General features: G+C 44.7%; 1 protein-coding gene across 1 annotated transcript; it reads right to left on the bottom strand.

Moving 5' to 3' along the window:
- Positions 1–13,577: 13,577 nt before the first annotated feature.
- Positions 13,578–59,436, bottom strand: LOC146623609 (collagen alpha-6(VI) chain-like). Its single transcript, XM_085366035.1, has 40 exons — positions 59,404–59,436; positions 54,938–55,045; positions 53,836–54,423; positions 52,367–52,924; positions 48,746–49,360; positions 47,863–48,420; positions 47,077–47,628; positions 46,228–46,806; positions 43,276–43,845; positions 42,038–42,396; positions 41,301–41,379; positions 40,440–40,582; positions 39,860–39,952; positions 39,198–39,251; positions 38,585–38,656; positions 36,752–36,778; positions 36,601–36,645; positions 35,579–35,632; positions 35,305–35,367; positions 33,913–33,978; positions 32,454–32,507; positions 32,260–32,295; positions 32,119–32,181; positions 28,151–28,213; positions 27,807–27,869; positions 25,570–25,632; positions 25,437–25,487; positions 24,896–24,931; positions 24,717–24,779; positions 24,574–24,636; positions 23,962–23,997; positions 23,850–23,886; positions 23,683–23,694; positions 22,923–23,416; positions 20,039–20,135; positions 18,481–19,122; positions 18,323–18,407; positions 16,173–16,318; positions 15,204–15,251; positions 13,578–13,753 (listed from the first exon to the last, which is right to left on the bottom strand). Exons 2-40 carry the CDS (start codon positions 55,014–55,016, stop codon positions 13,578–13,580), a joined length of 7,482 nt encoding a protein of 2,493 aa, XP_085222161.1. The 5' UTR covers positions 55,017–55,045; positions 59,404–59,436.
- Between the last annotated feature and the right edge of the window lie 12,653 nt (positions 59,437–72,089).

Genomic DNA, 72,089 nt, shown 5'->3' with positions numbered 1-72,089 from the left:
AGGTACTGGTCCGTGTGTGTGGGCTTCCGGTAAACTTCGATGTTGAGGTTGCCGTTCTCTTCAATGTGCACAGCGCAGTCCAGGAAAGGCAGACAGTTGTCCTTTGTGTCTTCCCTGGTGAACTTGATGTTCTTATCCACAGCGTTAATGTGCGCAGTGAAGGAATCCACTTCTTGTGTCTTGATTTTGACCCAGGTGTCGTCCACATATCTGTACCAGTGGCTGGGTACTCTTCCTTTGAAAGAGCCAAGAGCCTTCCTTTCCACTTCCTCCATGTAAAGGTTGCTACAATAAGTGACACGGGGGAGCCCATGGCACAGCCATGTTTTTGTCTGTAGAAGCTTTCGTTGTATTTGAAGTATGTAGTGGTGAGGCAGAGGTCTAACAGTGTGCAGATCTGATCGGGGTTGAAGTTGGTCCTGTCCTCCAAGGAGCTGTCTTCTTGTAGTCGTTTTCTGACAGTCTCCACGGCCTCCGTGGTGGGTATGCAGGTGAAGAGAGAGACTACATCAAAGGACACCATGGTTTCATCTGGATCCAGGGTAAGTTTCTGGACCTTGTCGGTGAAGTCGGTGGAGTTCTTGATGTGGGGTGTTCCCCACGAGAGGCGCAAGGATGGTAGCAAGGTGTTTAGCAATGTTATAAGTGGCTGAGTTTATGCTACTGACTATGGGTCTGAGTGGGACAGCTTCCTTGTGGATCTTAGGAAGTCCATAGATGCAGGGTATGGCATCCCCTGGGTAAAGGCGGTGATATGTAAGGCGGTCAATGATTTTGTCCTTTTCAAAGTCTTGAAGGCAAGGTAGCTCCTTTGACTACGATGACCTGGATGACTGAGAACCTTCACAGATATAAACAGTTTGTGTTTTCAGTCTTCTTTTTGTCTGTGTAAACTATATCCATAAAATATTCAATTAAATATTTTGAATAAAAAACTTTGAACTTTGGACGCCCCAGGACAGGAAGCCCCAGAGTCTCCTCTGCTGCTGAGGGTAAACTCATCCGAGCCACCAGCCTCAGATTAGAGCCCAGATAGATGCCACACAGAGCTCCAGTAGCAGACAAATCTCTACAAGTTCAGAGGAGACTGTGTGAATCAGGCCTTTATGGTCAAATAGCTGCTGAGAAACCACGACTAAAGATTTGTTTGGACCAAGAAATACAAAGAATGGACATTAGACCAGTGGACATCTGTGCTTTGGTCTGATGAGTCCAAATCTGATCGCTGAGTGATCGCAAAGGGCCAACAAGAGCTCAGCATCTCTGGGAACTCCTTCAAGACTGTTGGAAACCATTTCAGGAGACGACCTCATGAAGCTCACCGAGAGAATGACAAGAGTGAGCGAAGCAGTAATCACAGCAAAGAGTGGAAATTATGAATAGTCTACATTATCAAACATGTTTTGAGTTATTTCACACTCTTTTGTTTACTAAATAATTCCATATGAGTGTGCACTCGTATTTTTGATGAGAATCTACAATGTAAATAGTTGTGAAAATAAAGAAAAACCATTAAATGAGACGTTAAATTCCCTACCAGCATTGCTCTGGGTCCCTGTGATCCAGAATTACACCTGGATCTCCTGGTTGGCCCTGAAACAACAACAGATTGGTCAAAACATTTACGAACCATCTGCTCTCATATGTTAATATGTGTGAACGGAATAATAAACTGGGAACTTGAGATACAGGGAGCGTTATGTGCTGTTGGCTTTCTCTGTTGTAAAGGAACAGGAAGTAGTTCGACGTCATTTAGATGAAGATACAGAAACCACTTTCTGACTGAAGAGAGTCCGATGCAACAATATTCAATTTGAAAAACCTACAAACACAGTCACTTTTACAGCTGGGTGCCATAGGAAGTGATGTCACGACCTCCAGCTGGCCCTGGTTCCCCAACTGGTCTATGTTTACCCTGCAGGAGGAACAGCTCACACTCTGTTAACATCATGAGCAGTGATACTGTTTAAATCAGTCACTATAGGCTTATCTGCACCGGTGAAGTGACGCACTCACCTGAGATCCTGGAAAACCAGGCATTCCTTTGGGTCCTGGTTCGCCGCCGTTCCCCCGGCTCCCTGCAGCAACATTAATGCCTGATTACGAGTGTATATCCTTGTCATCAATATGAATGAATGACAATATTTAAAGTTGCGTACACACACACACACAGCTCCAGTGAATTTCTCTGGAAGTCTCTTTATGAGCCAAGTCCAACAGCTACACCACGCTGGAGTTAAACACATAACTGATGCCAAGGATCATTATTCATGAGAACTCTGTCTACTCGGCCAAAAACGACTGAAGGACTAAGTGTGTGCAGCTGCTCTGAATGAGCCTTTAGTGTTTGCTTCCTGGATGAGAAGTAGAGTAAAAAAGTGTTTAGAGATAGAAGTTTATATATCCCACAGGGCCGTGATTAGGAATATGGGACCAAGGTCGTTTACAGCGCTCACTGGCTCAAAATGTGTTTCCGTGCTTGGGATTCGCTGGGTACTACAGGCCAAGCCACTCAACAACCTCACATGTGGATACCCATCCACTCACGAAAGCTCCAGAAATGAGACTTCTAAGAGCTCACAGTTTGATCCCAAGCAATCTTTGGTTCCAGGTGGAGTCCTGAATGCCACTTGGCTTTTGATACTCTCATTGACAAACTTAGCACTGCACCAGTTCTAGGTTTTGCTGATCCGGCATTGCCTTACATCTTCCACACTGACGCCAGTACCTCCGGATTGGGCGCCGCCCTTTACCAAGAGCAAGAGGGGAGACTTAGGGTGATAGCCTATGCCAGTAGGGCATTGTCATCCAGTGAAAGTCGTTACCCAGCTCACAAGCTTGAAGTTTTGGCACTGAAGTGGAGCGTGACAGAAACATTTCATGATTACTTGCATGGAGCAAATTTTACAGTGGTCACGGATAACAACCCTCTTACCTATATCTAGACATCAACAAAGTTGGATGCTACCGGCCATCGTTGGCTGGCTGTATTTCTACATTCTCGTTCAAGATACAATATCGAGCTGGCAAGCAAAAACCTGAACCTGCTCAGAAAGATGAGGCACTAATAATCAGTTTGCTCAACAACATCTCTCAAGCAACAGTGATGATGAAATATCAGCTGAAGTCGCTGATGCGATTTGCCAAAGCTGTCAGGACCCAAGCTGAGAATAGTTTGGTTGAATCCCTGTCCATCAACACAGTGCTTCCTGAGAATTACTCAGAAGATTCCCATGGACTTCCTGTTATTTCCACCATATCTATTTATCAAAAACAGAGAACCGATCCAACTCTCCGGGAGGTTATTCACCAGTTGGAGTCAGGAGAAAAGGTTCCCCCAACAGCCATGGAAGAGCTTCCTGAAATTCTCCGTAGAGAACTGAATAAATTGGAGCTGATTGATGGTATTCGCTATAGGAAGAGCTCAGTGGCCAGTGGATCTAAGAGCAGACCACAGCAACCTCCAGGTCCAAACTACTTGAAGGACTGTTTTGAGTTGACTGATATTTGTTGGATAACAAATGTTTTGAAGTTGTACAATCTGTATATTGCAGTTGAACTGTTTGTTAAATCCTAATTGGTTAAATATGTTGTTTTTTTATTTATAAGTTGTGTACACAGGAACAAGAATAACTTGTATTTAGCTTACCTGGCATTAACATTTTAATATTATTTTTGTGATTTCTTGTTGACCCTGTTTATTTAATACAGGCCAGGTGACCCTTTTGGGTTTAAAAAGGATGGCGAGCCGGACTCGTTTTGATACAGATGTGTGTTATTTATGGGGAACATTTTTTGATTTGAGAACCTATATTGCTTAATATAAGCTACAGGATTATTTAGTTGTGTTTGTGCACCCCAACTGGCTTTTTCTTTGTTTTGTTGAAATACATGATACCTGCAAAAGCTTTTGTGTTGTATTTATTAATTATTGACAATCAACTCCAGTAGCCGTTCTTACATCTTCTGATTAATAATAGCCCGATATTTAGCTTAATACCTGATATGCATTCATTCATTAGCGCTTTGTTAGTGTTACATGAGCATACCGTCACGATAGGACTCACCTGTGGCCCAGCAGCACCTGGGAGGTTCTCGGGTTCCTCTCTCACCAGGTGAGTCAGATATCTGTGCACAGTAACAGACCTTCTCACCACCGGGAGCTCTTCTTCCATTACGACCCTGCACAAGAAAGAAAAACATGAATCAAATGTATTTATTAACAGCGTTGTAAACCAGAGCGACCCTGTGCGTCACAAAAAAGGTCTTATAAAATCTTTAAAGTTGTATCTGTGCGATTAAGGCAACAGATTAAAATGTGACTGAAGACTTTCAGCTTCGGTTTATCAAAGGTTTTATTAACTGTTCAGGGATGTCAGACATTTTCATGCACAGCCTCCAATTTTCAAAAGCTTTAAAAGCAATTGGAAAAAAAACACAATTCAATATAATTAAATAATATATTTATATTAATATAAATATAAGTTTTTAAACTTGGATGAAAATCCAATGACTGCCTGATGTCTCTACAGTCCTGCAGGACTGTAGAGACATCCAGGGACAAAACCCAAAAAACTTTAATTGTTAGTGCTTTTAATTGACAGGATTGTGTGCTGGGATTATGTGATCAATATGTTTTAGTCTGCACTTAAAATGAGCATTTGAATTAAAGTTGACAGCCTGTTCATTATTTACAGTCTTGCTGTTGTTGGGGGTGGGGAGGAGTGAGCAGGGTGAGTAGAGGAGGTGTCAGAGGTGGAGCAGCAGCAGTGGGGGTGGGTGAGGGTTGGAGACCGCCTCATGATGAATCAAACCTGTTGAAGTAATGATTCAGTTCGTTTGCCCACCTCGAGATGGCTCTGAGGCCCCTCCAGACCTCACCAACGTTGTTCTCTCGAAGCTGGTTGTCCATCTTCTGCCTGTAGCTGTCCTTCCCTTTCCTTATCAGTCCCCTCAGCTCTCTCTGCACCCTTTCCAGCTCCTCCTTGTCTCTAGATTTGAAGGCCCTCCTCTTCTGCTTGAGGACGGCTTTAATTTCTGGGGTAATCCAAGGTTTGTGAAATGTATTTATGTATTTATTCAAACTGGTATAATGTATACTGTGGTGGAAGGTTGGGATTTAAGAATTTACCTGAAAGTGGAATAATGGTTTAGTCTGTGACAGCTGAACATATTTAAGGCTGTCATTAGAGGGTTGATGTGCTGTGAAGAAGCTCGACAAGTGAATTGTTTGTAAGGAGCTGTATGGCAAATAAATACTTATTGTTCCACTACACTTGCCTTGGTCCATCTTACTGTGTTTCCAGCCGCTAAGGGCCGCCCTGTTACAATGCTCAACTGAGAGGAACACCGGCGGCAGACCCAGAACCAATGAGAGAGATTATATAGATCCGCTTGCCCGGGAATGTCTTAAATGTTCACTCCCCCAGTGCACGAGCTGAATGTGGAGTAGCAAAAGGGTCCAGCAATCAGTGATTAATGACACAGGTTTGATGCTACACTGGTACAACGAGCTTTACAAATACTCTGTGAAAGCTGCCAAAAACACTGAGAACAAACAAAAAGGCCCATGAATAAAAACCCTGTCAGACCGCAATACTTCACATACTCAAGACCAGTTATGTAACTAAATGAAAAACATCAGGAAACTCTTAAACAAATCTGTTTATACAAGAGGCCAAGTGCTTTGTAACTGCAAATCAGCCTTCATGTAACAGCATGAACGAGATGTCGTAAGTCTGATGAGCTCACCAGAATCATCTCCAGCATCCATCACTGATCCAGATGGATGTAGAAAAATGAACCTTACAGTTCAGCCCCAACATTTAACACTATAAATAACTGAGACCCCCAAAAGCTGCAGTTCGTCTAATGTCCACCCGATGCTCCTAAAACGAGTCTCCTTACCAGCAGACACCTTCTCGTGCAGTTACCTCTGATCCCCTAAAACTCGACCATAAAGTCGTGGCTTCAAAGGACTACTCCACCAGCCAGTGGGTGATGTCATGGTCACTACTTCCATGTTTTACATGCAGAGTATGGATGTGTCTTACCAGTGTCCCTGGGCTGCCGGGGTCTCCTTTGGGTGCTGGTCTGGTGCCGTCGACACCCGGGGTGCCCCGTCAGACAAACAAATCCAGAGTCGTGTTCGGTTCTTGAGCTTCCAGCTGTTTGTGGAGCTGCTGTCGGCCTTCTGACAGAAGAAAGAGCAGATTTTACATTTTTACTGACATTAAAGACATTTAAGTTTCCTTGTATCTAGTCTGGTCACGTGTATGTTATCTTTCCATTTAGTTATTTTACTTTCTGTGTTTCGTCCTTTTGTCTCCTCGTGAAATCAGTCGTGTTTGTTTAATATCGAGTTCCTGCTCATTACTCCTGATTTGTGCCAGCTGTGTGCACAGCTGTCTGCCTGATCACCCTCACTGTCCCCTTCAGCGGTTTCTAGTTTTAGTGTTTATTCCCAATTACATTTAAGTAAGAGTAAAGCTGCCCTTTCAGTTTCTTATTTTGTGATTTTTGTTTACTCTTTTCTTTGTTTGGTACTTTGGATATTAGACTCAAACTGCTCGCCTGCATCATCTACCAGCAAAGTCCTGCAGTAGTCCAGAGCTCTCCTATACCCCTGGGAGACTCGTAGTGCAGCCTAGATCCCGGCTAAGAGGTGACCGTGCTTTTGTCCTGGCAGCCCCGAGCTTCTGGAACAATCTTCCTGCTGCTATTCGCGCCTCTAATTCCATCTATTCATTTAACACGCTGTTAAAAACTTGGCTGTTTGACCGAGTGTTTTCAGCTAGTTAGTGCACATCCCCTATATTTTATCCTATAGTATTTATCTTCTACTGATGCTCCACTGTATAAATACCCCCACCTTATATTTATACTCAGTAATTCTCTTTTAAATTATATTCTGAAGTTTTATTGCTTATTTTATCTGTACTTTTTAGGGTTTTTTGGACTCCTATATCTTATATTCTAACCTTGTTGTGAAGCACTTTGATGTTTAAATGTGCTATAAATAAAGTTGTATTGCCTGCGATGCTGTGGTAGATATATCAATATCATATCATATCAAACATCCTTGAAAGAGTAGTTGTCAAACAGCTAACAGATCATCTGCAGAGGTTTATTTGAAGAGTTTCAGTCAGGTTTCAGAGCTCATCACAGCACAGAAACAGCTTTAGTGAAGGTTACAAATGATCTTCTTATGGCCTCTGACAGTGGACTCATCTCTGTGCTTGTCCTGCTAGACCTCAGTGCAGCGTTCGATACTGTCGACCATAATATCCTATTAGAGCGATTAGAACATGCTGTAGGTATTACAGGTACTGTGCTGCAGTGGTTTGTATCATATCTATCTAATAGACTCCAGTTTGTGCATGTAAATGGAGAGTCCTCTTCACACACTGAGGTTAATTATGGAGTTCCACAGGGTTCAGTGCTAGGACCAATTCTGTTTACATTATACATGCTTCCCTTAGGCAGCATCATTAGAAGACATAGCATACATTTACACTGCTATGCTGATGACACCCAGCTCTATCTGTCCATGAAGCCAGATAACACACACCAATGAGTTAAACTGCAGGAATGTCTTAAAGACATAAAGACCTGGATGGCCGCTAACTTTCTGCTTCTTAATTCAGATCAAACTGAGGTTATTGTACTCGGCCCTGAAAATCTTAGAAATATGGTATCTAAGCAGATTCTTACTCTGGATGGCATTACCTTGGCCTCCAGTAACACTGTGAGGAACCTTGGAGTCATGTTTGACCAGGACATGTCCTTCAACGCACATATTAAACAAATATGTAAGACTGCGTTCTTCCATTTGTGCAACATCTCTAAAGTTAGAAATATCCTGTCTCAGAGTGATGCTGAAAAACTAGTTCATGCATTTATTACTTCCAGGCTGGACGACTGTAATTCATTATTATCAGGATGTCCAAAAAACTCACTGAAAAGCCTTCAGCTAATCCAAAATGCTGCAGCAAGAGTCCTGACAGGGACTAGAAAGAGAGAGCAGATTTCTCCTGTTTTGGCTTCCTGTTAAATCCAGAATTCAAAATCCTGCTCCTCACATACAAGGTCTTAAATAATCAGGCCCCATCTGATCTTAATGACCTTGTAGTACCATATCACCCTATTAGAGCACTTCGCTCTCGCTCTGCAGGCCTACTTGTTGTTCCTAGAGTATTTAAAAGTAGAATGGGAGGCAGAGCCTTCAGTTTTCAGGCCCCTCTTCTGTGGAACCAGCTTCCAGTTTGGATTCAGGAGACAGACACTATCTCTACTTTCAAGATTAGGCTTCAAACTTTCCTTTTTGCTAAAGCATATAGTTAGGGCTGGACCAGGTGACCCTGAATCCTCCCTTAGTGATGCTGCAATAGACGTAGGCTGCTGGGGATTCCCATGATGCACTGGGTGTTTCTTCTTCACTCACTATGTGTTAACAGACCTCTCTGCATTGAATCATATCTGTTATTAACCTCTGTCTCTCTTCCACAGCATGTCTTTATCCTGTCTTCCTTCTCTCACCCCAACCAATCACAGCAGATGGCCCCGCCCCTCCCTGAGCCTGGTTCTGCTGGAGGTTTCTTCCTGTTAAAAGGGAGTTTTTCCTTCCCACTGTCGCCAAAGTGCTGCTCATAGGGGGTCATATGATTGTTGGGTTTTTCTCTGTATCTATGAAGCGCCTTGAGGTGACTTTTGTTGTGATTTGGCGCTATATAAATAAAATTGAATTGTTCCAACTTAATACCTCAGGCAGCAGAAACCCAAGAAAGAGGAGGGAGACGAGGAACCATCATGGAAGTACAGGCCCCTGCACGGTATGTACCACCGGCAGGTAGAGGAGATGGCTAATATCCAGAAATCCTACCAGTGGCTGGACAAAGCTAGACTTAAAGGGAAGCTCTAATAATATCAAGAGCTGGAGAGGATGTGGAGGGTGAAGGTAACAGTGGTCACAGTGGTAATCAAAGCACTTGGTACGGTGACCCCCAAACTAGGCAAGTGGCTCCAGCAGATCCCAGGAACAACATCGGAGATCTCTGTGAAGAAGAGTGCAGTCCTAGGAACAGCTGAGATACTGTACAGGACTCACACAGACAGGACTGGAACTCAAAACGCTGCCTTAATGCTGAAAAACCCTCATAAAAATAACTCAAAAACAAAACAAAGTAGAAACACTGGAACACGACAAACACACGGCATGGAGAAAGTACGACACAAAAGAGAGCAAAGGCAAACAGAGGGCTTATATACACAGGGAGTAATCAGGGAATGGGAAACAGGAGGGAGACACAGCTGGGAGAGATTAGGACTAACGAGACAGGGGCAGGTAAAACTGAATACACTGACATAGGACTGGGACTATCAAAATAAAACAGGAAATAAGACACAAATCACAAACACTCAAACGTGACACTGAAGGATAGACAGAAGGAATATAACCCATGAAACAGAAGACAGTGACTTAAACTAGAGGCCAGAACAACAAATGACACAAAGAGAACAAAACCCTTAGTGCACTGTATTGTTAATTTGAAGAAAGAAAGACAAAATCTGAGATCTCACAGTACTATTTCAGGATTAAAGAGTAAACAGTATTTCAACTTTAACCCTGAAATATTATATAATTTTATAATAATTATTATTATATAATTTATTTCATTACTGAAATATTTTTATTTTCAAAATTAACAAAAATAAAAAAGATCTTTGATTAAAGCACAAAGATCTGAGATAACAGTTGAAACAGCATGAGGGGCATAAGGCAGTGTCAGTCCATGCAACATTCATCAGGCAGCACATTCTCAATGAATCCCAATCTGAAGAGGCGGCTGCACAGGCGTGCCAAGGTAAGAACCACGCTCGTCTTTTTGGGCTGAAGCGTTAATGCCCGTCTGCTCTGACACACCGTGAGCTGCTGCAGCTCAGTCTGTAGGTTGAGCTCCACTAAAAGTCTCAGCAGACAAGCAGCTGCTTTCACAACATCACAGCTGGAATCACACAAAACTGACCTGTGATCAGACATCATCAGGTGATATTTCAGGAGGAGACAGACGGTAAACTGCGCATGCAATCATTTCCTCTCTGACACAACAGGAAATTCCAAACTTCCCAAATTGACTCAGAAAAATCTGCATATTTTCTTTGACTGCAAGATCAAAGAGAAAAAGACGTGAACCCACTTACAGCTCTGCTGCAGCAGCATCAGCACCTCTGCAACCAAACACAGCTGATCCAGAGCTGCAGCTCAGGGCTGCTTTTAGAGGAGGAGAGGGGCGATGGCGGGGGGGTGGAGGAGGAAAGGTGGCACCTCCTCCGGCTCCTCCCGTCATCTTCCTCATTAGAGGTGGATTTACATGTTTGACTTGTGAATCAAAAGGATTTTCTGGTCACACTGAAGCATCTGTTGTGAGTTTTGGAGAGAAAGCAACACATCGTCTGCACATAGACTGATTTTATGTTTACATTTTATGCCCTTAATCACTGTATTCTGTCTAATTGCTGCTGCTAGTGTTTCGACAAACACTGCAAACAGTGAAGGGGAGAGTGGGCATCCCTGCCTGGTGCCCCTCAGGAGACAGACGCTGGACGATGTTTGCTCATTTGTTCGGACACAGGCTGTTGAGGAGTTTTGTGTAAAGTTGCAAATAAAAATTTCCAGTTAACTCTTTAAAATGTGTGTAGAGACACGGGAGCAGAGAGCACGAGGCAGTTGGGAAGAAGACGTGGCACGAGAGCCAATGAACTGTTTACATCGCTGTAAATAAACGCACTCGTCATCATTAAGAGTCCTGCATCTGGGTCTTCACTCCCACATCCCCACGGTTGGCCAGCGCTAACCGTGACAAAGAAAGAATATTCCTTACTGTTGGGGTGAAGGGAGCGCCAAAGTCGCAAAGCCAGCATCGCTCATCTACAGTTTGATTATATTTGTGGACTGCGCTGACTTCCTGCTGTGTTGAGCCTTTCTCTCTATTTAGTCCGAAGATGAGGTCGAGTGAGTAATTTAGGTGTTCAGAGAGTGCAGTGGAAGAATGAGGCGTCGTCAACATTTGGGCCATATTCAGTTACGATACACAGCTTGTTGTCAAGTATAGATCATTTAATAATTATGAATCTAATCTCTTGATCTATGACTGTGAGTACTTTCAAATCAATATTTTTATGTCTATTGCTAACCCCTTTGTAGCTCACTACATACATACAGGCTGAGAACACGTTAGGAAACCTGTGACAGGCCTGTGGGTCATGGTCTCGGTCATATCACCCAGTGTTTGGAGTTCCTTGTGTCCTTTGTCATGTTGTGTTACTATTTGTGTTTTAGGTCCAAGGTTTATTCAGTTTATTAGATTTCCCCTCGTGTCTTTGCCCTCTGTCTCATGTTCCTCTGTTTCCTGTTTTATTGTGAAGGTCTCGTGTTTCCGTGTTTGTTCCTCGTTATCCGTCTCTCATGTCAGCGTCTCCCTCATGGTTGTGTGCATTTCCCAGTGTTCCCAGTATCGTTTTGTATTCCCTTTTCCATTCTGAGCAGTAAAGCTGTATTTTGAGTTCATGTTTCAGTGCATGAGTCTGCGTTTGGGTCCGCTCTGTGCTGCCTGCACAGTTATGTGTCTGTTGTAAGACAACGTCTGCCTGGAGTTTTTCACGCTGGTTAAATATCTTTCTGTGCATTTTTAATGGGGCAAAACTGGAATTCACAGACTAATGAATAACATCACATTTCATCTTTACAGTCTGTGCAAAGTGAGGGACATGCCTGCTTCCTGATGATGCTCCCTTTGGCTCGTAGCGCTGCTGGTGGACCGTCCTGGAGCGGTGACACCGCCGGCGCTGAAGGTCATGTGACAGCCTTCAAACCCAAAGACGCATGATTTTCTTTTACAAAGGCTGGAATCCAATAAAACAAAAAGACTTAACACAAATGAATAATCACACTAATCTTTCTTTGTATTATAGAAATAAAATAAGGTGGAATAAAATCATTACTTTTGCTCTGTGGGCCCGAGTAGTGTAGTCAGTGTTTCAGGATTGCTGAAGAATCCCACGAGGCAGAGCAGCATCGTCCTGTGTTATGTATCATGGTATTAAACCTGCTTTTTACCAACAGAGGGGGGAAACTCCTTTCAGGTGAGTTACTGTTATTACTTCTGTGCTCACATTTGGAAGTGAAATGTAATGTTTAAAGACAGCAAAGACGATTAAAACCACAACTTGTCTAATAGACACCAGTTTACTGAGCTCGAAGTCTTAAAATGATCAAATAAATAAACCATGAGACTTCAGGCTGATGGTGATGTTTGTGTTTCCATCTTTCTTCACAATAAAAAATGACCTGTGATAAAGTCTTTGAGCGTGTGATCACAAAAACATCAGATACCAGTCTGGAGGATAACTCCAGCCTTCACGATGGTGCATCCCAGTAAACGACTCTATCATCCTGTCACTGTTATGTAACTCGTTGTACAGTAAACTATCCAAAGGAAAACCCGTTAAGTTCAAAAACTGTTGTATGAAAAGACTGTTTTTAACAGGAAGCGATGGAGCTCAGAGCAGCGCAGCTTCCACTGCCGCACGCTGCAACGATCACTCGATGCAGAGACGTGTGGCGTCCCTGTGCTGCAGAGTGGGCAGCGTCGCTGCTGAGCGCTTACCAATAACTCATTTTTACTGAGTGAGGGAGCCTGGGCCTGCTGACTGCTTCTTAGGCATTGCAGCGCCACCTTGAGGCAGGAACACAGCACAGCAGTACCGTCTTTGACCTGAACGCAGAGGTTGAACCTCGCGTGACAGGATCACTGAATATTTCATATGAGCTTTAACATATCAGGTGGATAATGTTTTAAACTTTGTTGTGCTGCGTTTATCTGTTTTAATGTCAGGTTTGGGTTGTTTTCACTGAAATCCTGAAGAGGCACACAGACACGGACACATGTCGGACTTTTATCTAAACACAAACTTTTATTCAGAAACAAACAGTACAAAATACATGCAGCTGTTTCAGAGGAGCTGCTTCAAGGCGCCTGCGAGCTTTGGAAATATTTGGATTTTAAAGGCAGGTTTTAATATTTTCAACAGCAGGGGGCAGCGTTTCTTGAGCTGGCGTTGTTTTAACTTTAGTTTTTGATGTTTCTAAATTTTCTCACAGATTTTGTTTGCCCGGCTGCAGCTGCAAAGGCACTGCACCAACGCCTGGTAGAAATTTGCATCACAGTCCTGCTTCCTTTGGCATCTGTTAAACATAATTCATAAAGGTTTTAGGCATAAAATCATTTTTCAACACATTCTCGTGATGTCTTTTCTTGGAAGCATTTAAAGTATTTAAAAATGAAAATACCTTTAAAAATAGCACCCTGTGACATAAAAAAGATTATTCCATTTCAGTAAAGTAGTTTCAGAGGAGTGAACTAAACTAATCATACATGGGTGGAGGACAAGGCGGCTCCTTGTGTGTGTTTAAGTCTTTACACTTTAACTGCCCAGAACAAAACCCACTGTGGACGAAGCTGCTCTGAGGTCGCTCTGCTGCTGTGTCAGCTCTCAGTGCAGATCGGTGGCCCGGCGCCTCATCTGTGCTTTGACAGACAAACTCTCTCGCATTCTGCCTGCGTCGCAAAGCGGTTTTCGTTGCCTCCGCAGCCGCTGTACCAGAAACGGGAGCAGACGCTGCGTTTGTGGTCGAAGAACCACCTGACCGTGTAATTCACACAGTCGCCAGCATCCTTGCCGAGGAAGCAGATGCCTGCAAGAGGTGACAGGAGCGAGGAGGCAAAATCAGCTCACAGAAAAACAAACTCAATAAAACAGAACAGAAGAATAGAAGAGCCCTTTATTGTCATTGTACATGTGCAAAATTATGGGCGCTCTGCAACGGAGGAAGAAAATATATCAATAGTAAAGGGCTTCAGGAATACATAGCAGACAGATCGGGGTCAGCAACCTTTAACACCCAAAGAGCAGTTTGGACCCAGCTTGTTGTTACCATAGTTCATGGAGGAGCTGCTCACTTACGTTTGTGGATCCAAAGATCCATGCTTGGCCTGCCTGGGGTTGAAAGCCTCGATAAATCCACGGCGCTTCGGCGGGTACGGTTATTTTGAGCGATGAAGAATACTAACATATAATTTTATTTTTGTATTTCAAGATCACGATAATCTTCCAATTGCGAACTACAAGTTAAAAAAGAACCAAGACAATTAAAATACACTTCAGTTACTTGTCATTTTTTTCCAAACCACGTGGAGCCGCAGTATAAGGACTAAAGAGCCGCAGGTTGCGACCCCTGCTCTAGAGGAATGTGAGTGTGTGAGCGTCCTGAGTGATGAGGGTCACTCAGACCATGCCTCAGATTGGTGGGCAGGGGTCGGGGAAGAAGCTGTTAGTGAGTCTGGAGGTGTGGCAGCTGACTGACCTGAGGCGCAGACCAGAGAGCAGTGGGTCAAACAGGTGGGGGGCGGGGTCACCTGTGATGGCCCTGGTTTACTTGAGACAGGAGGATCTGGCGATGGCCTCCAGGTGTGTCAGAGGGCAGCCAGTGATTTTTTGGGGGGTGCTAATGACCCTCAGTGCAGCCTTCCTGCTCTCAGTCGTGGCCCCTGAGTACAAACACCTGGCAGGAGGATCACGCTCTCCACTGAGGAGGGTAGAGCAGCAGCTCTGGGCCTTCTTTGCCAGGGTGTTTGATTTGATTTTTGCAGACTATTATTAAATGCATAAACAATGAAGAGTGAACTGAACAGGAAGTCTGAGCTCGGATATCTGCCGTCTGCTCTGAAGGCTGGGAAATATCAGTCGTTGTCCTCAGAGGCTCACACGGTAGGCTAGCAGGACACTGGGCACAGTTTATGTATCGAGCTGCAAAGTGCAGCTGTGCTTCTTACTAATAACACTGTAACCTCCTGACACCCAGCACACTCGTTTATGTCCTCTGAAGGGGAATTTATTTTAGTCTGTATCTTTTGACCGGTTTGAGCTACCCCACTAAAAGACTTTCCCTCAGTTCTCGGCTGGTTAAACTGAAGTAGGCTGAATGTTTGTGGCTCATGTTTTGGTCAATGTCTCCCTATTTGATGATTGCAGACTGTAGGTGCGATGTCACTGAGATCATCTGCGTTCCTCAAACTCAGCGTTCTTCCCGTCATCGTAGCGAGGAAGAGAAAGGACAGTGTGACTGAGAGCAGGTGGATGCTCACCTGTGGACACAAAGCTGTCCAGCTGCTTCGTCGGCTCCACGTCCACATCTGTCAGAGACCAAACAGTCAGCAGGGAGTGCGAGCTAAAGCTGCAGAGCTTCAGTGAAGCAGGTTTCATTAGAGCACTTTACAACACCACAGGCTGAGTTACACCCACAGGGGAGAAATAAACAGCAACACAGACGGCCATAAACAGGCCAGTGATCCGAGTGTGTGCTTGTTAATGATGTGGACTCACTGACGACTGAATGTGAACCATTCGTGGTTAAAATCTGTTTGTTTTTAACTAATTAGAAACATGTCTGTAAAGGTTCTCAGTCATCCAGCTCATCGTAGTCTGAGGAGCTTGGAAAGAAAAGCGTCTGGACTTCTTTAAGTTGCTTGAAGACGTTTATGCTTCTTCAGTTCTTAGAGCAACTGGTTTAAGCCCCGGCCCAAGAGGGGACGACGGACCCCCTAATGATCCTGTACCTAATCACACGAGCCGAGGTATGAAAACAGGTGCAGGTCACAATCAGCCAAGGGTTTGGGTGAAACCTAACTCCACCCTATCATGTGATTTCATTCCCGACGCCTTAACACCCAATCACATCCTGGGCCTTCTGACCTCAGGGAATCAGCCTCTTTGCTGATTTGATGAAAGCCCAATTAGGATAATCGCATGTTTTAAGAGCTTTCTTTACACGTGTGGGTTCACCCAACATCTTGGTTGATTGTGACCCCCACCCATTTTCACACCCAGGCAGAGGATCAATAGGAGGTCCACGACCCTCGTAGGGACACTCCCACAGGGCTTAAAAATCTGGGACGCTCCACCAGTCGCTCTGAGAACTGAAGAAGCTTCTCGGGTGAAACGTCTTCAAGAAACTGAAAGTGCAGATGCTTTTCTTTCCAAAATGTTTTTGAATGTTACTGAGCACTAATTAGTGAGTGTGTGTGTGTGTTTATGTGTGTGTGTGAGTGCTCTACCTGTGAGGTCAGCTCCTGAAAACGACCTGTTTCTTTTGCTCAGAGTGTTGATGACGCTCAGGTTTCTTGCCAAGATTCCCGTCTGCTCCTGGAACCAGTTTCTCGGCTGATCGGAAATCTCCAGCTCCCAGTCTGCTGAGCCCTGACTGGACACAGAGCAGCGGCACTCGCTGAGCCATCACAATAGCTTTCTGAATAACACGTTTAATTATTGCTGCTCCGAAACTGCTGTTTACTAACATTTATGTGCTTTATATTTCAAGGCATAGAAATACTACAGAGAAACCCAACAATCAGACGACCTCATATGAACAAGAACTTGGCAACGGTGGGAAGGAAAAACTCCCTTTTAACAGGAAGAAACCTCCAGCAGAACCAGGCTCAGGGAGGGGCGGGGCCATAAAAAACAAACTGGAGTCTATTAGATAGATATGATACAAACCACTGCAGCGCAGTACCTGTAATACCTACAGCATGTTCTAATCGCTCTAATAGGATATTATGGTCGACAGTATCGAACGCTGCACTGAGGTCTAGCAGGACAAGCACAGAGATGAGTCCACTGTCAGAGGCCATAAGAAGATCATTTGTAACCTTCACTAAAGCTGTTTCTGTGCTGTGATGAGCTCTGAAACCTGACTGAAACTCTTCAAATAAACCTCTGCAGATGATCTGTTAGCTGTTTGACAACTACTCTTTCAAGGATGTTTGATATAAAGGAAGGTTGGAGATTGGCCTATAATTAGCTAAGACTGCTGGGTCTAGAGATGCTTTTTGAGTAAAGGTTTAACTACAGCCAGCTTGAAGGCCTGTGGTACATAGCTGATTATTAGAGATAGGTTGATCATATTTAAGATCGAAGCATTAATTAATGGCAGGACTTCTTTGAGCAGTTTTGTAGGAATGGGGTCTAAAAGACACGTTGATGGTTTGGAGGAAGTAATTATTGAAGTTAACTCAGAAAGATCAACTGGAGAAAAAGAGTCTAACTTAACATCAATGGTACTAAGAGTAGCTGTAGATAATATTGCATCTGTGGGATGATTACTGGTAATTTTTTCTCTAATGATAAAAATGTTATTTGTGAAGAAGTTCATGAAGTCATTACTAGTTAAGGTTAAAGGGATGGTTGGCTCAACAGAGCTCTGACTGTTTGTCAGCCTGGCTACAGAGCTGAAGAGAAACCTGGGGTTGTTCTTATTTTCTTCAATTTATTTGTGAAGAAGTTCATGAAGCAATAAAGAGAAACTTATTCCAGTTAATTAGTGCCAAACAGTAAGAGATGACATTGTCTCCAGCTTATGGGTTATCTGCTTTAAGGTGTGTTTGTGTGAGCTACACAGATGTGTTGTTGATGACAAAGCTGTGTGAGTCTGTGGAAGCTGTGGCTCAGTGTGAGTCAGTGTGAGTCTGTGTGAGTCTGTGTGAGTCTGTGTGAGTCTGTGGAAGCTGTGGCTCAGTGTGAGTCAATGTGAGTCTGTGTGAGTCTGTGTGAGTCTGTGTGAGTCAGTGTGAGTCTGTGGAAGCTGTGGCTCAGTGTGAGTCAGTGTGAGTCTGTGTGAGTCTGTGTGAGTCAGTGTGAGTCTGTGGAAGCTGTGGCTCAGTGTGAGTCAGTGTGAGTCTGTGTGAGTCAGTGTGAGTCTGTGGAAGCTGTGGCTCAGTGTGAGTCAGTGTGAGTCTGTGTGAGTCAGTGTGAGTCTGTGTGAGTCTGTGGAAGCTGTGGCTCAGTGTGAGTCAGTGTGAGTCTGTGTGAGTCTGTGGAAGCTGTGGCTCAGTGTGAGTCAGTGTGAGTCTGTGTGAGTCAGTGTGAGTCAGTGTGAGTCTGTGTGAGTCTGTGTGAGTCAGTGTGAGTCAGTGTGAGTCTGTGTGAGTCTGTGTGAGTCTGTGGAACCTGTGGCTCAGTGTGAGTCTGTGTGAGTCTGTGTGAGTCTGTGGAAGCTGTGGCTTAGTGTGAGTCTGTGTGAGTCTGTGTGAGTCTGTGGAACCTGTGGCTCAGTGTGAGTCTGTGTGAGTCTGTGTGAGTCTGTGGAAGCTGTGGCTTAGTGTGAGTCTGTGTGAGTCTGTGGAAGCTGTGGCTTAGTGTGAGTCTGTGTGAGTCTGTGGAAGCTGTGGCTCAATGTGAGTCTGTGTGAGTCTGTGGAAAGTGTTACCTGTTCGTGTCCAGAGTGTCGCCTGGCTCTGACAGCTGGCTGCAGGTCAGTTTAAATGGGAGTGGAGGATAAGTGTTGAGTCCCTCTGAAATAAACCCGAACAGCCCGTCAGTGTGTGTCTGGTTACAGACGACAGGGAGATCTGAGCGTGCTCTTACTGTTGAGGGCGGAGAGGAAGACCCTGATGAAGCGCTGGGCGTAGCTCTGCTCGTCGGCCTTCAGCCTGTCGAGTCTGATCAGGTGCTGCTGTATCGGCACGCTGGCCAGCTCCTCCACCTCCATCCGGTTGTAACGATCACCCACCGTCACCACAAACAGCGCCACCCCCTCACACTTGGCCTTCTGGGAGATGTAGCGCAGCTTGGCCTGGTCTCTGTAGGCCGTCTTGGTGCCCACCACAGTCAGGACGGCCCTCTTGCTGCGCGGCTGGCCGGCCTTCAGCAGCACCTCCCTCAGGGTGTAGTCCAGCATCTGTCCCAGCGCCAAAGAGCCGCCCTGCTGCTGCATGTTCTGCATCATGTACGTCTTCATGTCTCCAGCATTCTGGTAGGTCTGCAGGCCGAACTCCACCTTGGTGCTCTGTTGGACCAGAGCTACTCGGGCCTGGCGGCCGGCTCGGCGGGACTGTGGACTCACGGCCAGCTGCTCCACCACAGAGCTCAGCAGCTGCCGGGCACCGGCGTATTCATCGGCCTGGATCTCCCTGGAGCTGTCCAGCACCATGACCAGGTCCACATCCGCCTGCTGAGGCAGCACTGGTTCCTGGATGAAGGCGCACTCCTCTGCACGCCTGCAGGGGTCTGCAGAGACATCAGCAGCCACTGAAAACACCTTTATTCATCCACATACGCTGCTCGTGTATTTAACGTTAACTTCATTGTAAAAAGTGATTTTTCTCACGTATTACCAAAACTGAAACAAAAAAGTCTGATATTGTGTAAGTGTTTTTCATCCAGGGAAGGATTAGACACCTAAAGGCATAAAGTTATGTATCAACCAAAGTCTCTGTCAGTGTACAGAAGTTAAATATTTAACTGTTTTTCTACACGATGAACAAAGAAAGAAATGTGTGAAATCACAGAAAAAGTTCTGGAAGTTTTGTTTTTAACTGCAGTCGTATAAAAACCTTTCATTTGTTATTGCTTAATGACTCAGGGAGGTTTTAATCAGCAGGGAAAGTCGTAAAACTGCAGCAACTTGTTGGCGGTGAGCAGCAGATCCAACAAGTTAGAATCAAAAATGGCTTCAAGTGCACATTCAGGGCTGTGAGACTCGCAGGGGAGAACACGCATCACGTTTAAGGCCTGGACAAGTTGAATCGTTTTGTTCTCCATCGTGGAAAAATGGCTGAAAATAAAACCAGGCCAGCTTTAAAAACTCTGCACTCAGCTCTGCGGTCTCATCCCTGTGTTTCTGTCTGTGCACTCGGCCTGAAGCTACACTTGCTGCCTCGGAGTGTCGGCCCCCTTCCTTCTGTCACATATCGGTATAAATAAAGTCCCACCCCTACCTACTATCACAGTCACCTGCTGCAGAGCCGATAATGGCATCAATAAAAGTAGCCGCACGTCCTGAGAGCAGTGAGATGTGGCGATTTACATTTTTAAGAGGACTGTAAAGTCAAGCTTCCTCATATTCACTTTGATCCCACACAGCTCATCTAACTCGAACTAAAAAAGTGTGCAGTGCAGATGAGGTATGAGCATCAGTCGTTACCGTAACAGACGGCACAGCTCTTGACCCTCCTCAGGTCAGCAGCCGGCTCCTGTGGCCTCCTCAGCACCGTGAAGATGGAGTTTCCTGTGTCGTCAGCCTGAGAGGAGACAGCAGCTACCGTTACCGACCGCTTCGCTCGTTCATGACAAACAGAATTCCTCAACGACTGAGGGAAGACGACAAGCAGCTTAAAGAAAATTATGTTTTATTAAACTTTCCCTCTTCGGTCCATCTGTCTTGTATGTGCTTTATAACTGACAGCCATGAGAGAAGGCTTCAGGCACCACAGCTGTTTCTTCCTGTTGTACACTAACTTCTGGCTACACACTGTAAACATAACTGGAGCCGCACAGGGAGACTAAGTGCACAATGAGCTGGAACGACTTTGTGCTTGCAGGCCAAACAGGCTGGGAAAAAGGCCCTCACATCATGTGCTGAGAAGGTCCCAGATGTATTGGCTCAAGTGAGAGCAAAGAGTTTAAAAGGGAGATGATGAAACCGTGGAACCCTCCAGAAGTCATCACACTGTAAGGTCTAAAAAGGAAACGGGGACACCCTGACTGTAGCATCAAGAGCCAAATGTTTTTTAATCCAAGGCAAACACTCCGATAATCTCAGGGCGCCGTTGCTGTAACAGTGCTTACTGATTTATGAAGTCCCATCTTCATCCAAACCAGATATTACGATATCGACTCCACACTCCTGTATGTTCACACTGAGAGGCATGGTAGGTTTTGTGGACAGATAGGGTGGCACGCTCGCTGCATTATTGCATCACTTCCTGCTCCTGGTGCACCACATCAGTGGTGCTTGTTCAGTTGTCTAAAGAGCAGCAACATCAGCAGTAACTGTCTGAGAAGCTGGCTCTCTTCTGCTCACTTTGTCGGTTGTCCAATTATTCCTTTGCCTCCTTTAGCACCTGGTCGCCTGGTTGTAGCTCTGGAGGCCTGGCTCCCCACAGAGCCAGCCAGGCCCTGTGGTGCTTTGCAAAGGTACTGTTGGCCTGGTTGACTGTGTCCAAAGTGGGAAATCAGGCCAGTTTGGTGACTACGAGGAGGAAGTGTAGCCTCAAACAGAAACCTTCAGTACGTTTCCCTGTGTACAGACTCCCTGGACTGCTTCCTGTGTGGTGAGTGTCGGAGAGAGAGGCTGGTCGCGTGTGTGGATTGCCTGAAGAGGAATGAGCACTTTGCCCCTGGATTTCCCTGGAGCCCTGACCCCTCACCTTTTTGTATATACACCCGGTGTGCATCAGAGTCCTGCGTGTGAGTCCTCCACCTCAATCGTAACAGCAGCTCCCATTTCATTTATTAACCTTTTCATCTACGCTAAAAAAAAAGAAAAAAAAAAGAGGCAGCACGGTGGCACGGTGGTTAGCACTGTTGCCGCACAGCAAGAAGGTCCTGAGTTCAATTCCAACATCAGGCCGGGGTCTTTCTGTGTGGAGTTTGCATGTTCTCCCCGTGTTTGCGTGGGTTCCCTCCGGGTACTCCGGCTTCCTCCCACCGTCCAAAGACATGCAGCTTGTGGGGATAGGCTGATTTGACAATCCAAATTGTCACTAGGTGTGAATGTGAGTGTGAATGGTTGTCTGTCCCTGTGTGTCGGCCCTGCGACAGACTGGCGACCTGTCCAGGGTGGACCCCGCCTCTCGCCCTATGAAAGCTGGGATAGGCTCCAGCGCCCCCCGCGACCCTGAAAAGGATAAGCGGAAGCGAATGGATGGATGGATGGATCTACGCTAGTCCATGCTGGTATCAACATACTGAGTTATCCTGACCCACTGAGTCACAGCCAGACTCCTCATCGCACAGGCCGAGGAGGAGGAGTGGCAGCACTTCAGCTTATTAACCAACCAAAGACACAGTTTGAATTCATTTAAAAAACTGTTAATAAGCAGTTCTCATTTGTTATAACAAACAAGACATAATATTTGGTTACAGATTATTACTTCAGTACTTCAGACTAAAGAAGAAACTGATAGTTGGGGTGACCCTGAATCCTTGTCGGTTGTATACAATAATGTCCAGCTTATGAGTTTTCTGATCAAAGCTGTGTGTTTGAGCTACCCCAGGGAGTCACGCACTTCACATTCCAGGCTCTATTCTTTCTACAGAATCCAGAGTCAAGATAAAATGATTAGCAAGACACCAGAACACTTTTCTTAAAGGTAACGCAGTTTGCTACTTGATTGCTCCTGGGAAAAAGTAATTTGCTTCACTACCTGTTACATTAAAAAAAGCTGTCTCACAACCACAGTTTAGTAACATGAACCTCAGGCTGCACCAAAGCAAATCCCTAACGAGGACTCACATCTCTGAGATCTTTCTCTTAGCAGAACACGAAGCAAAGACTGATTCTACTTTAGAAGCGTGAGCAGGTAGACAGGGAGGCTGCAGCCCGACTGCTGTTTGTTACCTGTGGAAGGTAAAGTCTGTCTGGGCAGCATCAGCAACATCACGCAGTTGTTTCTGTCGCGGACACACTTTTCCTCTTTTCCATTTGTCTTTTGTACAATAAAGATAAATGTCCATGCATTAGGCTGCATCGCTATTTTCCTCCTCTGACGCGTGAACTGTAACCAGCTGATCGTCGAGAGAGTGCAGCCACACGATTCCCAGGAATCGGAGCGCTGGGAACAGGTTTCCTACAAAAGCTGTTTTTGGTTCCCATCTCCAGATGGTCTCAGTCAGGTTTTAAGTCAGACTAAATGAAAGATGATTTTGTGCATGATGGTGCAGTTTAAAGTGTTCAGGTTAATTCATCAACATCGTTTTTTCCAACAACAGAAAAACTATGAAACATGTTTGAGAATTCATTTGTAATGTATCGTCTAATTTTAGCATGTTCACCATGGACCTGATGGAGGCTAAATCAAACTCACCTCCATCGCCTGATTAATCGCGGGAACGTTCCTCAGGGAGATGATTGCTGGGACGATGTTCAGAGCCCGGTACTCCATAATGGCAGCAAGAATGTCAGTGTTGTCCTGAGACGCTCCATTGGTGAAAAACACGGCCACCTTCCTCACCATGAACCCAGCTCGCACTCGTTTGAAGATGTTCTGACCCACAAAGCGCATGGCGGCGCCCAGCTGGCGTTTCTTGGACGTCTTCTCTAGGGCGATGTTCTTCACAGCTTCTATCAGCGCAGTCTTGCGATGGTAGTCCTGGAAGTGGATCAGGTACTTGGTGTAGGCGCTGTATCCAACCACAGCCACGCGAGCGCCTTGTGGACAGTTGCTCTCAGCGATGCTCAAGTCCTCCAGCAGGTGGAGGAGGGCGGAGCGCTGCCTCTCGAGGGCCGTCGGAGTCACGTCGTCAGACATGTCCAAGCCGAACACCAGCTCGGTGGGGTAGGCCGGACACTGTGACTCACCTGGAGGAGGTAACGTCAGGAAGAGCTGAAGTGAAACGACCGCGGTGTTGGAAACACGCTCAGGCCGATTAACAGATACTCAAAGACGACTAGTTACAAGTTACAAAGGACTTCTGCTACTCAGTAAAATCCACCAAGCAGTTGGAGACAGTTTCAGATAAAAAGGTGCAAATATGTCCCGATGATCTCAGTCAGTCGGCATCTGTGGACAAAGTCTTTGTGCTGTACTCACCATGTTTGTTCTCACTAAGAGGAGACGTACGTACCGTGTGAACAAGCTGTGTGAAGCAGAAACACATTCACTTATCACAGCGCTCGTACTCTGCAGTTTGCTTCCACAAACGTTCGTTTTAGTTTCCATCCTCTACATAAAAACTCATAAACAAACAGCTGATCATTGTTTTGCAAACGTGTTTAAAGCGATGACACTTACCACAGTTGTCCCTGATTTTGTTGATCAGTTCGCATTCCTGAGACGACAGAAAATGTTCTTTGTAACAACATATTTATTTTAAGCAGGTGAAGCGATTTAAAGGTGGACTTACAGACAGGCCTCTGCTCCCAGGAGGACCTTTCGGGCCCTGGATGGAGGAAAAACAGAGATTATTGTAAGTTTATTTGGGAGGATAATCAAATGTGACTTTTATCTGTGGCTTCCACAGGGTGATGACCCGCTTCCTTTACATGGTGCCGGTTTTACGTTGATGTGGTCCCTCCCTGACAACGGAACAGGATGCAGCGTTACTGCTGGAGTCTGCCAGTCATGGATGGATCTTGTGTGATGTCTGTTCCTATGGACAGTGATCCCAGCAATTTGTGATGCTGTGTCATTACCAGCTTTTTGAACTGAAATCGTCCATCAGTAACCAGGACGTGCTCACAGCCATCTGCCTCCAGCTCAGATACCATCCTGCTCTGTCACAGCAACCCTCTGCATGATCTCGCCAAATACATCCATGAAACCTCTATGAGGTCTTTCTCTTTTCATCCTGCCTGGCAGCTGCATCTTTTAATATGTCCTCTGTCTAATTTAATTTAAAAACTAAATGAGCTTTTTTTTATTGAAAGATTTGCTTAGAAGATAACATCATTCAAAGAATTATTAGACGTGCTAATGAGAGTGAAGGTAGGCAGGTGAAGATGCAGTTTAAACGTACTTTGTGTCCTGGATATCCGTCACCTCCAGGCTCACCTGGCTTTCCTGGCATGCCTGAGTTCCCCTGTATGGGTCACACATAAATCACAGAAGAAGCAAAAAGCCAACGTCTCAGTGACGCGACATCAAAGAAACCTTTCTTACCCCACGACCCCGGTTCCCCTTGGATCCTGGATACCCTTTCGGTCCCTTCGCACCGTCGTCGCCCTGAAGACAAAATGCCGTGTCTCAATCACCACAGAGTCCAACATACTTCTAGCTTACTTTGGCTGAACCACATGGTGGCATCAAAGTTTTAGTGTGTGGAAAATGGAAGGACTCACCGGTAAACCAGGGTAACCAGGAAAACCAGCATCTCCCTGTACAGAGAAAGGAAGAAGCAACGATTTCACGATAAAGACTTTCTAAAATGTTCGGCCACATGTGTAAATCTGTTTTACCCACATCATTGTCCAGCTGAACAGCACCAAAGACATCCCCATGCCTATGCAGATGATACTAAGCTGTATTTTTCCACTAAGCCCCCAAATCTCAACAGCCTCCCAGACCTCAATCACTTCACCACTGCCAGTGAAAAATGGACGAATGTTCCTTTTTCTGAATCCTGGTAAAACTGAGGTTCTTCAGGTTCTTATGAAAACTTGGGAGGGAACATTTTGGATTGTGCCAGCACAGAGCTTGGGTGCGGGTCACCAGTGACACAAACCACGGTGTATCCTGAGAGAACCAGAACATCTTCTCCTCCATCAAACGAATAGCTGAAACTAAAACCATGTGGCGTTCTTCTTACTGCTTTTCATTGTTGATGAAAACAGAATTCATTCAGTTTTTGTTGGTTGATGTCAAATTAAGGTTCAGCTCTACCTTTGAACCTTTCGGTCCTTCAGGTCCAAACCCGTCACGACCATCCAGACCCTGAACACAGAGAAAGTCTTGCATGAGATAACTGCATTGAATTACAGATATACACAAGCTCAGCTCATGTTCGGGATCCTACCGGCATTCCTCTGGGTCCTGGTGGTCCCAGAGCACCCTTCACACCTGGTTCTCCTGGTTGGCCCTTAAATAACAACCATGGACATTTCTCCATCAGAATTTACACCCCCATCCAACAAAACCCTGCCAAAATATCTTTCCATTTATAAATAAAGAGTACATTATTTACAGGCTGAATCCAGTTTTATTCACATTTTAAACGTTTAAACTGCTGCTGTGGTTTATGGCCACGATCCTGGGCCATTTGACCCAGCGTTTTGAGTTTTTATACATTTGGATGTTTATGGTTTATGTTTAAGTTCATCAGGTTATCTAAGTTCATTTCTGTTATACTGAGGTTGCTGTTGTTTATTACAGTCCCCTGGTGTCTTCACCCCGTGTGTTTAAGTCTCCCTCAGCCTTCACGTGTTTCATGTCTGCGTGTCATTATGTTTCCTGTTTTATTTTGAAGAGGTCTGGTGTCCCATGTTCATTGTGTTTAGTTTCACTTCCCCTGTGCCGTCATTGTGTTTCCGCTTCATCACCTCCTGTGTGTATTTAGTGTGTGTTTCCACTCATTCCTCGTCCAATCGTCTGCTTTGTTTCCATGCCTCTAGGTTTATGGATTCATGTCAGGTCTTCAGGTTTCTAGGTCCTTGTTCTAGTGTTTTTATATTTAGCTCACCCAGTTTAGGTTATTGTTAGTTTCTCCTTTGCCTTTTGTTTTTGTGCTGTTTACTAGTGATGTGACGTTCTGTATCGAGGCTTCGGAGCGTGTGTCGAGTAATGGAGGGGGCGTTTCCGCGATGCGCGTATCGAGGCTTGCTTCATTTATGGGAGGAGCTGAAAATGATGACGTCCGCAGCCTCGCTGCCCGGCTGTACCACGTGACTGGTTCATGAAGTGCTTTGCCGCGAGCTATGACAGCGATATAAACCCTCAGACTTCATTCAAAATGTGGGTGTTTGATGGAGAGTTGCGGTTAGAGAGAGTTTGGAGACCGTTTGGAGGTTTATGAGCGTGAGGAGAGAAAGTCAGGAGAGAATGGAGCCAGCTAAGAAGAGGAGGATGTCCTCCCCTGTGTGGGAACATTTTGATCTTATTCCTCCCAACAAGGTATGTAAATTTCTACAGAAGATGTATTTTCATGATACTGATGGTGCAATAAAACTTATGTTGAGCTGTCTTGACTTTTGTACAGTGTTTGCTATGTGCCAGGGAGCTGGGATATAACAACAACACCTCATCCATGCTTAGGCACTACAGAGCTTTGCATGAGAATAAGAGGAACACCGATTGTGGAGCAAGACCAGGTGAGCCATCAAATGCAATGATAATATAGCATGCAGTAATGTTACTAAATGATATAACAATATTATACAACTGTTATAAGTTACGTGTGTGATATTTATATTTGTGCTTTGTCTTTATTGTCTTTCCTCAGGAGAACAATCTCAAATAGATGAAGACCTGGTCAGCATGGTGATTGAGGACTCCCAGCCATTTAGCATTGTGGAGGACAAAGGATTCAAAAGATTTGTTAAATCATTAAATCCCAGCTATGTTCTCCCCACTAAAAAGGCCATAAAAGCAGTGAAAATTTAGTTTTTACAGAATAAAATGTGAACAGGCAGGACTGAGGCTCAAAGCCTCAGTGTGTAGCTGTCCATACCTCAACGTTACAAAAGCACAACTACTGTCCACACCCCAACCACACCTCACCTCACAGTAAATGATCATTTTCATTTCAAGCATTTCCAAATAATCATTTCCCATACTGCCACTATAAATATACACAGTATACTGCCATCACTACAATATACATGTTTTACACACTCCTTTTGTTGTTGACATTTACAGGCTGTGTGCAAAAGGCCACACTCTTCAAATTCATGCCAGCTATTATTTTTACGTCCAGTAGGTGTCCTACTAGAGCAAATGAAGCTTCAAGAAGCTTTGCGCTGGGGTGAACCAATTGGATGAAAAGCTTCAGTGCTTCATGAAGCTTCATCTGCCCATCACTACTGTTTACCAGCCTACAATAAACAGCTCGCTTTCAGCTAATATTAAGTCTGTTTCCACTATTATCTACTCACATTCACACAGTTTGCTTCAACCAGACTGTGACACAAAATCTCATTGGGGCCATTAAAGCTTGTAGTTGGATAGGGGTTGGGTTTTGACTTCTACCCGCTGGCTACATGGGTATTCTGGTTAAAAGCTTTCCTGAATGCAAAGAAAGGAAGCGATGTCACCCACCTTCTGCCCATTAGGGCCAGGACGTCCAGGTAGCCCTGGTTCTCCAACAGATCCATGTTCACCCTGTGGAGGAGCAGAGCTGCCACTGTTCACTCTATTCACATCATGCAAACACTGAACACTCTTTATGTTGCAGCCACTGGAAATACTTCTAAAGTCTTTAAATGTCTAAATGTTTAAATGACCTTTAAAGCAATAATAATAATAAAAAAAGCAATGTTGGTATTTTTCCTCATGCAAAACTCCCTTTAATCAGACACATGCTTCATTAGAAAAACACAATCAGTACATCATAATTGAACTCGTTGGTCAGTGCATGCATACAGCCTAGTTGATGAACGCACCTGATTTCCTGGAAAACCAGGTGTTCCTTTGGGTCCAGGTTCCCCATTGTCCCCAGCAGGGCCCTGCAGGGTCATCACAGTTTGATAACTGGTGATTATTTACACCTCTGCTCTTCCAATCAATGATGACTGATGGATAGTCTGCATAGCTGTACACTAGTAGTCATCTGTAGTGTACGCTGATAATAATATATATGTCACTACACTTTATTTGTATTGCTTCTAAAACAAAGAAGTGTTGAAAAATAATAATAAAATTAGGAAATTAAAAGAACAAGAAAAAACAAGGGCGCTAGGATGTCAATCCTGGAAAACATTCCATCAAACAATAATTACAGAGCTATGACAAACACAGCAAATCAGTGCAATCTGATCAGACAGCGTGTGGTTGTCTGCATGCGCCTGCCAGAATCCTTTCTACGGCCAAACTTCATGACGTCATGCATGAAGTACATCCTAGTACAGATGCCGGGAGTCTATGTATATATAACAGGATACTGGAGTCAATTCTCTATCATCTCACACGTCGATTTAATCAGTTTCTGTTTGATGGTTATTCAGCTGTGTGACAACCCGAAGGATGCGGCCTCCGAAGGATGCGGCCTCCGAAGGATGCGGCCTAGGTTTTGGGACACAGCTTATGGAAAGACCAGATGTTTTTCAGTCACCAGGGCCTGAGGCTAAGTAATTCACCTGGAATAATTTTGTGTGTCCCTGACCAAATGGCGTGGAACACCTGCCTTAAGAATTTGGTTGGTGTCATTTAAGCACTGTGTGCCAGGAAGAGGGAGGAGCCAACGCAGGACTCAAAACTCAAAAGAATTAACTAAGGCAGGCAAAACACCAAATACAAAAAAACGTAACTCAGACGTGAAACTAGACAACTGAGAAAGTGAGGAACAAGCAACTAAGAGCAAGGAAAAGGGGGGACACTCGCAGCAATATGGGACGATGCAACAATGGGCAAAGGCAAACGGTGGAAACACACGGGGAATGGGGGAGAGATCAAACATAATGAGGTGGGAGGAAGGAAAACAGATGAATGAAACTCAGAGACAGAACTTATACGAGAGACGTGACAGACTAACCAGGGAGGGAACAAACTAAACCAACAGGAAGTACAAATGATTACACTTGGAAGAACGAGGAAACTAAACAATAGCAAAGAGAACATAAGAAACAGAAACACTGTGTTAGCGTGACAGCAGGACGGCGTCATTCACACATCGTCACAGCCGCTCTCGTCTTAAAGAGCGCAGGATTTCATATGTTGCTTTGAGAAAACAGTCATGGTGTGGATCAGTGCAGTCATGTTTTGGGGAAGTACGATCTGACGTTGGCCACATTTCAGATCAACAGTGAGCTTATTTGTGTCTGTGTGATACCTCCTAATGCTTTAGCTCATCACATGAACGTACGGCGGCCTGAATGTGCAGACGGAGAATATCACTTTCTGTCGACGTGAACACTGCCCATGAGACTGTTATACAACATGTGTTCACAAATACACTCCACTAAATGAGAAACAGCTTTTCTTAAGTTGCTAACTTATACCAAGCAGAGCTGCAACTGCATCCTATCTGTCTTTGTGGTTTGACAGAGAAAAAAGAAATTCATGAATAGTTCCACTGAATTTCTCTGGAAGTCTGTCCATGGGCCAAATCCAGCACAAATCTGCCAAATCCAGCTGAGCGAAAGCCAAAGTGTAACCGGAGTGATGCAAAAACACAGACTAAACTGGTACCTCTCGAGTCCTGTGGGGATTTCTGCCTATTCAACTAAAACAAAACTTCTAAGGAATAATGTGTACAGTTACTGTCAATGATCCTTCAGGAATTTAATGCTAAATTCAACCAGATGCAGCCTGCGGGAGAACATTTACAGTTTACTGCCTCAGCTGTAAACTCTGTTAGCCTGGCTCTGAATCACGGCTCTTGAACAGTTGAGACTTCAATATTTGAAACAGCTTATTAGTTCCAACATATCGAGGGGTCTTACAACGCAGTGGAGATCCCTTTACAGGCCCAGCGACTTGAACATGATGCGTAGTGGTTACATACAGTTGTGGTCAGATGTTCATCACGGGCATGAATTTCAGGTCATTTTGGATTTTTAATGATTTCTTTAAACCTTTTCCAGTGTGCAACGATCGTAGAGAGTGTGCATTAGAGCAGGGCGATATGACCAAAAATATTTATCACCATATGCATTTGAAAATTTGCAATAACGATATAACTGACGATATAATTGACACGAGACAAATTGAGATGAGAGATGAGATGAGATAGCCTTTATGTGTCAGTTGCAGGTCTTTTGCCCACAACCGAGATGACAGACCTTGCCGACCGTACATACAATACACAAACCTCTCCCATCGTTCCAATCCCAGCAGGCAGCCTTGGGGGGTTTGAACAGCCGGTTCCGCTTTCTTTATTCTTCGATAAGTCAGGGCCAAGCCAGCTCCGATCAGCCAGAACCCTGTTATCATGGTTCAGAATAGGTAGATATCTTCAGCACTCAGTCTCACCCAAGCCCAAACTTCTCGTTGAGAAAGGGGTGTCAATTGCATTTAGGGACCAGTTGATTAAATCCATAATTCCTCTTTTAGGTTTTAGAGAACAGACTGTGAGAGTGTTCCAGGGAAAATACAAAAACAAAACACGAGACTAGACAAGGACACAAGCAGGGAAGATGAGGGAGAGGAGAAAAAGTGCGTCCGCCTCCTCCGAGAGCCAAAGAAGAACTCCTCAACTTTATTAGTGCAAAAAACAAAACAAAAAAACCCCATCAATGTATTTTCACTTAAACAAGCAGCTGTTTTTTATCTGCATTAAAGTTACAGTATATAAACATTTAACAGTGCAAATGCAAATTCCTCGCTGACAGTTTAACCAAAAGGCGTTTCCAGTGGAAACTGGCCGACACATCCTCAGCATAACCATGTATAACATCCACAAAACTTAAAGAGGTCATACACACACAATACGGTAACATTATGCTGAAGCACAGTACGTATCACTCTGCGAGGCTCCGCCTACGATAGCCGTAATGCTCCAACAATCCATCAAGCGGTGCGGCTTCGTAGCTCAGCAAAGTCGTACTGAAACATTTGACAGATTTTCGAGCGCCGTGCACATAAAATCGTTTCGAGGTCAGTAAACACAACCAGAGTTCATACATAAGGCACACGGGATTATAAGGGGCTCTGTCGACTTTCAGACAAATCAAAGGATGATTTTAAGTGCGCCGTATTTTCCAAACAACGCAGTAATAACGACGGCCCGCTAGCATGCGCTACCAAAAATAGTGCTTTGTTGTGTATCTGACGGACGAAAGCTAAACCAGTTCCACACCAGTGAAGCTGCAGCGTTTTACAAACCAGTTCAGGTTCATGGTTTCATTCAACGATCCGCTTTCGCTCTTCTCCTTCTGCGTCGCCGCCATGTGCGTATGTAAACAAAGGCACAGCCCATGCGCGTTTTACCCATATTCTATCGCCATGTTTCATTTTCTTATCGTTGCCCAACATTACACCGGTATCACCGTGAACGGTACGATATGGCCCAGCCCTAGCGTGCACCAAATGGATTTTCTCTAATGCACACAGGCTCAAATATAAATAAACATACTAATTTTTGGCTAAATGTCTCAAAGTTCTTCACAGACGCTCTTGGTAGCTGTCGATAAGCTTCTGGCATAATTCTGGCTGCATGTTTGATCACTCTTTTTATCAGAACTGAGGACTTGACCAGAGGGTGTTCCCACTCTGAATGACCGTCAGCGTTCCCACAACATTCATAGTAAGAGCAGCGATGTGAGAGGAAGGCTGAGTGCGGGGAGGAGGGGTTAAACTACAGCAGAGGCAGTCGCGTCTTTTCTGAGTTAAATATGTTCGGTCTCACAATTAAGGTCAACCTGCCGTGCGTCCAATCACAAAGCAGACCGTCACGACAGAACCGGACTCTCACCTGTGGCCCAGCAGCACCTGGGATACCGGGAGGGCCTCGATTTCCTTTCTCACCAGGTGACCCCTGCAAACAGAGTCAGACGTCTGTGTACAGTCACAGATATACGGTATAATCCTGATGCTGCTTCATATCGTCTTCTACCTTCTCACCACTGGGACCTCTTCTTCCATTACGACCCTGCACAAGAAAAAAATGTCACCATCATCATGCTGAAGTCTTTCTGCAGCACAGAGCAGCACCTTCCTACCCGAGTCTCTGTGTGAGGATCACTGCTCTTCATGAAAACAGCTTCTCTTAGAGAGAAACAGAAGAACGATTTTTCTGAGAAATCTCACCGGGTTTCCATCTAGTCCACTGTCACCCCCGTACCCGTCTGGACCAGGACCACCCTGTGGATTAAAAAACATTCTGATAACTGCATCCAGCCATCTGTCCTTCTGCCCGTCCATCCACAGAATTATATACTTTGGTCAAAATATTATAATTATATATTGTGACCATTTGGCCTGGCTTTCCTCAGACCGTACACCAGAGAAGGTCAGGGCTGCATGGTGTCAGTCACTGGTTGGTAATTTCAACATTTTGGTCGTTGTATCCTGAGTGAGCTACTCAGGACCAGCTCATATAGTCTTCACTCATTTGTGATGTACATCAGGTGGGCTTATTGATTTAAAAGTAAAATTAATCACATTTTATTCAGAAACACTTTAAATTAGCAACTGGAACCATAAATCCACCAAAGAGTGTTCAGCGCTCCTTTTGTCATAGACTTCTATCCAATCAGACCAGAGGACTCGCCCCCTGCCGACCAGGTTAGGATGCTTCTGTATTGGCTTCACATTCATGTTCAATCACTGGCCACATATCTGATCAGCCAATCACGTGGCACCAAATGAATGCATATAGGTGTATATGTGGCATGGTTGTTGGTACAGGACGGGTTGGTCTGACTATTCTGCTGATCTGTTGGGACTTTGCACACAATCATTTACAGAGGAAGCTCTGAAAAGACAACATGCAGCGTCAACAGCAGATCTCTGAGAGAAACGACCTCACTGATGTCAGAGGTCAGAGGAAACGTCTCTAAATCCACAACACATTAAACTTGAAGCAGATGTGTACTGCAGCAGAAGACCACACCACGCACTCCTGTCAGCTAAGAACAGAACTGACTGTCTGATCCAATGGCATCCTCTCTTCTGAAAAGAAAGTGACAGGGTGTCACACGCTCGCCCCGCGTCCTCCAGCTCCCTTCCACAGTCCGAAGGCATGCTCGTTAGGTTAACTTGTGATTCTGAAGGTATGAAGTGTGAGTATGAGTGTGAATGACTGTGTGTCTCTCTGGGACAGACTGGAAACCTATCCTCGGTGAACAACAGGCTCTGCATCCCCTGAAACCCAACAAATACTTTAGTATCAAAAACGCACAATTCCTCTGATGCCCAGAAGAGGCAGCAGTGAGTCAGTCTCCATAGACACTCGTGTTGGCTGTAGATCAGGAGGTAAATCAGGTCATCTACTAACTGGAGGTTTGGGCAACATACTAACCCGAGCTGCTCCCTGATGCATCGTCAGAGGGTGAATGTTAGAGAGTGAAAAAGTGCTTGTGTGAATGAGGCATGTTGTACGAAGTGCTCTGAGCATTCAAGTGCTAATTTAGAGGCAGTCCATATTAAAAACGTTTACAGCCTGATAAGAAAATCAGCTTTAGTCTCTGTAGATAATTTACGGTAAACTAGTGGCATCATGGCGGCTAACGTTCAGCTTTTACATAAAGATGTGGACGTGTCTTACTGGTCTCCCTGGGCTGCCGGGGTCTCCTTTGGGTCCTGGTCTGTTGTTGTCGACACCCGGGGTGCCCTGTCAGACAAAAACAGTGTTCGGTTCTTGAAGTGGAGCTTCCAGCTGTTTCCCAGCTGCGATCAGCTGTCGGGTTTTCCGACAGAAGAAAGAGCCGATATTACAGTTTTAACTAGGGCTGTGCGATATGACCACAATCTCATATCCCGATATCTGACGTTTATCGTCCGATAACGATATAAATCACAAAAATGTAACATTTTCTGTAAAGTCTGTGAATCTCGGGCAGCTCGACTTGTGTGAAGTGTTTCCAGCTGTGCGTCGAGTGTTTTAACCGATGCATGAAACGACACGTTTTAGACATAAGTTGTAACGGCGCCGTTTTCTTTGTGAGTATTTATTACACGGCGTGCTGCAGGGAAAAGCCTGTTCTAACGTTGGAGTCTAAGCTTTATTTTTTAGCACCTGGCGGCTCTTTTTTGCTTCTCATCTGTAAATAATCTGCATCTTTCACGCGATTCAGTTTATTTTGAAAGGTCTCAACAGGATCTTGAGCTTTATTGTGAAAGGTTTACGTGGAACATAAACGAGCGGACACGCGATGCTGTTACTGTCGTTGTTGCTAACGACAACGCATAAAAACAGGTGCTTGTGCGTCCGTAGTGTGGTTATATTACATATAAGAGTAAGACAGAACTTTAAGAAATGAATATAGCCACTGCAGTGATCAAAACCATGAAAAAATGTTGCCGTAAACACTTTATTTTGCGACACCACGAAACAAACGACAGCGTAAATGAAACGATAGACGTTTTTATATCGTCATCCGATATATATGGTTATATCGAACAGCCCTAGTTTTAACTGACATTAGTGACATTTAAACGTTTAAACACACAAAAACATCCTGAGAAAACATCGACATGCAGAGTTCTGTGATGGGTTTTTATGGCAGCACGACGTTTGTGGATTATTGTTGTAAATAAAGTGTTTTATGAGTGAATGTAGTGTGTGATCACACCAGGCTGGAAAAGCTCTCGATAAATCCCAGCTTATTTGTATTTGTTAGACAGATCAGACGGGCACAGACAAACTACACGATCAAATATCTTCACCATAATCTTTGTATCATAAAAATATGTGCAGAAACTAAAGAGTCATTATTTCAGGACATTGTTCATATTCAGGCTGTTGAAACAGGTTTTCTTTGTAAAAACAAAAAACCTGAAATATGAAAGGTTTATTTTGCTTTAGCAGTCTGATCGACCTGAACTTGACCTGCCTCCTCCTCTTCCTCGTCCCCCTCCTGCTCCCACATATTAAATAATTAGGAAAAAAAGTCCATGTGACTGCCGACCTTTCTGAAATGAAAGCACCGAAACTCACCGGGTCTCCTCTCAGTCCCTTCTGTCCTTTCAGCCCCTTCTCGCCTCCTGTCCCCGGGATGCCCTAAAGATGATATTTCAGCCTGTCAATCAACCTACCCAGAGGTCAGAGGTCAACAGCTCACAGCTTCATTTTTACGAGCTGAAGTCAAAACACATTTAAAAAAACGAAAACAGAAACAATAACAGTAAAATCGATCAATCGTTTCATTAGGTAACAACGATCAGAGCTGATGCAGCACGAAGCAAAGAAACTTTGAGTGGTTTTTGTTTACTGGGTTTCCCGGAGGTCCTCGTTCTGCTTTCAGTCCACCGAGTCCCGTCTCTCCCTGCAAACAAAACCACAAGAACGCGTCATCTCTTCTTCTTCCACAGTCACGTGACATAAACCATCATACTCTCCTACCATGATTTGTAAATCACTAGGATAATACAGCATGTGTAAATGTTAATATAAAGAATAATTTTCATATGTAATAATTCATTTATCTAATTTAAACTTATATGTATAATTTAATCCACAGTTGCATTCAAATGATTATATTGAACAGCAGGAGCCAGGTGATGATAAATTCACTGCTCATCAGCAGGTGTCAGCATGTCTGTCACAGCTGTGTTCAGGTGTGTGTTAACACAGCACAAGGAACAAAGGCCTCAGTCAGCAGTGGGACATTGTCCTCAGCCCAGATGTTTGTCAGGCTACATTCTGTTTCACAAAGAGGAGAAAAATCATTACAATATTAGCCTCAGCTAATGTTAGCAGCTAACATTAGCTGATGTTAGACATTAGCTACATTAGCTAACATTAGCTGATGTTAGTCATTAGCTACATTAGCTAATGTTAGCTGATGTTAGTCATTAGTAGGGTTGCCAACTCCCTGAAAAATAAATAAGGGACACCTCGTGGCCAGGGCCGGGCAACCCAGTTGTCTTCACCCTAGACTAACATTAGCTAACGTTAGCTGAGGCTAATGTTAGCCACTCCAGGGCCTCCTTGACTCAAACCAGTGTGTCCACTGGCCTGCAGGTGCCCGACACAGAGTAACGGAGTGCGCGCTGTGCCAGGATTTATACATCAGGGAAACCAAACCCCCCTCTGGCTTCAAGACAGAAGAGCCACCTCATCAGCCCCCCCCCCCGCAGCTGAAGACAGCTTCAACTGTTTGTGTGTTGAAAAAAAGTAATTTTCTTGTTTTAACAATAGAAATAATTATTAGTTAGATTACTGGTTAGTGAAAAAGTAACGGTGTTAGCAACGCGTCACTGATCAGAAGGCCTCAGTCACAGATGTTCATACCTGCTCGCCATCGATGGCGTTCAGTCCATCCTCCCCGTCGTCCCCCTGCAGCGTTGGAGCACAATCAGCTGTTACGTCTCACTGCTCAATCTATGATAAACTGTCACTTCTCCAGTAAATGCAGCAGTGTCAGCAGACCTCGGTCACTCACCTTGTTGCCCGAGAGGCCTCGGTAGCCCTGCAGATACAAACAGCAGATTTAATGGTTAAAGCGCTCATGTTTGACTTTTTCAGCCCAGCTTCACAGGAATCTTTCAGTTATTTGGATTCGATTAAACGTCTGATATATTTAATATTTGTGTGATATATTTATAACAAACTATAAACAAACTTGTCAGGCTGAAGGACATCACGTCTGACACTGTGGTCAGCAGCACAGGAGCACCACAGGGAACTGTGCTGTCCCCTCTTCTCTTCACCCTGTACACCTCTGACTTCTGCTACAACTCTGAATTATGCCACATTCAGAAGTTTGCAGATGACACGGCCATCATGGGGTGTATCTGGGATGATCAGGAAGAGGAGTACAGAAGTCTGGTGAGGAACTTTGTCGCATGGAGTCACACAAACCACCTGCAACTCAACACCTCAAAGACTAAGGAACTGGTTGTGGACTTCGGGAGGTCCAGAGAAGGTCCACTGCCGGTTCAGATAGAGGGGGAGGAGGTGGAGGTGGTCAACAAGTACAAGTACCTCGGGCTGTGGGTGGACAACAAACTGGACTGGTCATGCAACACAGAGCACCTGTATAAAAAAGCCCAAAGCCGACTGTACTTCCTCAGGAGGCTGAGGTCTTTTAACATCTGCAGGAAGCTCCTGAGGATGTTTTACCAGTCGGTGGTTGCTGGAGTACTTTTCTATGCTGTGGTGTGCTGGGGGAGCAGCACAGCAAAGAAGGACTCATCCAGGCTGGAGAAACTGATCAGGAAGGCTAGCTCTGTGGTCGGCATGAAGCTGGACACTCTGGTGACAGTGGCAGAGAAAAGGACACTAAAGAAACTGATGGACATTATGGACAATGCCAGGCATCCTCTGCACACGGCCATTAACAACCAGAAGAGTCTGTTCAGTGACAGGTTGCTTCTCCCCAAGACAAGAACTAACAGACTTAAAAACTCCTTTGTCCCACACGCCATCAGACTGTTTAACTCCTCTCTGGAGGGGAGAGGGAGGGGAGACAGGGGGACAAAGGAGGGGGGAACAACTAAGCTGTAGTGCCTCTTCACCTCACTGTGCAATACCTTTGTTAATAGTCAACGGTGCAATAGACTCCATACTTGAAATGTGCAATTCATATCAGAGGACATAGTGGTGGTAGACAAACAGAAGCAGACGGCCGTAGTGATCGATGTAGCGGTTCCCAATGACAGCAATATCAGGAAGAAGGAACACGAGAAGCTGGAGAAATACCAAGGGCTCAGAGAAGAGCTCGAGAGGATGTGGAGGGTGAAGGTAACGGTGGTCCCCGTGGTAATCGGAGCACTAGGTGCGGTGACTCCCAAGCTAGGCGAGTGGCTCCAGCAGATCCCGGGAACAACATCGGAGATCTCTGTCCAGAAGAGCGCAGTCCTGGGAACAGCTAAGATACTGCGCAGGACCCTCAAGCTCCCAGGCCTCTGGTAGAGGACCCGAGCTTGAAGGATAAACCGCCCGCAGGGGCGTGCTGGGTGTTATATATATATATATATATATATATATATAAAATATTCTGTAACTCTGTAACTTCTGTCGGTGCTGTGCTTTTTTGGAAACCGAATTTCCCAGAGGAACCCACCCGAGGGATTAAGAAAGTTTTATCTTATCTTATCTCTTGTTTTTCATGATAAGAACAAAAGTTAATGCTAAAAATCAGTCGTCACACAGTCTGACATGAAAAACATCTCCATGAACTCGTCTGTTCGACTGCAGCGTCATTTTCTCCACGTGATGGAGTAATGATCAGACTTCAGCAGTGCTCCTCTCAGAGGTATGACACATCGCGTACCTTCTGTCCTCTGCTTCCAGGACAGCCCCGGATCCCCTGAAGTCCAGGAAGTCCAGGAGGACCGCGTTCGCCCTGCAACACAAAAGCAAAGTCAGCGCACCTGGTTCGAGCTCTCAGTCTGCTTCGTCCTGTAGGTCCATCTTTCAGTTATCAGGTTATATGAATATTATCTCAATAATACATCTGCATTTAAGTAAAATGTAATTGCCAACTGCTTTTAGGTAGCCCCCATAAACAGGAGCAAGCAGCTGGCAATTGTAGGAAAAAAGAACTTTAACAAGAATTTTAAACTTTAACAAGAAGAACACAAACTACAAACTAGAAAATTCAAAGTAAATAATTAAAAGCAAATTTTTTAATGGAAATGAATTCAGGTTTGAAGTTTTTTAATCAGGTTCAAGATCCTTTATTTGTCACATGCATAGTTACACGCAGTGAAACGTGTGCTGACGCGCTGCTCGACTGTGCAAAAGCAGAGAACATTATGTACAAATAACTGAATAAAATAAAACAATCTGGAAATTTTTACATTGAAAATCTGAAAATGTAGATTGTGCGAGTGTCTCATTTACAGCGGAAAGAGCTCGTGGTGGGATGAAGAAGAAGCACTTACACTGACTCCTTCTTCTCCCGGGAAACCCGGATGACCCCGCTCTCCCTCCTCACCCTGTTTATAAAGCAAACAGAACCATCAGAAAGAAAGCAAAGGGCTGGAAAAGCCTTCAGGACACATTTCACAACTAATTAGATTAAGTGGCAGCTGGTCAGTAACGTGATATATTAAAATGATATTTTAGTTATTAGAGTTTATGATATTTGGACAATCGTGTCATGGACACCAGAGCAGCTCCGGCTGCCGTCCACATGAACAGGTTAAAGCTCCATCGTGCAGAGAGGAGCTCGTTTAAAATGGACTGAGGCACAGTGGAAACTGATCTCAGGTCAGACCCATCCATGTGTGGATGGGTCTGTGGGAGAGGGAGCATCCGCCCTGTGGAGCTGGCAGCTGGCACATCTGGACAGGCTCCGTCAGTGCTGAAAGCTATACACAGGTATCAGAGCAGCAGCTGCTCCGTGCAGACGTGTTTTTCATGTTTGAGTGGGATGATGCTAAAGCGCAGAATGCATCTGTTGCATCAGCACGCCTGCAGTCCAGACCTCTGGCCTGCTGCTCAGTTTCATGCAATGATGAATTTTTGCAGTTGAAACGTGAGATATGTTCTCTGTGTTCTATAGTGAAACATTCCTGGTGTAAAGTTGGGGTTTCACACTCACCTTTGCCCCTCGTGGGCCTGGAAGACCACGGGGGCCTTTGTCTCCCCAACATTTGCACATCACTCCGCAGCATTCCCGGGCTGTCACGGTGCTCTGCAGTCAGACGAGGGGGCGAAGGACATACATGAACAATGCACGATCTTTGTGAAGATCTTTAAGAGGCAAACGTCGGTTACTGAACGTTTTGTCTTCAGAGAATCAGGACTCATCAAAATATTACTCGCTATAAACTTTAAGAGGAACGATTATGTCAGCAGGAAAAATGGAAACAGGGAACTGGTCCAATCACAATCCTCCCGTCAGCCGCCTCCTGAATGGCTGATGGGATTATTGTCCCTTTGATTTCTTTGTTGCTTACGTGACTTTTCTTTCAACCTACCCGCATGTTTTGCACTTGGGTCCTCTTATCTCACCTCATGACTCCTTTACTGGTTATTCTGAATAAAATTCACTCACATTTTTTACATTATATGAATAACATGAACGTGGCTCCTTTTTACTCAGACTAAAGATTAAAACTTGCTTTATTTGTCATTTAGAAAAGGTAGAAACGCACTCATGAGCAATGGGACTGACTTACAATCTGTTGGAATATGGTGCTGCCGATGCTCGGCATGCTGATTATGAGCTGATCGGTGTACCCGAATCCGCGGCCAAACTCCACCTTCTGTAGCTGAATGTGGTTAGTGCCCCTGAGAGCCACGGCCAGCAGGGCGCTGACTCCTGCAGACAGGACAACAGACTGGAACGGCGTGGCTTCACAAACACAGTGCACGTACATTTCCACTGGATCTGAATCAAGCAAACTGATTAGGTCTAGAAATATTTAGTAACTTCTCCTCGTAGATTAGATGGATCCAGTCTGATGGTGATCCAAGTGCTTCTTACCCCTCAGCTGTAAAAGGCATTGATGTGAACGCTACAGCTCGAGCTTCAAATTGATATCATAGCTGCTTCTATTAAAATCTTTGATTAGTTTGAATCTCAGTGACCTCAGAGCCACAGTAAGTCTGATGAAGATCTTGCGGATGTAATAACTTGAGAACAAGACGACGTAGGAAATTGATATCTTAGGTGTGTCTCCTCAGAGGCCGAGGGGTTGCACTAGTATTATATTCAGTTCTTTCAGCTCTCTGTCATTCTACACAAACCACTTTTTCCTGGTTGTTTAGGAAAGTTCTTGTGCTTCCGCTTATTCTGCTCCACGGGACTTCCTCGTAGCCCAGAATTAAAATTAAAGCATGCGTTTTTATGTTTTAGGACACACATGGGACACTAGCCCATACATCTAATGTAATAACTGAAGAATTTGTGTGCTAACATCAGATCAAAGTGCATGGGGATGTCAATTAAGATGAGCAATGAAAAGTAAAGATGACACAATGAGAAAACCAGAAGCAAAGTTGGGAATGAAGTGATCTTAGTAAATGCATGTTTTTACCAGACTCTCGCAGCAGCTTTGATTCCCGCTGTAGACTCATGACGTTTTCATTGAGTCCATCAGAGAAGATCATCAAGACCTAAACGACAGAGTAAACCACGTCCGACAGTTTAATGTGGATGATGCCTCATGAAGTGGTAATGTTCAGGGCTGAACGATGAAGTCATAGCAGAAGTGCTAAACACTGCAGCTCCTCTAATGTCCACTAGAGGCTCCAGCAGTGAGTCAGTCCCCATATACTCCCGTGTTATAAACAAAGCTCTTTACCATTAGCAGTCTTCATGCTGGGTAACAGTAATTAATGTAATTGAATGTAGTGTCCAGTATTTGGCTACCCAACAGTCACGGCTGCAGTTTATGTGCTAAATTTTAACAAGATGAAAAATAGCACCGTTGCATGTTAGCAACACAGGATATCAATTCAGTTACTCGGATAATTTCATGGTGAAAATGAGAACTGAAGGATTCTGAAAGGTCTAAACTAGTGCTGCCAGCGTTAATCTCCTTAAAATGACTTTAACGCCATAACCACATTAAAGTGGCAAATCTCTGTTAGCGAGTTAGCGCGGATTGAGTGGGGCTGCACGGCATCAACACGTTAGAGTGGTTAGCTCATTAACGCGTTAGTGAGCTAGCGCCGTGCGTGGGGCTGCACGGCGCTAGCTCACTAACGGTTATGGCGTTAACATCATTTTAACGAGATTAACGCTGACAGCACTAATCTAAACATGTCTCACCTTGACAGTAGCCTTGGATTTGGTTTTGAACTTCTCCTTGTAGAAATTCAGCAGCTCAGAGTTAAAGTAGGTCGGCTGGGACAACTTCCAGCTCAAGACTTTCTTCAACTCGTCTTCACTGAAGTCTGCAAAATTTGTATCATACAAGGCCCTGCCATCACTGTCTACCAAATGGAAGGCGATTTGGGTCTTGACCGGGGACTGGGGGACGCCAGTGCAGCACAAGTTTTCTTCTGTTGAAATATGTGAAATATGATGGACAATCTCTTCCAGGTGTTGGATGTGGTCACTGATCAGCATGTTGTTGGATCCACTCGTGTCAGTAATGTCGAATCCTATTGCAACGTCGATGGTACAATCTGAACATGGGAAGAAAAGCAGGGAAAGGATATTTGTCTTTGACCATCTGCTGGTTTCATCTTCATGTTTCCCTCTCACCACATATCCAAACCCACATCATGACCAGCAGCTTTACAGCTGTGGCTCCAGCAAACATCAGCTGATACTAGAAACTAATATTAAATAAATTCTAACAACAGCTGATCAAGCTTGAACGTGCTGCTGTTGTTTAGCGCGACATCCACTGGTTTCCTGTTTCTGGTGCAAAGTGGGCGATAAACAAAGGAGAGAGAACAGCCGATCAGCTGATCATTGATCAGTTTCATGATTGAAGTAGAAACAGGAGAGAGAGGGGAGAGAATGAGAGAAGAAGAGGCAGCTGTGCAGCAAAGACACAGAATAACTCCAGCTTTGTGTCTTTTTCATTGTAGCTGAAGTCCGGGACAAATCACTTCCTTTTCACCTCAGTACCATTTTCTTCTCTTTGTCTACGATAAGATTGCTTTCAGAGTCGTTGCCCAAGCAAGGGGGAGGGTGCATCAATCTTCTTGGCTATAATTGGTCCAGCCCAGAGTCAATCATGACCAATAGGCTACCACCTTTCACTCTATACACCGTTACAAACAAAAATGCCCCATAAAAACGAAAAATCACCATCGGGCAGTTGCCCGGTATGCCCGATGGCCAGTCCAGCTGTGGATACTTGTCCCCTGAACTGTGTGGTGTGAAAGCAGTTGCTGTTATAAATGGTGCCCCACATTACGTCACCATTTAAAATATGGAAATTGGATCTTCTGGCTGTCTTGGTTTAGTCTCTCTTTTAAAGTATTCACTCAAAGATTTTCTGTTCGCCTAATTATGAAATTACTAGTCATGCACATCTCTTTTTTCCAACTTACCAATTTTGGGCTCGTCGTCAGGCACAGTGTCACAGATTTCATCAATGATCTTTTTCTTGATATTTGCCAAGCTGTCGAAGTTCTCGACATCAAAGACCTTCTCTGGTGTGCCAGTGATCTGCAGGAGCTGTAGGTAAAAGACATCTCCAACAGCAATGGCGAATACTGTAACCCCCATTTTCCTGAGCGCTTCTGCGGCATCCTCCACGTCATCATGAGAGTTACCATCTGTGATCAACACCAGGTTCTTGGGAACACCTCTGCGGCCTCCATTTGATTCATGAAAGTAGTCCCTAATGTGATCCAAGGCTTTTCCAAGATTAGTGTTTCCACCGTTATAGTTCATGTTAAGGATATGCTCGATCAGCTTCGTCTTGTCGTTGTACGTGTTAAGGTAAAACTCATGTTTAGGATTATCACTGAACTGTGCAAGTCCGACATGTGCAAACTCTTTTCTGACATTAAAGCTGTCCACCACACTTGCTGTGAAGTTTAACATAATTGTGTGCTGGCTTTGGTTGATGCTGCTCGAGTAATCGAGTAGGAAGACCAAGTCTGTCTGGTTGCAAACTGCCAAAGAAAAAGCAAGAAAGAGACATTTGATGCCATTAATACACAACTGTGCTGTGAATTTAACACTGTGGCATCGTCAGGCTTCCATCAATCAGCCAACCAACAACCTGATGCCATCTTTGGTTAGACTTTTGTATCTATTGTGACACCGGAAGAAGGGTTGACCAAAAAATTAGACATTAATGAAAAACTTGGGAAACATTAAACATACATATATTATATAATTATTATAATATATTAATCAGAATCAGAATACTTTGATTCCTAGGGGAAATTATTTTATATCATATAATATAACAAATGTCCCACGTGTGGGACTCATAAAGGTTATCTTATCTTAATATAATATAATATAATATAATATAATATTATAATTGTCACAGTTTGCCAAGGCAAACTGCGTGGAGTGGATCCAGGTGCAGACATTCTCAAACTCAAACTTAACTGATGATGAACCATTTATTAAAGCAGACAGAACAGTACAAAATAAAAGGGCGAAAACAACACAAACTAAGCAATAACCTAAACTGGGTAAACTCAAAAGGAAACACGAACTATGAAAAACCCTGGCAAATAGAAAACCAAACTCTAAACATTGCAATGATGATGATGAGGATGAGGATGAGGATGTATGAAAACCTGAACGCAGGACTTGGCATGGGAACAACACAGACGATCCGACAAAGAATGAGAAGGCACAGACTAAATACACACAGGAGGCTAAGAAGAAGTGGGAACACACGGGGAACAGCTGACACACATGAACACAACGACATAACGACATGGAAGAGTAAAACTGAACACGATGAACACAGGAACACAAGACCTCTTCAAAATAAAACAGGAAACATAAGACGCAGACATGACAACCTGAACTTGACAAAGTAAGACAGACATGAAACACATGAAGGGCAAGGGAGACTTAGCAGGGGAGTAAGACACAAGGGGAATCTAATAACAAAGAAGTATAACAACCTAGGCATGAAAAAAAATGAACGTAGAAAACCTGAAGGGCTTAAACTAAAACTCAAAACGCTGGGTCAAAAGACCCTGTGGAGGACCACAAGAGCCACGCGCGTCGAAATAAAGATTTCTGTGCTTCAATAATGAATTGTAGAATAAATTCTGCATTTGTAAATTCATTTTGGAATTCCAATTTAATAAACTGCATTTCAAAATCCATTTCCCTTTCCTGTTCGCTCCGGGATTAGCTGCTGGATTAGCTGCTGGATTAACAACTTCATTTTAAAAATCGTGCGGCTATTCAAATTAGCCACACCGTGGGATGTAAGGAGCTCTCTGATTGGTTGGACAGACCTCTCTGTATGCTCTGTGATTATAAAGGCCTTAAATTCTGTGATATATACTGTCAATGATTTTCACAGAGGTCCTAAAGTACTTAAATCTCTGCTGATAGTCTGGTTGTTTATATTTTCACATGTTTTTGTGTCTGTAGTGCTCTCCGCTCCCATGTCTCAGCACCCCTCGTGCTGGCTGCTGTCTGGCGCTCCACACTTCTCCTGGGGACACAATAGACGCATATAACCGCGGGCATACACACTAACTCAGTTCAACTGGATGACTAACATGGAGTCTCATGGAATGATCCTGCGTCGGTGGGAGCTCCAAGACTCTCCTAAGTAGCTCCCCCGACGAGCCCTGATCAGCGGCAGGTGTGTAGCTTCGGGTGTGGCCAGTCCCCTAGCCGGGCAACACCCACCAGGCCTGAAGGCGCCTGTAAACCAGTGTACATACACACCTGCACCCATATACACACACACACTCACATCTACAAGCATGGAGAAGAGCAGCAGCAACACCAAAAATACATGGTGGTGGTCAGAGGGCCCGGTGGCGCCTGTGTCCGGCAGCCTCGCCTCTGTCAGTGCGCCCCAGGGTGGCTGTGGCTACAATGTAGCTGCCATCACCAGTGTGTGAATGTGTGTGTGCATGGGTGAATGACTGAATGTAGTGTAAAGCGCTTTGGGGTCCTATGGACTAGAAAAGCGCTATACAAATGCAGGCCATTTACCATTTACCAAAAATACATATAATATCACCAGTCCATGACTGCCCAGGGATCCTGGGTCGCTCAGACCCAGGGCCCTGACAGTAGGGCTGTTTGATGACGTTTCGGACTCCACAAATGCAAAATTTATTCTACAATTCATTATTTAAGCACAGAAATCTTTATTTCGATGCGCGTGGCTCTTGTGGTCCTCCATAAGACCCAGGATCGTGACAATAATATAATATAATATAATATAATATATAAAGCAGCTTGAGGTAATTGTTGTGCTCTGGTGCTATATAAATAAAACTGAACTGACTCAAAGACAACTAAAGGGAGCATAATAATTCCCTTTGGGACACTCTTACCTCGCTTAGTGGAATTGCAGAACACAGAAGAAATGTTCTGGTACAGAGTTTCCAAATCCTTAAAATTATCGACAAAGAAAACTTTGGATGTGTCACCACCAGCCATGGTCTCCAGCTGGTCCCTCTTTGCGTCCTGCACTCCGATACTGATGACTGTGATCCCATTTTGTCGCAGAGCATCAGATTCTGCTTTCAGTCTGTCAGAGTCTTGAGCTTCTCCATCTGTGATCACCATGAGAATCTGAGGCACACTGATATCTTTCCGACCACCATGTTCAGCGTTGAAGTACGGCAGCGAGTATGCCAAAGCAGCACCTGTGTATGTGCCTCCTTGTGGTTGTACCAGCTGCTGCAGAGCTTCAAGGACTTTTCCTTTGGAGTAAATTTCATTTAGAGTAAAGCTGGATTTGGGTGTGTCAGAGTAGAGAATGACTCCAAAACGAGTCAGATCTTTACCAACTGTGGTCTGGTTCACAACTGAAGCCATAAAGGTGTGCATACTTTTGAACTGTTCCTTCTTTATGCTTCCAGAACCATCAACCAGAAAAATAATATCAGCCTTTACTGTCTTTTTACAATCTGGATGAAGGAAAAAGAGAGGAGGTTAGCAAAAACAGAACTTTTTGTTGTCACAATAAAAACTAAAATAGCAAAACAAACATTTTAAAAGTCATTTTTATTTTACCAAATCAATCATTAACCATTTGTGCTGAGGTATTAATGGGTTTAATATATTAAAAACTTTTTGAGTTAATTGACTGAATGATTTAGCACCTCCACAGACTCCACCTTTGGTTGTACCTTTTAGACAGTCACACATCACAGATGGTTTTAAACAGCCTCTCTTACCTTTCTCACAGAACTTCAAGGCCAGCTTGGTCTCTAGTTCCTTCAATGCATCAAAGGTATTCTCAATAAAGACCCTCTGCGATGAGCCACTGATCTCCGACAGTTCCTGCTTGTTAGCCTTATCCACTCCAATGGCATAGATCACCACTCCTTTGGCCCTCAGAGCATGAGCTGGTTCTCTGACGCTATCATGGGATTTACCGTCTGTTAGAACGACCAACCACTGCTTCATCCAAGGCCGCCCTCCTCTGGCTGCATCAAAATACTGTGAGACTTCTGTGATGGCCGTGCCAGTGAGAGTGCCTTCGTTCATCTGCTTCATAACATCGATGGCGTTTAGCATTCCTTCCAGGTTGTAGTGTGTGGTGAGGTCGAACTCCAGGCGTCTGTTGGTGCTGTACTGCAATAAACCAACATGCACCTTATCCTGTCCAATGTTGGACTTGCTAATGACAGATTTCATGAAATTTTTCATCTTTTGGAAGTCTTCCGCAGAGATAGTCTCAGAACTGTCAGTTAAGAAAAATATGTCGCTTGGTATGTCTTTACAAGCTGTGGATGAAAAACAAATAGAGGTTAGTGTGGTTTTCTCTTTTTACAGTTATTTCCCTACCTAAATCTAGAATTGGCAATTTTGAACATGTGAAAGTCCCATAAAAGAAAGAGGAAATCATGTATACATCTAATCAAGTTTTTGAAATAGTTTATGGTCCTGTTCTCTATCCTCTCCTCTTATTATCTCAATGATGTGTGCTACAAAGCAAAGCCCAACTTAATTTAACTCACTTTCCGAACAGATCTCTCTGATGACGTCATTTTTGATGGTTTTCAGGGCATCAAAATTACTGACAAAAAACTTTCTCTTTGGATCCCCAGCAATCTCATTCAGCTCATTATCATTTGAGGCATTCACCCCGATGGCGTAGATGATGACCCCCTGCGCCCTCAGTTCTTCTGCAGCATCTTTAACTTTATCTTGGGATTCTCCATCAGTGATGGCGATCAGGTACTCGGAGACTTTGTAGCCACGGCTCGTCTTTGCGTTCTGAAAATGTCCTTTCATGGATGACAGTGCTTTTCCTGTGTTTGTTCCACCTCCTTTGTGAAAGATTTCCTTCACAGCCTTTTCCATTGTCTTAGCATCTGAGTGCTGTGTTAGGTCGAACTGTAGAGAGGGGGAATCTGAATATTTAACAAGACCCATGCGAACATGGTCTGGCCCAATACGGAAGGTATGAAGAAACTCAATGATAAACTTCTGCATGTCTGAGAAATCTGCATTTTCAATGCTCCCTGAGTCATCCATCAGGAAGAAAATGTCAGCCAGGTCCTTTTTATCACATGCTGAAGAGAAGAACAAAGAGTTAGATCTTCTCACACAGTCAAAGAAAGCGAGTTTGAACTGAACATTCAGAGTCTGAAATGTTTGAGAAACCATGTTTACACCCAGCATTTTTACAGGCTGCTTATGAACAACTATAACTTAATAATGGATGAGCGGTTTCTTACTCTTTTTTCTTATCTGGGAAATTTATCAGGTAAGATCCAGTCACCCACCTTGACATACCTCTAACACTAACACAGAGCATTGCATCAATAATGCTACTACAAAAGTTAACATTTCTCAGGGAAAACTAACGGCAACTTATCAGGAAAGCTTAGTTCAAACCTTCTTTAGTCTCTGCATCACTTTCCTTGTCCTGGACCCCGATCTGGAAGATGGTGTTGCACAGGGTTGCCTGCAGAGTTTCTTTCAGGGGTTTCAGCTTGATGAAACTGTCCACAGTAAAAACAAACTTAGACTTGGGGTAAGATGCCATCTCCAGCAGTTCGGCTTTATTGGCGTCTTTGATTCCGACAGCGAAAACTGTGACACCAGCTCGACGGAGAGCGATCGCAGGTTCCTCCACATTATCCTGGGATTTACCGTTTGTGATTACCACCGCTACCTTCGGGAAATCCTCCCTGCTGCCCTTTTTTTCAGTGAAGATGTTTTTCAGGGTGAAGTGTAAGGCAGCTCCAGTGTGTCTATCACCTTGACGGTAAGGCAGGAAGCTGATGAACTGCAGAATGTCTGCCTTGTCTCTGAATGAGTTGAGGGAGATGTGTGCAGTCGACACGTTGTTGTATGTAACAATGCCTACTCGGATTTTAAATGGACCAGTTTCCAGGCTGCTGATGACCGAGCGCAGGAAGTCACGCATCAGCCTGAAGTTTTCCTCTCCAATGCTTCCAGACTCATCAACAATGAACACAATGTCTGCCTGGTTAGCCGTTTTGCAATCTGTGAAAGGAGCAGACTCAGTTTAGTCAACCCAACTGAAACTGTATGTGATGTGAATCTGAAGCCTAGACTGTCACATGTACCCCAATCAGAAAACATGGGTGAATAAGGAAGTGCAGCTTCTACTAAAGGCACGTACCAATACCGTCAGATCAGGGGATGCTCAGACCTACAGTACGTCCAGGAATGACCTGAAGAGGGGCATCAAGAAGGCGAAGCACAGCTACAATCTGAAGAACACTTTGTCAGCTCTGACTCACAACATATGTGGATGGGCATTCAGGCCATGTCTGACTACAAGCCCAGCAATTCCACACAGACAGCCATGGATTTGTCCTTCCTCAATGAGCTAAATGACTTCTATGCTCGTTTTGTTAATGACAACAAAGAAAAAGAAACCCTACCCCCTGATGACAGCATTTCAGGACGTGTGCTTTGAGCATGTGCAGAGCAGCTTGCAGGGCTCTTCACAGACATCTTTAACCTGTCGCTTGCCCAGGCAGACATGCCAGCGTGCTTCAAGACCATCTTCATCGTGTCAGTGCTAAAACACTCATCACCAACTAGCCTGAACCACTATCGCCCTGTTGCTCTCACGCCCATAGTTATGAAGTGCTTTGAGCAACTGGTCCTGGCACACCTCAAGGCATGCTTGCTCCCCACACTGGATCCTCACCAATTTGCCAATCGAAGCAACAGGAGTACAGAGGATGCTGTACCCACAGCGCTGTGTACTCTCACACCTGGACAACAAAAATACTTATCCAAGAATGCTGTTTATTGACTTCAGCTCAGCATTCAGTACAGTTATTCCCTCCAAGCTGATCACCAAACTTGTGGATCTTGGAATCAGCAGCTCCACCTGTACCTGGATCATGGACTTTCTGACCAACAGACCCCAGCATGTTAGGTCAGGGTATAACTGCTCTGCTGTGTGCCGAGCCCGTTCCTCTGACTGCAGACCTAGGTGAGTCTGCTACAGTGAAGAACTAAAGCTGTGTGGTGCTGACAATAACCTGTTCCTGAGTACCAGCAAAACCAAAGAGCTCATTGTGGACTTCAGGAGACAGGAGACGGACACCCATGTCCCCATCTACATAAATGGCACAGCTGTTGACCGGGTGTCCAGCTTCAAGTTCTTGGGGACCCACATCTCTGAGAATCTGTCCTGTTCAACTACAACCTCCAGCCTGGTCAAGAAGGCCCATCAGTGCCTCTTTTTCTTGAGGACACTGAAGAAAAAACACCTGTCTGCTGTCATACTGAGTAACTTCCACCACTGAGTGATAGAGAGCATCCTGTCCAACTGTGTCACAGTGTGCTGTGGGAATTGCTCTGTTGCTGACAACAAGGCACTGCAGCAGGTGGTGAAAGCTGCGCAATGCATCACAGGGACTCCACTTCCTGCCACTGAGGATGTCCACAAGACGAGGTATCTATGCCGAGCACGCATCATTCTCAGGGACTCCTCTCATCCTGCCAATCAACTCTTCCAGCTCCTGTCCTCCACAAGGCGCTACAGGAGCCTTCAGACTAAAACCAGCAGGTGAAGGCTTGATGCTGGTTTTAGTCTGGAAAGACTAAAAGAATAATTTGTCCTCTCAGCCGCAAAAGAATCCGGGTCACAGGCACCAATTATTAAATTCTGTTCTTTTGAATTCTTTTGGCGACAAAGAAAGACTTACGACTCAGAGTGGTCAAGTTCGAAAAATGATCTCTATTGTATATTTCTGGAAATGGAGACCTGTCACACGAACACACACGCTTAGGTCTGAAAGCATTACAAGCCAGCATGGTTATGTAGTTCTGCTGCACGTCACACACACACTCAGTTTACTTAGTTCCGCTTTTTCTATACTTCCTGTTTTCTGCACAAGACGTGCAGTCTACCCTGTGACTTTTGGCCTACAGTCTAACTCACAGGGGCGTTTTCCTGCACTGGACTCTATAAAACAATATAAACAGAAAATAAGCATTTAGAATATATATTTATATCGTAAAATTAGGAAGAGCTTCTTCCCCACAGCTGTCACCCTACTGAACTCAGTCCGCCGCTGAGCCTTTCCATCCACACTCACTTAAACCTCTACACTCCACCTTCCTCCTATCCTTCCCACTGATAATTTCATTCTCAACATTCACCATATGCTTACATTGGTTACTGCTACAGTTTGGGACACTGACATAGAATAGTCTCTGGTATAGTGAGTACACTGTTCACTATTATAGTCTTCTCCCACTGCTGTAGATATACTCATACCACTCTGTAGATCAGTTTACCTCACATCGACACATCTGTATATACTGTATGTAGCACATCTGTATATCTGCTCGTCTGTAGAGCAATATAAATATCTGTATACTTAACTTATATGTACATAATCTGTCATAACTATTTCCATCTTTTATCCTACACATATCTGTATATAATCTGCTCCTATTGCACTTACTGCTTTTGCATTTCTGATTAGATGCAAACTGTATTTTGTTTTCCTGTATTCATTCCTGTGTAATGACAATAAAGTTGAATCCTGATAATGCTGCAGGCAGATTTCAGGCATGATTGAGTTTCACTCACTCACCAAACAAAGCATAAAACCTAAGCAAAATATTAAAATGTTAGCCTCATGAATAAAAGAACAGAAATGGTGGATTTCCTTCCTTCATTGAGTCTTTTTATGGTCTACTGTGACATGCGAGTGAAAAGGCTAGGCTGACATGTTCCAGATCCAGGTTTTTGTACACCTGGATCACAGTTGATAGTAACGGGTCTTAAACTACAGTGAACGGCTATTTAGTTTTAAAAGATCAAAGGTATGTTGAAAAAAAAACCCTCAGGTGATTGTGTGGAGACTTTCTGCATCGTTAGTTGGGATGATCTGACTGCTTCCTCTGGAAAACTCTGGCTTACTTATAATAAACCATCGTTGCATTTATAGCTGCTTCAGAAACACTGCTGTGTAGTTACTGATGATGATGATGATGAACTGATGGCGGCTTTCTCACCTTTAGTGACAGTCTCCACTCTCCGGGCCGTGAGCAGGTCAATCAGCAGAGTTACTCTTGAAGAATAAAAGATATAGCCAGGGCTGGCAAAGCGGTCCAGAGCATCCTTTGTCGCACCTGCGTCCATCCCCACAATAATTACCCCCTCGTCTTTCAGATTTTCAGCAGACCAAAACACAGGATCATCCGAGTCTTTTCCAGCCACTACAACCAAATACTGTGGGGTTCCCTGTTGTGCGCGGCCTCCTGCCTCAGCAGTGAAGAAGTTCTCTTTAGCGTAGGACAGAGCTTGTCCAAGATTTTGTGGTTGGCCTGTTTGTGAACGCAGTCGGAAACGTCGAGCAGCGGTCACGATCTGCTGCTTGGTTTGATAAGTGTTGAGACGAAAGTCAACTTTGACGTCCTGACCGTACTGGGCCAAGCCGACACGGTAACCAGACGCTCCAACTTCCAGTCGATTCAACAGTCTGAAAAGCTCATTTCTAAACAGGGTAAACTGATTGGAAGCTATTCCACTGTCCACCAGGAAGAAAACATCTGCAAACCTGTCGACCAAAGCTGAGGAAGACAGAAGCAAAAGTGTTTTAGTACAAGTTCATGTTCAGTATACAACAAGCCTAGCGCTCATGTGATCTACTACCTGTCATGAACTGGCTGTGCGCAGGCTGGAGAGGACCCAAATGCGAACTCTCGGAAGAGAGGACGTGAACTCAAAATATAACTTTATTTTCTGAACGGAAAAAGGCAATACAAAACTAAACTGGGAAATTCTACTAATACTAGACCCAGGAAAACAGGGAGAGGCACACAACCATGAGGGAGGATGTGACATGGAACTGAGGGAGACGCTGACATAATTACACAGAAGACAGCGAGGGACGTGGGAGCACACGGGGAACACAGCTGAGACCAATATTCATAACAAGACAGGGGAAGAGCGAACAGAGCATGACGTACAGCGACAGGAGACCATCAATGTAAAACGGGAAGCACACAGAGACGCAGACTGGAGGGGCGAGAGAGCACAGAGGAGCACGAGAGAGAGAGGACAAGACGAGCTGGGGAACATAGGAAAACATGACAAAATCAAACAAGGAGAAACACGGCGCAAGCACTCATACAACTAAATGAATATACACAGAAGGAGACACAGGAGTCAAGACACGAGGGGAATCTAAAAGGTTAAACAGAACAACCTAGGTTCTATAGAATAAACACAAGGAACCTAAAACATAAATAATAACACCAAATGACGAAAAACGCAAGTGAACACAAAACACTGGGTCAACAGACCCAGGACCATGACACCACCTCACAGTGCTCAGAGGCACAGCTGAGGATGGACCAAGCAAAATGTGCATTTTCAGCTTTCTGTTGATTCTTGTGTCAAAACTGTATTCAGGTGCTTCTTAGATATAATTAATCGTGCAATAAAGAGATCACTGTATCAACCAATCAGCTTTCTTTACCTAGCGTCTGATCCTCCAGACTGAGACAGACCGTTTTCAGCAGGTTGTTGGTCTGGTCCTGGAGCTTCTGGTAGCTGACAGTGGTGAGGACGAAGCGCTCCGAGGGCCAGTTAGCGATGGTTATAAGCTGTGTCCTGCTGAATTCTCCGACCCCGATGGCGAACACGATGACACCGTGCTGCCTCAGTCTCCTGGCAGGTTCCAATACGTCATCTGTTGATTTGCCATCTGTGATGACCACAGCAATCTGAGGCACACGGCGCTCGGCTCGGCTGCCGGCCTCTTTGGTGAAGTACTCCGTCCGGAGGAAGTCTATGGCTTTGCCGGTTTTTGTGCCGCCTCCTCGGTGGGCAAGGTTTTGCACTGCAGCCAGCAGGGAATTCTTGTCCCTGTGATCCGTCAGCTGGAACTCTGGATAAGGATCGTCGCTGTACTGCACCAAACCGATCTGAACCTTGTCGGGGTCGATTTCAAAGCCCTGGATGGTTTTGCGGAGAAATGTGCGGATCTCCTGAAAGCTTTTATCATTGATGCTGGACGAGCCATCAACTAGGAAGACGATGTCACCGACGGTGACGTTTTCACACTCTGGATAGCAGCAAAAGAAAATCAGTGTTCATACACAAGTATTACAGGGAGATGACACACAGTCCCAGAATAACATTATCAACTAAGCTCCATTAATTGTGATGAACTCATGAAACAAATGTTCTGTCTCCTGTTCTCTACTATTAATCCCACTAACCCTCTACGGCACACGCTATGAGCTCACCGAGGAATCAAATAGTCATGATTTGTTTTTGGTTTTTTGCTGCTTACTATTGGATGCTATACCATTGTGAAAAACGGAAAAATATCACACTTTAATGGAGTAAACAGAAATATATCAGCAGAAAAATGAATTAAATTGGTGTCTCAATTCCTTTAGAAAGGATAAAATAGACTTTTTAGTCTGGAAGCAACACCGTGCCCCTGATAGTTAACAGTTTGTCTTTGAAAGCAATCACATGAAATGTACAAAAGCACATGAGCACCTGGATTATCCTGTATCTAAACTCAGGTTTCAAAGACACAGCCCGGCATGCTGCGTTCAAGTACCGACCTCTGACTGTCTGAGCAGCGACGCCACAGAAGAGTGCCGCCGTGATGAGGCTGAAGAGAAGACCTGCCCTCCCCGTCATGTTGGGACCGCTCACGTAGTTCTCTCCTCCTACACCAGCAACAAGACGGAAAGAGTGCCAACAACATTGTAGACATTATAAATTACGTGAACTTGCTTTCACGCATAATGACGTGACTTTATTTTTTAATCAGTTCATTTCACGAAGTCTAGTCGTTTGTCCAGATGAAGCTTTGCAAACCTAAGCCGTGCTGCCGTGCACGTTTTTGGAGCGAACGTTCTCCTGTGACTCTGCCCACGGGCGGATCTACAGGGCTAGCATGGGCTGGCATGTGCCTCCCTAAAATAATAATAAGCTAGCATTAACACTTTGAGCCTAGCTACAATTAACAGTTAATGTGAACTCTAAAACAGAACATATTACATAGTGAGCCCCTCCCCCCCACCCCTCCACCAATGAAATGGTTCCTCCTGTAGCTCGGGACCAACTTTACATCTTTATGTGAGTAACAGCCGATGCTTGTGGTTGTCCCAGAGCGCATTTGAATCAACACCGTGGGCATTTCCAGATTTCACACACGAGGTTTATTGTTCCAGTCTGGAAATGGAATGAAGGTTATTGCTGTTAATGCCGGCGCCTCCAAATCACATGACCGATGTATAGGCTTTGGAGCGTGATGTCACGGGAGGGGGTGTGACCAGGATTTTTGGTTGAGGCGCCATATTTCTGGGCCAAACAAAGCGCTAGCGAAAGAGGAGAGAAAGCACACGGTTAACACGTACTTGCTGTGTGGTCGTAACGTCAGACGCACAACCGGCAGGAGAATAAGCTTGAAAATAGTTTATCTTTTCATTGTTTCCCCACCTGGAAGCATCATGAGGGTAGTTTTATTTGCGATGGGATCTGGGGTCATAACAAATTAGAACAAACATCCTAATGAGTGATTTTGCAGAACTATGTTCTATTTATAGAGTTGCTATTTGGCATTATTGCAGAAAAACTTGCCAATGAAATGGATGAAACACATCGTGACTGGTTTCCAGCGCTACACATGGGGCACTCTGAAATCCCTGCTTCAAACGTACCACCATGCCAATCAGATTACTTCTTCCATGTGAGGGTGAAGAGGGGACCCTCCTGGGTAAGATGGTGAAGGTTTGCTGTGTCTGCTGAACAGTCTGGTAGTAAAACCAGGCACAAATGAAACTTGCTCTTGTTAAATACTCTTAAAAGTCTTGTGCTGTAAATACCGGCAATTTTTCAAAAGATACATTAAACCGAGTAGTGTTAGTGGTGGGTGATATTATGTAATTTGAAAAATGTGTTTCTTTATTCAACAAACGTGGATGTGTCCCTCCAGAGGTTTATAATTGTGAAACTGGTTCACCTTGTACGCGCTGACTCCACAGACAAGATAAGAAAATATATCAGGCTGAGTGACTAGCGGTTGGTCTTCAGGGTTTCTACTCCACGGCTGTACTTCATACGGGTCCACATTTCCAGTGCTCGATATTTTTGGCAAATACCGTCTCTTTGCATCTGGACACAAGCTGTCCCTGTACCGTCCTTTTTCTTTTGAGCTGCTTTTAAGCATGTTTCTAACAACCTTCCTTCCAGCTCACGCCAGAAATATGGTGCCACGCTCCCACAATACATTGTGCCGATACGTCAGTTCCAAAGCCCTATACTTACTGCTTTGATGTATTGTAACCATATATGTACAATGCACATTACAGGACGTAACAGTAGGTGTAAAAGAAATGGCTTTGGTTTCCATGCCACCCTGAGAAATCTTCTCTAGTTTTCTAATTCTACTGTTATGAACTTTAACCTTTACCATGCTGAGGCCTGTCCACCTGACCTCCTATGTCAGGCGTTACCGAGCACTGGTTAAAGTTTTTTTTGGTGTTTAGGGCAAATAAAAAAGGTTCGCTCGAGTCAGAGAATAATCTGAAATGCAAAGATGAGTTAGTTATAACACAGACAACACAAGAACCAACATTTTTATATTCTGCCAGTTAGAAATATTTCTTTGATTTTTAATCATTCTAAAACACTCAAATCAGAATCGTTAATCAATTCTATGAAATACTGAAGAATTTCAAAAATAAATAATAAATAAAAAGACGAGAAGTCAAACCTCATTCATTCTGCAAATGCAAGCTCGCGCAAACGTACTGTGACAAAATGTCGAGAAAGAAAAGTAAATATAATATTTTGACTTTATTCTTAAAATTACTATTAACAACAGATTCTGGAGAAAAGGAGTGAGATTAGAGATCTAAAATCCAGTTTCAACCTTTTTCATGAAATATAAACTTTGATTAAATGCTAAAGCAAATAAAAAGCAAAAGTATAAGAAAGTAATAACATTATTTAAACATTTCTCGATGCATGCTTAGTCATCCAGGTAAGTAACTCTCCAAAAGTTGATTCTGTTCATCTGGACGGAGCATTTTCAGTGGAAATTATGCACATTTACATAATCATGATGAAGGACCTGCCTCCCAGCCCATTGTTCCTCAGTGGGCTGTTTCAGTCATTATGCAAATGTATGTTTATAAGATTGAGACCTGCAGTCAGCTGAGACTGAAGACGTCACCTGGATGATGACGAAACGTTTCTCCCACAAAACGCTGCGTCCAGATGAACAGAATCAGCCTTTGGAGATTATTTAAATATTCTTTTTTAAATATGGCCCTGGTACTCCTTCGTAGGCAGAATGAGTTTTTACACATGAGCTGATGAACATAAGAACACACAGGCTGCATCTCTGTAGCTCATCAACAAACACCATCACACGCAGTCACCACAAAAGCCCGCTGAGGTAAAACAGCACGTCTTAATTCTCTACGCCAGGGGTCAAAGTTCAGTCCTCAGGGCCACATGTGCTTGCTGCGACGCGCCTGAATAAAATCAGTAGCAAGACTCTGTAGAACCTGACTGCATGCTGACGTTGCAACCCTACTCAGGTTAATTTGATTAAATGTTTGGAAAAATGTACTTTTACTGCACTGTGTTCATTCACTCATGAGCTGCTGTAACATGAATCAAATGGCTGAATTGCACCTCAGCATTAGGGCTGGGTTTTGATAATCGATTTATTGATTAAAAATCGATTCTGGCTTGGATAACGTAAAATCGATTCATTAAAATTCTGAATCGATTTTTTTAATATAAATTTATTTTGCCCAAAACGCCAGAATCTCAGGTTGAACTTCACAAAATTTCAAGAACCACCAAACAGCTAAAACAGTAAATGAGAGCAGGAACACAAAGACGTAAACACACAGCGCGACCCGCGGATCAGAATCAGTGAGATGTGACTTTCTCACGGTCGGTGCTGGAAGCCGACAGCTCGCTGACTCTGATCTGTCGGCGCTTTGTGTTCACGTCCTTTATGCGCTGATTCTAAAGCTGTTGGTTTGATGTCTCTCCAAACAATATTGACCGAACCAGCAGCAAAAGAAGATCCAAACTACGCTTCACATAAACATCGTCATGATTCACTCTTTTACTGTTTTGCTTCCACCGCGATGCACAGCTCTCTCTCTCCCTCTCTCTCTGTTTTCTGCATTATTCGCTTGCTTGTTACGCACCAGTCTACCGTTGCTTACAGGCTGTCGGCCGCTGTTTTTTTTTCCTTTTACTTACTTCCAAAAAGAAAACCTAATTTCTGCCGTTCAATACTGAACAAATTTAAACTTTTTAAAATTATGCAAAATGCAAAATGCAAAACGCTCAGCCGTGTCTCTAATAAAACCGCTGTAACGTCAGAGGTGATGTTCATGTGTTGATTAATGGTTTTCTTTCGTTTTTGATCTACTGCAGAATATTTTTATAAAATCCCAGAACAGGAAAATCTCCTTCATGTTTTTCTGTTTTATCTTCAGCTACTTTGACACAAAGGCCTCGCTGTGACGCTCACACCTTTGATAAAGTCTCGAAAGTGTCAGCTTCCTTTTTATAGATACAAAAATATGTAAATGTACCGATCTGAATTATAATATGACAGATATGGGCAGATCTGAAAACATGCTCAATAGTCATCTGAATCTACAAACTATAAATAGCTGCTGCTCCAGTGATCTGAGTCAGCAGTGTCAGTCCATCCAAGCAACATTCATCAGGCAGCACATTCTCAATGAATCCCGTCTGCTCTGACACACCGTGAGCTGCTGCAGCTCAGTCTGTAGTTTGAGCTCCACTAAAAGTCTCAGCAGACAAGCAGCTGCTTTCACAACATCACAGCTGGAATCACACAAAACTGACCTGTGATCAGACATCATCAGGTGATATTTCAGGAGGAGACAGACGGTAAACTGCGCATGCAATCATTTCCTCTCTGACACAACAGGAAATTCCAAACTTCCCAAATTGACTCAGAAAAATCTGCATATTTTCTTTGACTGCAAGATTAAAGAGAAAAAGACGTGAACCCACTTACAGCTCTGCTGCAGCAGCATCAGCACCTCTGCAACCAAACACAGCTGATCCAGAGCTGCAGCTCAGGGCTGCTTTTAGAGGAGGAGAGGGGCGATGGCGGGGGGGTGGAGGAGGAAAGGTGGCACCTCCTCCGGCTCCTCCCGTCATCTTCCTCATTAGAGGTGGATTTACATGTTTGACTTGTGAATCAAAAGGATTTTCTGGTCACACTGAAGCATCTGTGCGCTTTTAGCTTAAAACCTTTAGCTTAAAATCTCAGAGTCGTGCCGAAGAGTTTCTAACTGCTGGCTTCTCTGAGCTTCTTACTCTGCCCTATCCAGTCTTTAAGTCTGACATCATTAGCTGTGCCTGGGCCCAAACTCTGCTGCAGGTCTCAAAGTCAAACGAACACTGCAGCATCACTGAGAGTTAAAAACTGTCTAAATTCTTTCATCTTCAATAAAATGATCAGCGTTGCTGATTTATCAGGTGTAACAATTAAGTTTAACATCCAAGCATCCATGAAAACAGGATTTATGAAGTTTAACACAGTTAGCAGGAAGTTAGCTCGCTAGCTTCCACCTAAGCATGATATAGCATGCTCTGACTGAGAGATTTATGAAAAATTCAAACGTACAGCTCTGCTATCACTTCAAACATAAATGAAGACAGAAAGCTAAACAGCAGTGACGTTTGTAGGGTTACTGAAGTTGGGCTAGCTGCTATATAACGATATGCTACGTGGCCGCTAGCGACACAGCTATGTTAGCATAAACACAGTGAAGCTGGAGGATGAACGCTAATGTAACCAACTTTAAGGTATAAAGGTGAATTACAGCGCAATAATTACTTGGGCTCGTAATAAGACCCTGGCCAGAATCAGAAGACACCAAATTCGTATGGAGCCAAAGTATTGAGCAGCAATAATGACCTGGACACAATGTTAACTTTTGAGTAGCCACTCTTGTATTGTTACAAAGTATAACAGGTATTTGTCCAATTTGTACAGATAAAGTATAAAATAAAATAAATAGTGTGCACACTCAACAAAATAAAAGTACTCGTTGGGGCCCTTTAAGAATTTAGAGTTAAGCTGGCGATAGCCAACTTCAAAGGTCCTTGTGAATGTAACTGGAATGTATGAGTGTGTGGTGTGTATCTTCTTTGGGGTAGATCGTCCTCAAAGTGGTTGGCTCGCCATCTATCACAACCAGAATATCGTCCTGGTCCTTGGACTTTTCCGTCCTCTCCAAAAAACCTGACCGTTGCTCTGTTTCACAAAAGCCCAACACACACTGGCGTTGGAATTGCAGCAGCTCTCCGGATGAAAGGTGAGTGGTTAGCCGACGTTGCCTCTCTCCTTCATCCAGCCACTCGACTCCGGACTTCCAGCAGGTAAGTAGGCTGGTTTTCCTTCCTCTCAATCCTGAGTTTTCCTCTCTTTTGTCCGTGGATTTCTCGGTTTGAGTAGCAGATGCCTCCACTCCTCTTGCTGAGATAAGAAAAACCCGGGACACCATGCACCTCCACCTCACTTCCTGGCTGACAGGGTCAATGCGGCCTGGGTAGGCTCTGATTGGTTGCTGAGCTAGGTGCCCTCACGTGGGGTGAACTGAGAGGTGCATTCAATGGTCATAGGAAATACGACGCTTGTTGATGTGGACAGTTAATATAAAGAGAATAAGTATGATATTTTTCATCTGGGCTACACCCTCCCCTCCTGAACTCATGCACGTCCCTGTGCATGGTAGACAGTTAAATGATGATTATTTGACGGGTCAAGGAAGAGGGCGAAGCAGGCTCTTCACCATCACTGATGACATCGGCCCAAGCTGAAGACAGTCCTTGCAAGAATGATTTTGCTGCAGTGATCAGAGGATTGCCTAGCTCCGTATAGTCAAGCCGTCGTGGCGGACGACGGTTTCTCTCAGATCTCCTTACAGAATCATTTGTATCCATGTTTTCCCTTGTATCCACTGGGACTATCTCCTCCACTCTCTCCTCAGAATTCGCACCTCTGGTGCCAGCCTCCTGAAATGGAAGTTGCCTTTCTTGGACGTCTGGGTCATCAACAGGTGAGTCAGTTTCAGTTAAGGTTATTTCATCCACTTGTTCGGTCGGTGTGACTCCATTGGTAGATAAGTACTCAGTATCATCTGTAGTACTGTTAGGCATATCAGGTATGTTGCCAAAATCAGATTGGCTATCAAAAACAGGTGGGTTGTCAATATCAGGAACATTTACAGGACTCTCACTCACTGTGTGGACAGGGGAACTCAACCAAACAGGAATGAGCAAATCATCTTCTTCGTCTGAGGAGTTCTCTTCCTCTAGCGCTGGATTTGCACGGGTTCTTGGCCTGCGTGACACTGGCTTCTGTACATGCTCACTGCTTTCCTCCACAGGTAGGTAGCCACATGGTAGCAACAGATCCCGGTGTAGTGTTCTTAGGGGACCATCTTTGTTTTCAGGCTTAACTGTATATACTGGGAGGTTGCCTGCCCTTCTCACCACTACATGCACAGTGTGTTCCCACTTGTCTGAAATCTTATGTTTGCCCCGGATACGGACATTCCTGACCAATACCCGATCTCCAGCTTCCAAGTCTGATGCAGTTACATGTCTGTCAAACCTCATTTTGTTCTTGTGAGCCATCTTTGCAGCCTTGTCCATAGCTAACTTGTAGCTTTCTTTGAGACGTGACTTGAGTTTTTGCACATATTCAGAGTGAGATGAGTGTTGTTCCTCTTGCACTGGCAGGTTGAATGCAAGGTCAACTGGCAACCGAGGTTGGCGTCCGAACATCAGTTCGTACGGGGAGAAACCAGTCACTTCATTCCTGGTGCAGTTATAAGCGTGGACCAGGGGTCTTACATGGTCACGCCAACAGGACTTATCTTGATCACGGAGAGTTCCCAACATATCAAGCAAGGTACGATTAAATCGTTCCACAGGATTGCCCCTAGGATGGTATGGGGTTGTCCTCACCTTGTGGATACCAGCCACCTGACAGAGCTCCTTGATTGTGCGGGACTCGAAATCTGGACCCTGGTCACTATGCAATTTTTCTGGGATGCCATAGTGTACCATAAAGTTCTCCCACAGACACCTTGCCACTGTGCGGGCCTTTTGATTAGGTGTTGGGATAGCAACTGCAAATTTAGTGAAGTGGTCCGTGATCACCAATATATCTTTGGTTCCACTCCTGTCAGCTTCCAGGGACAAGAAGTCCATGCACAAGAGTTCAAGAGGTCGTGTCGTATTAATGTTGACCAAGGGGGCCGCTCTTTCAGGCCGTGCCTTCCTCCGCACGCACCTGCCACACGTCTTCACTTTCCTTTCCACGTCCAAAGCCATCCTTGGCCAATAAAATCTTGACCTTACAAGGTCCAGTGTACGGTCGACTCCCATGTGACCCATATGGTCATGCAGGCTGGTGAGAACTGTGTTGCGAAGCTCAGCTGGAAGTACAAGCTGGTAGGTTTTCTGGGACCTCTCTTGGCGTCGCCGGTACAAGACATTGTTGCGGAGCTCAAGACGGTTAAGCTCTCGGAGGAGCAGTGGAAGCTCAGGGAACTGTGTGCGCACGGTTGGAGGTGGTGTGTCCCCATATTCGATCTGAGAAATAACATGCTTTATACACTGATCGGCTCTTTGCTCGTCTGCCAGCTCTGCCTCAGTTAGATGGGGAATGGTTGGCAGACCTCCAAACTGTTCCTCTTGCCCATAGCTATCAGGTACAGCACTAGGAGACACAGCAAGCACCTCCACCAAGGCAACACAATCTGCATCTGCCTCTCTTTCATTGTCAGGACTGACGCTGTAGGTGAACTGCCTCTCACAGATTGCTTTCACCACAGACTGATTTACAGCATTGATGTTGTCTGGATCACAAAGGTGATCTTGAGTGAACTGTTGTATGCGTTCAATCTCTTTTTGTGATTTCAGGTCGTCCGCTAGCCCTCCGTGTGGTCTGCGTGATAATCCATCCGCATCTCCATTCTGCTTCCCTGGACGATAGAGGAGTTTGAAAGAGAATGTGGACAGTGCTGCTAGCCACCTATAGCTAGTTGCGTCAAGTTTTGCTGAAGTCAGAATGTAAGTCAGCGGATTACTATCCGTTACAACAGTGAAGTGGTTGCCGTAGAGATAGTCGCTGAACTTTTCTGTAACTGACCACTTGAGCGCCAGAAACTCCAACTTGTGCGCTGGATAGCGATTTTCGCTCCGTGACAGCCCTCTACTTGCATAGCCTATGACTCTAAGTTGTCCCTCTTGCTCCTGATACAATACAGCACCAAGCCCGGTGGTACTGGCGTCGGTGTGCAGTATATAGGGTTTCTGGGGGTCAGCGAAGGCAAGTACAGGGGCAGTGGTGAGACTTTGGATGACTGACTCGAAGGCTTCCTGGCAAGCTGGCGTCCAGCGACCTCCGAAAGGGTCTTTTGGGTCATGGTACTGATGTGCACTTTGTCTTGCGTTTACTTTTGATTTCTTGTGGCTAGGTGGGTACCCCGAAGTTAAGTTGTGGAGAGGTTTCACAATGCTGGAATACCCCTTAACGAACCTTCTATAATACCCAGCAAAACCAAGGAACGACTTTAACTCTCGCAGGGTCTGTGGGACAGGCCATGTTTTAAGGGCCGAAATCTTCTCAGGGTCAGTCCGAACTCCATTTCTGGAGACCACATGTCCCAGATAACGGACTGAAGTCTGGAAGAAGACACATTTCTCTGGTGACAGCTTTAACCCAAACTCTTTTAGACGAGTGAGCACTTTCATGAGTCTTTCTTCGTGTTCCTCAAGGGTTCGGGAGAATACTATCACGTCATCAAGAAAGACCAATGCATCCTTCAAATGCATATCCCCCATGCACCGCTCCATTAACCGCTGGAACGTGCTGGGGGCGTTCGTTACACCCTGAGGCATTCTGTTGAACTCCCAGAAGCCGAGAGGGCACACAAAGGCCGTCTTCGGTTTGTCTGCTTCTTCGACCTCGATCTGGTAGTACCCTGATTTTAGATCAAGAACAGAGAACCACTGTGAACCATTGAGGGCTGAGAATGTGTCCTCTAGCTTCGGAAGGCTGTACGCATCTTTTATAGTCTGAAGGTTTAGACGCCTATAATCGATGCACAACCGGACTTGGCCGTTCTTTTTCCGGACTACCACTATGGGTGACGCAAATGGGGACTCTGACTCTCTAATAACTCCTGCATCAAGGAGTTCCTGAATGTGCTTCCGGACAGCCTCAATGTCCCGTGGGTGGATTGGCCGGGCACGTAGTTTGAAAGGCGTGCCATCCGAAAGTTTTATATGATGTCGCACCTGGTCCGTCCGGCCAAAATCCAGGTCGTGCTGTGCAAACACCTCAGGCATGCCGCTGAGCTGCTGAGTGATGCGCTGTTTCCATTCCAATGGAACTGGGGAGTCACCAAAATTGAAGGTTATGGTGGGCTCTTGGAAAGACGGAGTGTCTGGAGTTCTCTGGGATAGTTCTGACTGTTTGGTCTTGTTGTGTTCCTTTAATAGGATGGTCTGATAAGCACTAACCTCTGCAATAGTACACTTGGCAGGGATGACAATGTCGTGGTCAGACTCGTTGCTTATAACAACTGGCAACTTGTGGGGCCGCCGCTGGGGAAAGTCCACCAGACCGGCTTTAAGTAGCAGGCCACCGGGCAAGGGGGACGATGATGGGTACTCAATTACAACTGATTTTTCATCCTGAAGGCCCTCGCCAAGGGCGACTCCCTCCACCACTACAGTTGAACCAGCTGGAATGACTTGAGGCATCTTGCCAAGTAGCTTCACTACCCCCTGATGGGTGTCACTTGTCTGCTTCCGTCTCAACTCAATGATTTTGAAGACTACTTTGTAGCCATGTGGGAGGGGTTGACGATTGGCTAAGTCAGTCTCTGAGTAGATGTCGAACAGTACATCTAGGGTGTTTGTGCCTATGAGCATGAGGGATTGTGAAGTGTCAGGGACGATTAAAGCAAGTGTGTTTACATCTACTGGAACACCTATAAAGTCCTTTGAAAAAGTTATGGTCATTTCTATATAGCCAAAGTAAGGCACTAGCTGGCCATTAGCACCTTCCACTTCTAAGAGGTCATGTAGTGGCTTGATCTTTTGCTCTGAAAGGTGCTGCTGGTAAAATGACTCAGGAACAGTGGTAACTTGGGAGCCTGAGTCAAGAAGACAGTTGACTTCTTCACCTCTCACAGTCACTTGAGCTGTACTTCTGGTACCAATCAACTGTTTAGGGAGTTGGAAAGATTGGTTCTGCTCTGAATGGTTTAAGCCAGAACATGTTTGTGCTTTGACAGTCTTTGCTGGGGTACTTACTTTGTTAACCTCAGCTGTGATTTTGTCACCATTGTTTACGTCTGAGGGACATTGTTGACTCTCCTCAGCTCCTGTTTGTCCCACAACAGGAACTGTTAGATGTTTAAAGGTGAATCTGTACAATCTCGCGCTTCCCACTGGCATTGTTTCTCCTCCAACTGCTTCTTTTTTTCTGCTACTAGGTTGGGGTTAGCGGGGTCAACACAGCATGGAGCGATATGTCCATCTTCACCGCAGTTGAAACAATACCAGGGCTTGGGTCTGCCCCTTTGCCTCTTTGAAGTCTGTCTTTGCATACGTCCATCTACACCATGTGGCTTTGACATCTTACTCTGCGGCTTCCCTGCAGGGTCCTTGCTGTTTGCAAACTTTGTTTTTTTCTGTGACATGAATGTAGTTAGTTGACTTTGCAGACTCGCCACCTGCTTTCGCAGATCCTCAATAGCAGCAATGCTACTCCCATGTTTCTCCTCTGGTTCACAAACATGTGCACCCTGGAACTGTAACTGAGTTCTCTGCTTTGTGGTGCCAATGTGTTTTCTCATACGGTTAGTTTTTGCTTGCTGTCGATCTTCTTCAGAGCGAATCATTAACAACAGGTCTGAGAATTGGGGTGGGCTGCTCTTCTTTTGCTCAAGTTGCAGGGCGCTGAGTAGGTCGTTGTCCCAACATCCCCTGCAGAACTGTTTAAGTAGATGTTTGTCCACTTCTTCACATGCGACTCCCCCCCTCTTCGTGGCTCTGTTTAATGCTAGCTGTAGCCGGTGAAGGTAAGTGGATGACTTCTCACCTGGATCTTGAAGGGTGTTCAGGAATTGAGCGAAAAGTTCCTCACCATCTTCTACAGTGCCAAAGGCTGAATCTAGAAGCTGCAAATAAGTCACAGGTGGTGACTCAGGCCGCAAACTCTTAACTATATCAGCTGCTGGTGGGAGCAGGCTCTCATGGATCTTTCTGGATATTTGCAGGGGGGACATGCTGGGATCATTTTGGAGCAGTTCAATTTGTGTGCGCCATGTGTCATAATCAGTTTCATTGTTAGGTCTGGGAACCTTACCGGAGAAGGAACGGAGTCTCACCTGGGACTGGATGTGTGGGACAAGATCTTGCCTTCGTACGATATGCTCTACCACAACCTTCTGAATGTCAGGTGGGTTCAAGTCACTTACTGAGAGGGACGCTGCTCTCCTTCCATTAGTGAGGGGAACATCATCAGTGGCACCAGTATCACTTGGTGTAACATCTGAATGTGAGGTGTGACACTGTCGCTCTTTAGAAGCGGGTGGAGATACAACAGTGGTCTCGACATACGTGGGAGAAGGTTCTTCAGTGGTAGGTCGCATGGCTTCAACATCCTCCCCAATCTGACACATCATCTCCTTCAGCACCTCACCGTAGTCTTTGCCACTCAGCTTGGCTAGTTCCTTGAGTTCCGCCAAGTAGGTTTTTGTAACATTACTCCCAACCGTGGTAGTGTACATGCTACTGAGTGTTTTAATTTCATAGACAACGCTGGGATCAGCTTGTGCTGTGTATGTGTATGGTAAACGAGGTTCTAAACCTTCTAAGGCTGAACTGCTAGAGTATTCTACGATCAGGTTTTGGTAGAAGTTGGACAGTGAATCATCAACAAAAAGGACTCTTGTGATTTTACCATACTGTTTCAGAAAGTCAATGACCTGTTCATCTTTCTCAGATACCTGTGTTATCCCAGCGACAACAACCGCATTAGGTATTTTGACACCAGACTTTTGTATGAAATCCATGCTGGTCATTGCCTCAATATTGATGCTCAAATCAATTGGCTCCTGGCTGGCTCGCCACTTCTGTAACCAACTTTAAGGTATAAAGGTGAATTACAGCGCAATAATTACTTGGGCTCGTAATAAGACCCTGGCCAGAATCAGAAGACACCAAATTCGTATGGAGCCAAAGTATTGAGCAGCAATAATGACCTGGACACAATGTTAACTTTTGAGTAGCCACTCTTGTATTGTTACAAAGTATAACAGGTATTTGTCCAATTTGTACAGATAAAGTATAAAATAAAATAAATAGTGTGCACACTCAACAAAATAAAAGTACTCGTTGGGGCCCTTTAAGAATTTAGAGTTAAGCTGGCGATAGCCAACTTCAAAGGTCCTTGTGAATGTAACTGGAATGTATGAGTGTGTGGTGTGTATCTTCTTTGGGGTAGATCGTCCTCAAAGTGGTTGGCTCGCCATCTATCACAACCAGAATATCGTCCTGGTCCTTGGACTTTTCCGTCCTCTCCAAAAAACCTGACCGTTGCTCTGTTTCACAAAAGCCCAACACACACTGGCGTTGGAATTGCAGCAGCTCTCCGGATGAAAGGTGAGTGGTTAGCCGACGTTGCCTCTCTCCTTCATCCAGCCACTCGACTCCGGACTTCCAGCAGGTAAGTAGGCTGGTTTTCCTTCCTCTCAATCCTGAGTTTTCCTCTCTTTTGTCCGTGGATTTCTCGGTTTGAGTAGCAGATGCCTCCACTCCTCTTGCTGAGATAAGAAAAACCCGGGACACCATGCACCTCCACCTCACTTCCTGGCTGACAGGGTCAATGCGGCCTGGGTAGGCTCTGATTGGTTGCTGAGCTAGGTGCCCTCACGTGGGGTGAACTGAGAGGTGCATTCAATGGTCATAGGAAATACGACGCTTGTTGATGTGGACAGTTAATATAAAGAGAATAAGTATGATATTTTTCATCTGGGCTACACTAACCTTTTTCCACTTGATAAAAGTTAACTTGATGGTTCGGGACAAATGCAATCGCATGGCAGGATGCTGTAAACGGACCAAACTTCAGTCAGGAGAACAACTGAGATAATCCATCCACAATACGAGGTTAGTCATTAATATACTGCTGCTGGGCTGGAGTTACATCGTGAGGTTTCAAATCTGAGCTTTAAAATGAAGAGCGATAATAAAGCGAGAGAGGCCGACAGTGATCACTGTTTTTAGGGGCTTGTTCAGATTAAATACATACAAAACATTCAAACATGTTAAAAACACAACAGCCTTATTAAACGCAGATTCGTTTGGGCCGGAAGCAGGACTCATCACGTCATCACTAAAGACCGGATTCTTACAGCATTTGGAGCCCTAATAAATGTTTTAGAAACAAGGCGTCCACATGAAATTCTCAGGGACCAAGAACACTTTGAAGTTCTGTTTTAAACAGAAGACACAGGGAGAGGGCTCAGTACACACAGGGGTGTGTACTGAGCCCTCTCCTGTACTCACTCTACACCTACGACTGCACAGCCACTAACAGCTCCAACATCATTGTGAAGTTTGCGGACGACACTACAGTGGTGGGTCTTATCACCAACGGTGATGAGACGGCTTACAGGGAGGAGGTCAGCGCCCTGACCCACTGGTGTCAAGACAACCATCTCACCCTCAACGTCGCAAAGACAAAGGAGTTGATAGTGGACTTCCGGAGGTGCAGAGAAGTACACACCCCCATCACCATCAACGGCGCTGCTGTGGAGAGAGTGAGCAGCTTCCGGTTCCTTGGAGTACATCTGGCTGAGGATCTTACGTGGTCAGTACACACAAACAAAACAGTGAAGAAGGCGCAGCAGCGCCTCTTCTTTCTCAGGAGACTGAAAAGATTCGGCATGAGCCCCCGCATCCTCAGGACCTTCTATCACTGTGCCATTGAGAGCATCCTCACTGGATGCATCACCACCTGGTACGGCAACAGCACCGCCTACAACTGCAAAGCTCTCCAGCGAGTAGTGCGGTGCTCTGAACGGATAATTGGAGGTGAGCTTCCCTCCCTCCAAGACATCTACAGGAAGCGCTGCCTGAGGAAAGCGGGGAGGATCATCAAGGACTCCAGTCACCCCAGCCATAAACTGTTCAGACTGCTTCCATCAGGAAGGAGGTTCTGCAGCATCCGGTCCCGTACCAGCAGACTGAGAGACAGCTTCTTCCATCAGGCCATCAGACTGCTGAACACGTCATAGACACCTCAGCTTCACTACTGGAACTTCAACATTATGCACTCCACACTGTATATAAATGCCACTTGTTTTGCACATATTCAACTCTGTATATTTTATATATTTTATTATTATTATTATTTTTTATTTATTTATTTTTACTATTTAATTTGTAAAAATGTGTATACACACACACACACACACACACACACACACACACACACACACACACACACACACATAGGAAAATATTTAGTATACACATCCAGAAATGCATATACTATTATATATTGTACATATATTTATTAGTTTCAGGTTGGCCATTCTTGTATTTTGCTCGTTTGTGTTGTTGTGTTTGCACATCTCTGTTGCTTGTGGGGCTCGCACACAAGAATTTCACTCGCATGTGCTGTGCCAGTGTGCCTGCACATGTGATGTGACAATAAAAGTGATTTGATTTGATTTGATTTTGATTTAGAAAGTGCTGGTACCCTGTTTTCTGTCAGTTCAACAGACAAAACATGCCAAAGCATCTCAGTCTGATTGAAGTCCAGGAAAGATCATTATTGTCTCCTGATGGGTGGACATCCTCCTTCAGGGTTTTCTGGTAGAGAGCAGAATTCCTGCAGAGCAGCCCAGACCGTCACACTACCGCCACCGCGACCTCCTGGACGAGTCGTCGTTTTTGTGGGCAGCTCGCTCCGGTGAAGGTTCCAGGATTGTTCCAGGTTCATGTGCTTCATGTGCTGAGGTGTTTTTTCCTGTTCTCAAACTGATCTCCCTGTTGGAGCTCAGTCTGGGAGGAGTTCTTTTTTTCTCCTTGTCTTTCCTCATGTTGTGCATTTTCCATTGTTATACCTCCCTGACCTGCCATGTGATGTTTGTCTAATGCATAGGTGTCAAACTCTGGCCCGCAGCCTGATTACATTTGGCCCGTGAAGCCATACCAAATTACTATCAGAGCTGGCCTACTGGTATTATACAGCTAATATATATATTGTTCAGTATTAAGCTTTGCTTGTTCCATATTCAGTTTTTCAGCAAAACGTGTTTGAGTCCATAAGAAAAGATTCATTCAATATATATTAACGTTAGCCCGCGACTTTGTTCCAGTTTTGAAATTTGGCCCACTGTGTATTTGAGTTTGACACCCCTGGTAATGTATGTATGGTCAGAAGGGTAAGATGGCGCTGGCAAAAGTCGGTTAAACAATTTCCTTCGGGGTCAACCTTCAGGATCAATAAAGATTTGTTGAATTGAATTGAAGTGGTTTTCTGCATGTGTGGGTAACGACTCCACCGTGGTTCACTGGAGTCTCACAGCTTTAGAAACGTCTCTGTGACCCTGTCAGGCTGCAGATGGTGCTGTGATGTGCTGCTGTCTGAGGTCTTTGTCCTGAGTGTGGCAGTGAACATGAACTCTGTCAATCACATGAATTCATTATTGAAACAGGGCGTTACTGTTCCACACAGGAACAGGTAGCTTTGGATTACTTTTCCCCTTAAAACTACACTTTGTGTTTCATCTTTGTCTAACATTAAAATCTGTATCTGACAGAATTCACGGAGTGACCAATTAGCGTTGTGCCTTTTGTGCAAAGTACAATATCGTGTCTGAAATGTAGAGAACAGTATGCAACCCGTCTGCAAGCTAACACACAGCACAAATACAAACAAAAACAGATGTTTAAAAAAAACTTTACGGCGGCCGTGATGTCAGATGCTTTCAGTTCACGATGACTTTTGTTGAAAACCTCACAAAGACAATCTTATCATTAAGAGAATAAAAGAAATGTGAAGAAAAATAGCAAAAAGGCTTCTGTGTCACATTCCCATGAATCCAGAGCTCCTCCTTTCCCTTATCTTTGCCTGTTTCTCCCACTCTCCCCTCCCCTGTGTGCAGATGTTGATCCCAGTAGGCGTGTCTTCCAGCTGCAGCAGCACATCTGTCACTCATCCTCCGTGTCCCCGACGTTTCCTCTCAACCTTCACCTCATCGTTACAGCTACGGGACGTGGTGGCTTCGGACTCGCTTTAGCTTCTATTTCTCGTCTAGTTTTCAAGCGACGCAACTGAATCCAGACTCGACCCGCCCACCTGCTCCTCTCTGTGAATGTTAGGTTCTCGTGGTCTGAGTCTGTGCTCGGTCCTTGTGTTCATTATTAAAACGCTATCGTTACATCACCTAGGGCTGTGCGATATGACCAAAATCTCATACCCCGATATAAGACATCTATCGTCTGATAACCATATAAATCACAAAAATGTAACATTTTCTGTAAATTCTGTGAATCTCGGGCAGCTCGACTTGTGTGAAGTGTTTCCAGCTGGGTGTCGTGTAGCTGGAGTCGAGTGTTTTAACCGATGCATGAAACGATACATTTTTAGAC

The sequence above is a fragment of the Diplotaxodon limnothrissa genome, linkage group LG11, assembly GCF_057381915.1.
Source record: "Diplotaxodon limnothrissa isolate DT_005_m linkage group LG11, D_limnothrissa_male_GT1.1, whole genome shotgun sequence".
In the NCBI taxonomy this organism is placed as follows: Eukaryota; Metazoa; Chordata; class Actinopteri; order Cichliformes; family Cichlidae; genus Diplotaxodon; species Diplotaxodon limnothrissa.
The sequence above is the reverse complement of the archived record's forward strand: the minus strand, read 5'-3'. Positions and strand labels throughout refer to the sequence as shown.

Bases quoted from the DNA above. Each gene is read 5' to 3' on its own strand.
- LOC146623609 (XM_085366035.1), bottom strand. From the start codon at position 55,016: ATGACGGGGAGGGCAGGTCTTCTCTTCAGCCTCATCACGGCGGCACTC. The intron at 52,925-53,835 runs GTAAAGAAAGCT...TGTCTTCCTCAG, and splicing joins TCTGGAGGATCAGACGCTAG to CTTTGGTCGACAGGTTTGCA. The intron at 33,979-35,304 runs GTGAGTTTCGGT...TTTGTCTGACAG, and splicing joins AGGGACTGAGAGGAGACCCG to GGCACCCCGGGTGTCGACAA.